We start from the raw sequence: 63,603 nt of genomic DNA, 5'->3' as shown, positions 1-63,603 counted from the left end.
TTCTGGCCACACTCACCCTCTTGGGGTAAGTCAGGCAGGGCCTGGATATCCTTCCTGGAGCTTGATTCCCTGGATTGTGCTCATGAGACCATGGAATGTTCCAGCTGAAGAACCCCAGATCCCTGCAAGGAATCTCATCTCCTCCCCTCTAAATTTGGGACAACAGTCTGTCTTCATAGGGCTTTACACAGGGACTAAGAAAGTAGATAGGGCTCAGTAAATGTCAGTGGTTTTTTTATTGTTGTTATTATTTTAAATATTACCTGGAATTTACCTATCTTAAGCTCCTTCTCTCCCACGGGAGCAGGGGGGTGAGTCCCTTCCAGTTCCCCCATGAGGTCCTCCAGCTGATCACCCCGGGCCTGCTCCTTCTCCCTCTCCTCTGCCCCAGGGGCTGCCTGGCCATGTCCAGCAGCTCCCAGTTCCACACTGTCAAGGGCACTGCGCTCCGAGTAACCTTCTCCACAGGGAAATGCTCTTGAACCTCGGCCTGTCCCTAATATCTGCCTCCTCATCCGCCCAGAGAACTTTTTGGAAATGAGATCTTTTCCATGTGCTTTGAGCTGGAAGGAGGAAATCCATTGAGTCAGAGCTTCCAGGGATCCTGGCTGGGTCTCTCCCTGGTCTCTGCTGCCACAGCTGTGCCCAGCACCTCCAGGAATGCAGATGCCTGCCTGGCACACAGTAGGTGCTCAGCACAATAATTGGCTTGAGATGACATTGGGTTTTGCAGCTTCCCTTGGCAACTGCTGCTCTTGGGAACACTCCTCCTTCTGTCATTTGTTAACAAAGCAGCTCAGCTGTCTTTCGGGTGAACAAATATTTGTCAAGGGTGACCGCAAGCCAAGCGCTGATGGGTGCCATGGGGGACACGACAGTAAATAGGAGGGACTCAATTTGTCACTGAGGCCATTCAAGGAGGAGCACAAAGGCTGAGGGTGTCCAGTCCAGGGAGAGCAGCCCCTCATATCCCAAGCACATCCTGGGGTGCCTGGGGTGTGGATGTGTGTAGGGCAAGTCCGGTCTAAAGAGCAAGTATATTGGAAGACCCGAGCCACAGCAGAGATGGCGGCTGGAGGCTCCTTGGAGGAGAACACGGCTCTCCTCCCACCAGGTCTGGTGGAGTTGTGCGAACCCCGTCCCCCACCTGCATTTCCTCACTGCTGTGAATGTCTTGGAGTTTCTGTCTCCAGGAACCACTGCTTCCTTCCACTCTTCTCCCAGGGCAGGAGATACCTGCACCCCCACCCAGGGCGCTCAGATCTCCCAGCACCCCCATCCAGGGCACCAAGAAGGACCAAGAGTTGGGCCTGTGCAGCCTCCTGGCTCCCCGTGGGGAGCCCTGAAACATGGTGGGTTGGGGACTTGAAGGCCTGCAGTAGTGGGCAGCACCAGCTCCATCTCCTTCTCAGTCTCCAAAGTCCACTGCTCTGGGCTCAGGCAGGGGAGAACCCCTTTCTGTCTGTGGAAGTGCCGGAAGCTTCCTGTGTCGGGCTGTCCAGCACCACCTCCAGGCCTAAAGTGGAGTGTCTCTTCCAGGCCCCGCAGCCACATCCAGGAGACAGGTGGTGATCACGGCCAGCGAGAGGCCAGGGGAGAGGGACTCGAGGCTGCCCCTAAGGACTGTTTGCTTTGATGGCCATGCTGTCTGGGGGCCAGGGACGGAGCTCTTTTGTGACCCCCCTGCTTGGGAGCTGACAGCTAGGGAGGGGCAGCGCACTGGTGCCCCCAACTGGCTTCCCAGCCTGGCTCATGGTCTCACACTCGCATGGCTTCTCGTCTCTTACTGTCTTGATCTTAACATCTGTGATATCAAACATCACCTGGAAATCATGGAAAAGACATAGCTTTTAGAGAAAACGCACCCCCAACGTCCTTGCCTCTGATGAAGACGCAGTCTGGCACTGGGTCCACACCTCTGCCCCCACCCCTTCAGGTCTCGCACTGGCTTCATGCTTGCTTTGGAGGCCAGCCTGGGCCCCAGCCCCCGGCCCTGGAGCCGCCCCTTTGCTGGCCCGTAGTAGGTGCTCAGTTAACACCCTTCCCTTTAGAAGTGGCGATTTCTCTTTTCATTTAAGTTCATTTAAGTTCCCTCGTCCTCTTTATTTTGTGGAAAAGCACTGAGTTGGTCTTTATTATGGCTGATGATATCTTTGAAGGCTCCCCTGGGCACTTGCTTCCCCTTGAGCTCCTGTCATTAATCCCTTCTAGAATCAAAGCTTCTTCCCCCACCTGTTCCCCATTCCACCACAGTTCAAAGAGCAGCCCTGCAGGGGTTAACCACCTCCCCAGCCTCAGTGTTCGGAAATCCTGCACCCAAGCCTGGTCCCAGGTTGCCTAGCAACCAGTGGCTGCTGGGGATGGGGGTGCCTTTGGTGAGCAAGGGAAGGAAAGGAGAAAAACAACCTGGTCTGCCCATCTCTAAATGTCACTGGGTGATCAGCAGGAGAAAGGCCTGTAACCTGAGCCCTGGGGCTAATTTGCCAGTGGTGGGGGCTGCCCTCAGGCAATCAGGCAGGTTGTTATCCCTCCTTTGAGTGGGCTTACATAAGAACTTGGCATTTGCAAGGGACTCTAAGATCAGTCAGCAGTGACACCCCACTCCACCCACACATGCATGCCTGTGCTGTGCAGGGAGGGGCCGGCCGTGGGATGCAGAGCCCTGTTCCCACCAACGCCAGCAGCGCCACCTTCACCCCCACCTCGAAGCCCCCGATTTCTCCCTCTGCCAAAAAGGGAAGGTGACCACGGAAGGGCTGGGGTGTGTAGTTTGCAAAGGTCTTTCTCCTTCACCCCTGAGCTTATTGTCACAGCGCCTCTGCTTGTGACACAGCACCCTTCTCCCCGCCTCACCTGCACCTGCAATTAGCTCCTTGACTTACTGTTTATCTCTGCATCCTGCGCTCTCTCCCCAAATGCGACATGAGTTCCAAGGGAGCAGGGAGCAAGCCTGTGTGGTTGGGGGGCATCCACTTCCATTGAGCCCACAGAGAATGATGCCCCTGGAGCACTATGGGGTGCACTTGCTCAGACGTGAGCCCCCAGTTTCTGACTCCCATGTCAGAAAGTCAACACCCAGTTGTGTGATGAGTGAATGAATGGAAACCCACACGAAGCAGTGTTGGGAGCCTCCAAAAGCTGAGGATGCAGGCTTAGGAAGGAGAAGCAACTTGCCCGAGAGGCTAGAACTTGCCAGCGGCAGATTTAGGGTGAGAAGCTGGCACCCCATTTCTGGGGTGGGGCTACGTTCACTGTCCCACAGGCCCTGTCCACCCAGCCAGAGGCAGCAGCCAAATAGCGATGGGGCCATTTACATGTCGGGAGCTGGAGATCAGCCTGGAAGGACAAATTCCTTGCCCTGTCCCATAGGAGCGTGTATCCAGGGAGGGAGGCAGACCCCTGAGTACTCCCAGAGAGCGGCACCTAGTGACAGGTGCTCTGAAGCATCTAAGCCAGGCAACAAACCAGAGCTAGACAAGGGCAGGGGAGGGAGGTTGGCTGCTTCTGGGGCCCGATTTGGACCTCAGAGCCAGGGTGGGAGCAGAGGAGCGGGAAGATCACAGCCCGGGAGTCCGCAGGCCACATGGCCCAGTCAGGTGGGGGGTGCTCCTTCCCCTTCAGCTGTAGGGAGAGCACAGGGCACTCTGAGCAGAGAGTGAGGGGTCCTGATTTTGCTTAGAACACTCTGGCCACTGTGCAGAGAAGGTGGGAGGCAAGGCAGGAAGGAGGGGAACGGTTAGTGGCCTGTTTCAATAGCACTGGGGAGAAATTACGCTGCCCAGGATCAGGGGTGAAGGCCGATGGAGAGTAACATCAGGTGTGGATGTACTCTGGAGGTGAATTGACAGGACCCACTGATGGAGCAGACGCGGGCGTGAAGAAGGGAGCCCGAATCCCAGATTCTTGGCCCGAGCCATAGATGAGGTGACACGAGAGATTTCCTGTTTCTGCAGGCCTCAGTTTCTCTATTAGCTAATTGAGAGGTGGGAGATACTGAGCTTGGGAGGTGGGGAGAGCAGACACGAGACATGGTAAGAGCCTGACCTGGACCCCGCTGAGGTTGAGATTGAGCTGCCTATCAGACTCCCAAGGGGGAGGTCAGGCAGACATGTGCATAGTGGGTGTGGCGCTCAAGGGAGAGGTGAGCTCCGGAGAGTCATCAATGCTCAGAGGGGCCTAAAGTCCTGAGATTGAACAAGAGCACCCAGGGGAGAGTTCAGAGACCAGGACGCAGGACTGAGGTGCACACAGTTAGAGGCCCAGCAGGTGGCCTGGGCTGGCCTGGGTTGGCCTGGGTTGGCCTGGGTTGGCCTGGGTTGGTCTGGTTGGCCTGGGTTAGCCTGGGTTGGTCTGGGTTGGTCTGGTTGGCCTGGGTTGGCCTGCGTAGGCAGGAAATTAGACCTTCTTACTTCATCTCCTTTGTAGAAGAGTATTTAATGGAATGAGAAAGAATGTCCTAAGCTGTCAATTCCTTTTTCTGCAGGCCTCAGTTTCTCTATTAGCAAATTGAGAGGTGGGAGATACAGAATCTGGATTTAGGGTTGTTTTTAAGGATGGCACTTCTAGGCCTCTGGCTACCTCTTCTCCTGCCATGGCAGGCCTGCTCCTTCCACAGCTGTGGCATGATCGCCTCCCCTCAAGGCCAGCTCCAGAGGGCTGGGTACTGCGCCAGCCTCTGGGAGGAGAGATTGTCAGGAGAGACGTCTGCCTCAGGAAAGATAGGAAGACAAAGCAAGAGAGAGCAGAGGACTGAGAGAAAGGAAGAAAGGAGAAAGGAAGTAGAATTGAGTTGGGAGGGAAAACAGAGGACCAGAGATAAGGAGCTGAACAGAGAGAGAGAAGCATGAGGAAGTGGAGTGGGAGAGGTGGTCCAGGCAGGAAGGATCTCCTTCAGGCTTCCAGAGATGCAGTCCCTGGGTTGTAGGAGGAGGGTATGCCAGATCCTTATAGGAGGAGGGTGAGGTTGAATGAGCCTTGGCCTGGTCCCTTGAGAGGACTAGGGGGTCACCCAGTGGGCCCCTGCAGACCTCCACAGGTGTCTGGGGAGGAAGGCAAAGGGCGGGCTGGGTACCTCAGAAGCCAGAGACCTCATGGGGTCCAGAGCTTTCCAGAGACACCCTGGCGGATCTGGGCCTTGATGGATTTTGAAGGATTTTCACAGACGGAGGAGGCAGCAGAAGGGCAAAGGTGGGGTCCAGGCACCAGGAACCACAGCAGTGACAGGAGCTGAAAACCAGAGGCATGAGCACCCCTGCACATTTCACGAGGGCGAGCAGAGAGTGCAGCTGATGCGTGGGGTGCATGTCAACGTGTCTTGAGAAATCAAGTCTCCAGGGAGATGTGGGAGGACAGCTTCCTGCAGGAATTGCGGACTTCATGGAACGAGAGAGGCAAACAAACAGATTATCGCCAGCTTTGGTCCGTCTTAGGAGGGGTCTTCTTTGCCCACTCTGCGCAGCCAAGGGGGCAGCATTGCTGGACAACCAGCAGTCATAGAGCATTCCCTGTGTGCCCAGAACAACCAGGCCTCCCCATCTGTAAACTACAACAAAAATCCTCACAACACCCCCATAAAGTAGCCACCATTATGTATTTCTAACAATGTTATTTTTATCACCATTTTATAAATGAGGACACTGAAGTTAACTTGCTCCCGGTCAAGTTAACTTTTTCCTCGCCCCCAAAGGAGAAAGGAACTGGGGTGGAGTTATCTAGAAGGAGGAAGCTGTGACACGTGCACACACACACATAGGGCACTACAGCTCTGACCACTAAAGAAAATATCCCTGTCTAGTGGCAACTCAGCAGAAGAGCAGACACTAAGTCCCAAAGGCCCATAGATGCTTCGCTTAATAACTATTTGTTGAGCACCTACTATGTACCAGTATCTGTTCTGGAAGCATGGGATACCTTGATGGATGAGACAGACCAGGTCTCATGCCCACACAGCTTACACTCCAGCGAGAAGAGACAATACGGTGTATGAAATAAACCAGGTATGAGAGTGGCTGGAGAGAACTTCACATCAGGCAGTCTGGGACACCCTCTCTGCAGAGGGCAGATTTGATCATGACCCAAAGGGTGGGATACATCCAGTCACTGAGAGATCCTGGAAATAATGTACTATGCAAAGAGAACAGCACATGCAAAGGCCCTGGGGCAGATCAGAGCAAGACATGAAGCGTAAAGAGGCCAGTGCTCCTGGAACAGAGTGCAGGCAGGAGAGTGAGAGCAACAAGGATGGAGAACTTGGCAAGTGTCCATCATGGCAAACCTGCCTTGTGGTCCATGGCAAGGATTTGGGATGTCATCCCCAAATAGAAAACCCAGCAGGGCATGACACAGAAGAGTGGAAGCTAATCCAGGTTTCATTTTAAGAAAGTCCCTGCTTATTTCCTTCCATTAAGGAGGAAGAGCTGGTGATGACAGGGATGGGGTAGAGGCCAGGGAGATATAGAGATGAGAGCAGAGATGAATTATTATTGAGAAATCAATAGAACTTGCTGATGAAGTGAAGGGCAGAGGAGTCAAAGTTGGCTACTCCAGCTCCATTGGAGGGGTGTCTCTTGCTGAGCTAGGGGTGTGGGTGAAAGGTAGGTGGCTGGAGCACTTAGATCAGGAGTTCCCTTCTAAATGGCACGTTCAAGACGCCTGGGGCATGAGATGTCAAGCAAGCAGCTGGAGACAGGAGTTCTGGAAAAGTGGGCCCCCTGTTGCTGACCTGTGTGCTGCCTGGATGCACTAATTCAGGGCTCCCCTCAGTGTAGCCTGCACCCCCTATCCTCTTGTTTCAGTACTTGTGGCCTGTCTGGGTGTGATCAGGGAAGGAATCGAGGATGAAGGAAAAGTTCTCCCAGTTTCTTTCCTTTCCGTTGTTAACGCTTGACCCCTTGTACTGAGCTTCCTGCTCTTGCCAACCCTAGAATCATCAGAGAGCGGGAGGTCAGCACTGGAACAGAAGAAACCTTGTCTAGTCTTGGAGGGAGATGGACCATAAATATAAGCTGTGATAAATGATGCACTCGGATAGTAGTAAGTTCTGGGAAACAATGAAACAATGTGACGGGGTAGAGATGTGTCTGCAATCCCCATCCCTCGAGTGTCCATCTAGAGTCTCCCCACCCCAACCCCCAAATTAGGATGCAGCATGGACTTGGGAAGCAGGCACTGTGGACATGGCCCTCTCCCCTCCCTTTGTCATTTTGGCTAGAAAAAGGCCACACTCAGGAAATAATGGAGAACAGCGTCATCCAACAAACATTTTCCTTGCTATGCATCAGTGACTGTCGCCAGATTCTGTCACAGTCCTCAGCTGGCCTGGCAGATTCAGAGGTTTAAAGGAAAAAAATCAAATCTAAATATTCTAGATCAATATTGAAAATGTTGAGAGTCATTGCAGCTTTTAGAAGTTCAAGTTCAGACTTCTGGATTGCATGACGTCAATTAAGTGAAGATAGAAAGGGAAAACAGAGGCGGGCGCTCAGCAGAGAGTCTAGGAGCCAGGGCCCCTGGGCTCTGCCTGGCTTGGCTGGCACAGCCACGTGGTAACCTGGATCCTTCCTCCTTGGCCTGACCACACCTGCCAGGGTGACTGACGTGCAGAAGGGGAGTTTGAGGTTGAGGGTCTTCAAGGTCTGGGAGAGACCTTGCAGAAAGGCAGGTGTAACACCAGGGTGCCAGGCTCCTCCTTCCTTGGGGTCCCTGACTCCAGCAGAGGTCAGCAGAGGACTGTGGCAGGATCTGCAGACCATCACAGGGCAGGAAGAGGGGACGGACCGGATGTAGCACAGGGGACAGAGGTTTCAGAGGGAGATTCATACCATCTTCTCCCGGGGCCTTCACTACTAAGCCACAGGGGGAATGGGGTGTGAGGTGTCCAGGCCTCTCAGCATTGATGCCCTCATTTGGAGAGGAGTGGTGTCATTGACCTTCACCAAGAAAGCCCACTCTCTTGTCATTCCCTCAGCAAATACCCACGAGGGCATCCTCCAGGCCAGCCCTGTGCCCAGGGCAGAGAGGCCAGGCGCGGTGTGCAGGGTCTCCCTGGAGAGGTGGAGGGTGTGGAGGGTACATGTGCATGGCCCACCTCGGCTGAGGGGGCCCCTCCGTCCTGCCTGCCGCCCACCCCCGCCAGGCCAAAGACCTGCAGGAAGATTTTTCCCTCATACCCCATCCCATGTCCAGTCTGTTGGCATCACCTTCAAGATGCTTCTGATTCTATATTTATAAAACACTTCAGCAAACTGTACACATTCAAAAATGAAGAGAAAACTGTCGGCCTCTGCTGCCTCTTCTCCTGAGGAGGCCAGTCCAGAGCGCCTGGCATCTGGCCATGTGACTCCACATGTCCTGAGCAAGAGCCAATGTCCTTCCGGGGCTCCTGGGGCCCCTGTCACCTCCCCACGCTCCCCTCTCTCCTCCCACCTGACCTCCATGCTCACATGCTCCTGCGGATTCTGCCCGGAAGGTGCTGCCCCCAGGCTCGCTCCCTGCCTCCTCCCCGTCCTTGCTGGGATCTCACCTTCCCCATAAAGCTTGTGCGCCCGCATGGGACCTGCCCGTCCTGCACTGGCATGGCCGGCTGCCTCCATCCTGCCCTCCTGGGTCATCCCCCACCCCAGCGCACCTGTTACTTTCACTTCATGGACCCTGCCTGCCCACCCACTGGGATATGCGCTCATGAGGGCAACGATCTTTGCCCTGTGTCATCAACGGCGCATGTATTAAATGACCGGAAGCCAAGTTAAAAAGTGGAACATGAAGAAAATTACAAGTAGCTCAGATTGGGGAGCACAAGATGTGGGGGGGTTCCAATGAGTGAAAGAGATGAGCTGGGTGGGTGCAGAGCAAGGCGAGCCTTGTGGTCATGGAAAAGTCTGGGCCTGATCCTGGGAGTGGGGGTGGCAAGGTTCTTAGCGACCCTCCCCAGTGAGCGAGCCCCAGTGTCCCCTGGGCACGGCGGCCACAGAGACCTGGAAGGACGCGTGTGGCCGCAGCAGGGACTCGGCAATATCCGTCTCCTGGCCACTCCGCTCTGCTGCTGGACCCGCGCCCGCCTCCAAGGGGACAGACCAGACCTCGAACGCAAGGTTTTTTTTTTTTTTACAACAGCCCCTAGTTTGTCACCAGCACACGCGATGGTGTCTGGCGGGAGCTGGGGGGCGGTGGGAGAGGGGGTGTGGTGCCTTCCCAGGGGCGGGCCTGGGCTCAGCGCCCCGGGACAGGCTGGCCTGCTCTGGGCCCAGGCAGCTTATGAGCCAGGGCAGGTGGACTCGTTGTCCCCCATTCTCACTCCCGGAGTGTCTAAGAAGCTGTGAAAAGCACCAGGATGAGCAGCTGTGGGGAGTGTGGCAGCCAACAGTGGGGGTGTGACTGCAAGCTCTGGGGGGGCATGGCCAGCCAGTTGGGGTGCAGTGGGGAACGAGGTGACTAGGTTTCTGGGTCACTGAGTGCACAGCTTCCCGGTGACCCCTAGGAAGGGCAGGCATTGTTGAGTACACTGGGACCCCAGTCATGTCCAGATGGGAGGACAGAGAGCTGGGGGCACACACTGTGCAGTGCATACAGAAGGCGCTCAGCAAGTTCCACTGTTTGTACTGGCCACAAGCTGGGGGTGTTGGCTGCAGATTGGCTGAGACCAGGGCTGAGTGGGCCCAGGTGGCTGGCTATGGCTTTGGGGTACCCGCAGACCCTTCCTTTTCCCCCTTCCTCCTCCTGCGCCCTCCCTCTCCCCTCACACTCATGTGCAGGGAGCCAGGCTTTCTTACTAAACCACAGCTTGATTTTGTTAGCTTTCCAATCTGGGGGGGCTGTCCCACAAACGTCCAGGCAGCTCCTCCTTCTACCTCCCGCTGTTTGCCAATATAGCCCTGAGCACCATTGGCCCAGCCCAGCCACCCCTCTCATGCCAAGTCCTGGGCCAGGGCACCCTCACCAGTAGCTCATTATTCCTCGCCCCCACAGTGTACTCTTCACTCCACATTTCACAGGAAGGTGGGGTGACATGCTCAAGGCTTCCAGGGGCCTGGGAGTAGCACAGCCAGGGTGGCACCTGGTCTGTTCCTGGTGACAGGGAGCCTTGGCAACAGTAAGGAGGTGGTGGGCCTCCCTGGTGGCGCAAGGGGTTAAGCACCGCACTATGAAGCTATCCACAGCCTCTCAGCACGAGTTCAATCCCCAGCCAGCCAGGGAGAAACCCACATGGCGCAGCAGACCTCGTCTGTCTCGCCCACTGCTCCCCTCAGCAGTGTATTTCAGTCAGTCTGCCTGTTCTGTTCCCCACTCTGGTGAATCCTCGGGAGAACCCGCATCTCTGGCCTGTACCCCCGCTCTTGTATGCATAAATAAATAAATCTGTTTAAAAAAACAATAAGGAGGTGGAGGTGGTGCTCTCATCTCCTCGGCTCTCCTGGGCATTGCCATGGGGTTGGGGGGGCAGGGTCCTCCTTTGGGGTCCAGAACAGCGATGTTAAGGGTGCCTCAAAGCATCGGCTGTGACCTATGAGCACCACTAGGTGTCGCCCAAGTTCCAGAGAGGCCCCGGCTGCCTTGATGGAGGAATTGGGGCTGGTGTAGAAAGTCAGGGCTGGGCAGAAGTTAGTGGTAAAAACAGATGGTTCGAGAACTATCGCAATAGGAGACGACACCTCAATATAGACCTAGGCTTGATTCTGAATAAAACAAAGAAAAGGGTGTATTGATAGCTAGGGGACATGGGGCGCGGTCGGTGGATGGAAAATCGCTAAGGGATTGGGGGATTCCTGCTGACCAACTTGAGAGGACTCTTGGTGGAGGCCGACCAGGGCGAGCTATCCCCTAGGGGTGGAGGAGGGAAAGAGTTTGAGCAGCCATTGAGAGAGGGGGGTGGGGTCCCCTGAAACTGATACAGTCAGAGTCTTGGTAAAATTGGGCCATTCAGAGATGGACGCGGTAGGCCTCGGCCTCAGAGGAGCCTGACTAAAGTTTGGTCCTAGCGTCTTTGCCTGCCCCTCCTCTTGTTGGAGGAAAGACGAGGCGCCCTCTTCTCTGAGGCCCATTTCTCATTCGGGCACATCCTTCCCACCATCTGGCTCTGGGAGCAGAGGATCTGCTGGGTGGTGCAAAGACTAGGCGTTCACGGGAGGGAGACGTCTGTGGAAAACAAGAAAAGCAAAGGTTAGTGCCTGGAGAAGACCAAAGCCGGTTTCTGAGTCCAGAAGACAAGCAGTTGAGGTTTCTATCAGTAGATGTTGAGCTGGAAAGACCTTCGGATGATGGCATGAGGGCGGCGGGCACCGCCCAGTGGACGCCGTCCGCGTTCCGCCATGTTTGCGTCCCAGTGAGCGCGGAGTGTTAACTTCCGCGAATAGGATTTCTGTTCTCTTCTTTTTTAAGTGCCTTATTTTTTATTGAGGTGACGTTTTACAGCACCAAGTACGATTTAGGGGTGTAAGTCCACACCTCCACCAACGTATGTTACCACACTGTGTCCACCAACATAGCCCCATAACCCTCCGCCGGCTCATCAGAGCTCCCTCCCCCTCCACTCCCTCTGGTAGCAGCAGTTCTCAGTCAGACTTACAGGGTTAGTGTGGGTTGAGTTTTGTTTGTTCCTTTGTTTTGTTTCTTTATATTCCACAGGGGTGAAATTGATTATCCAGTATTTATCTTTGCCTCTGGGAATTATTTTGCTTAGCAGTATCCCCTCCAGTTCCAGCCATATGGTCACAAATGGCAAGATTTGATCTCGTTATAACTGAGTAGTATCCCCGTGTGTGGGTGTGTGGATGTGTGGGTGTGGGTGGGTGTGGGTGTGGGTGTATTGTACCACATTTACTGATCCATGCCTCTGTTCTTGAACATTTTGGCTGTTTCTGTAACCAGCTGTTGTAAACGGAGCTACACAGAACGTAGAATGCAGAAATTGTTGTTTTTGTGTTTTTCACGTAGACACCTAGGAGTGATAGGCTCTCATATTTTGAGAAACCTCCATACCGTTTTCCACAGGGCCTGGACCAGCCTCCATTCCCCCCAACAGTGTGTGAGGTCTCCTTTTCCTCCCATACCTGCTCACAACTTAACATGCAGTTCAACATGTCCGATAGCACAATTATTTTTAACATCATTTTACTAGATGAAAGAACAATTCTCTTGAGATTTTCCAGGGGGTCAGTTTGAGATCTGTTGAAGATCAAGATTTCATTTAGGAGTTGACTTTGGGAAAACAAACTTGTTTTAAACATGTGACATCAAAACAAAGCCAAAAATATTAGCTCTTTTAAAAGTGAGAAGTCTGGGTTCTCCTAAACAATTGATGACGTGATACAGTTAACATAAAACAGAAAAGTTTTCCAATAAGATACAAAACTTTTATATCCTAGACAGGTTACCCAAAAGGTAAAGAAAGACCTTTTATAATCTCTTCTTAAAAGCAGACCAATGAGGCCTCCCGGGTGGCACAGTGGTTGAGCACTGGGCTGCGAAGCTGCCCACAGCCTCTGCAGCACCTGTTTGGTCTGTGGGACCGCTGCTCCCCTCAGTAGTGTACCTTGTCAGTCTGCCTGTTCTGTTCTCCACTCCGGCCCTGGTGAATTCTCCCACCCTCCAGCACTTCTGACTGTATCCAGTGCTTGTATAAATAAATAAATCTTTTTTAAAAAAAGAAAGCAAACCAATGATCCAAGAAAATGTGTGATTTTAATGGAGAAAAAACAATTTTACTTTTGCCTTAGTGTACGATTGGGCTTGTTTTTTTAAAACCTTGTAAGTCAACCCAATCTTAGGCAGTTTGACTGCATATAAAATTCCTTTCTGCAAACCATGTACCACTGTCTATAGCCACTCAAAATATTTTTTTGTCTTTCCATTCTGGAGCAACCTTTAAACCAACCTCTAAAATATGTTAGACAAAATATTCTTCTTTTTCCTTAACAGAAAATATCCTACCTTCTTGCATATTTTTCATAGTTTTTTCTTCACCTTTATTAGTTGTAATAGTTCCATCCACATAGATTGGCTTGAATTCTTAAACCGTCATAAGATAATTTCCAGGGAAAATGAGGAGCTAGGCAATTATTAACTGGCACGTCATTATTCTGTAGTAGATTAACAAGTTTTTTAACCACAATTTCTAGAGATGTGTGTTTCCTCTAGTACAACTTTTCAGGCTCGTTAGCAGATACAAATATATTAGTTTGCCTTTACCATATAAAAATAAGAAGGCAAAGTTATATAAGCTTAAACATGTGTTTCCTAATTAATGTTTCAGGAATTCATCTTAGAAATGACTTAGATATTTAATGAATAGCTACTACTTAATTAAATTTAGCATAACTCTTAGATGACAAGTTATTAAAAAGATTTTGGACACTGTTTTAGGTAGACATAACATGACACCAACCTAGCTATCATCTCAGATTACTTCCCTGTTAATTATTTTGATGGTCCATGTATGTTAGGCAAGTAACATAAAAGCAAAAACCTAAAAATGTTAAATACATTTTCTGTTTCATTGCAGTGTACAAGAGGTGACGAGTTTAAAACAATCCGTCTTATTGCATCTTGTACATTTGTTCTTAGATTGAGTTTGTAATTTTTATAATCTTAAACATCTAGTAAATATGGCATTACCTAATTTAGCTAGTAAATCCAAGTAGAATAAAAGTCTTATTATACTTTAATGCTGACAATTCAGAAGACATGCTATTTTTATTAAGCCAAGGATATTACATTAGTCTTATTTATCAGAAATCTACTCAAATCATATGAACTTGAAAAATGTTCAGGTTAGTTTCTGTATTTCTGGAGTTTTAGGAATATTTAATTTGTATGATTTATAAAAATATATATATATTTATCTCTAAGTCATTTTGAACGGAAGTCCTTTAAAAGATTTCATACATGAGTTTGATAATACCATCTGGAAGTAGAAAAATGTTACATATACATTCTATAAAACATAAAACTAAATGCATTGACAGATGCAAATAGTCGTTTTATTCTAAAATTTTGGTCATGAGTCAGGGACACAAACTGTCTGGCTTATGTAAAATAGGTAAATCTCACCTTACCCCTTTTATACTTTTTGTCTGAATTGTATTTCTGGCAAATGGGGTAAATTAAAGGTTCTTATTCAATATGTGGACTTTTACCAACATTTATGGAGAGGTTTTTAAGTGTTTTGTGTGTGCTGATCTGTACTTAGGAGGCTGAGAACTCCACTTCAGGCAAGGAACTAGAGCTCACGTCAAGCAGGTGCCTGTAGTCTCCAAAGCCCACTTGAGTGGATCAAATATCCAGTCTGCTTCCAGTAGCCTGTTCCCTTTTTAGCTCCAGGCAGTTGCCTGCAGGGTCCCTGAGGCCCTCAAGAGTTGAGGGGCAGGACTGGCAAGAGAAACTGGCCTGGCAGAGGAGGACAGAGATGGGGGAGGTAGTGCTTCAAAGGTGGGCTTTCAGATCAAAGGGTTCACAGGAACCACAGGCCCTTAGGTCAGAGGTGGTAAGTGGGGCACTGGTAAAGGAGTGGTCTTAAAGGAGCTACCTTGGGGGAATTTAAGCTTCCTGAAGAAGCCAGTGAATGGAACTCTAAATTCAGCAGAGGTTCAAGGAAGAGGGTTTCAGTCAACTGAAGAGGGTTTCAGTCTCCATCTCTTGGGAGAAGAGGCTCAAATAGCATAGAAAGGCCTCACAAAGGGTCAGGGAAAATTTTCCAGCCTAGGGACTCAGGGAGTGAACCTCACTCACAAAGAAAGCCAGGGAGGTGGGCTGGTTCCTGTGAGGCAGAGTCTCAGGGGCACTCTCAGCACCTACGTTGTCCTGGGAACCGAGGGACTGGCCGCCCTACTCCATTAGGAGTTGGTTCAGAATATTCGCATTTGAACCTTGGCCTCCAGGGTGAGAAGTCTGGAGGGGGGCAGGGCCTATGGCAAAGCCAGTCTCAAGTCATGGCACCCCAGCTGTAAGAACACTAGAATACACAGTCGTTTATGTGGTCAAAACAGATTTTATTTAATACTATTGCAATAGGGCCCAGGAGAGAGCTGGGCTCAGTTCCCAAAACAATTCCAAACCCTCACTTTTCTAAGCAGGGCTTTAGGGCCAACAAGTGGCAGGACGGTGCGGGTGTCAGTGGCTGGAAAATGGCTGAGGGGTACGGGTGTTCTTTCTCAGTTAACCTAACAGGATTCTTGCTGACGGCAGGTCAGGTGATCAGGCAGGTCAGGTGATCAGACGTCACTTGGGGAACGGTGGGCTTTGAGGAAGCTGAGCACATATGGTGGGCGGGGATTCTCTGGAAACTAACAGCAGAATTCTTGCTAAAAATGAGCAATGGAAAGAGGGACACAGAAATTCAAAGACTGGGGCCTAAGTAAGAAATAGTCTCAGAGGAGCCTGACTAAATTTTGGTTAAGGAGAGGGTATTTGTCAATGGCAGCTCCTGGGCCAGTGTGAGGCACGTACAGTCCCTTTCTCAAGCCTTAGCAGAAAAGCCTTCACCGACTTGGAAGGACTCCTGAGGAAGGAGATGCCACCCCCCTCTCCTCCTACTCCCCCTCTCTACCTCCCAGGCCTCAGTACACCTTGCCAGCTCCAGCCCTTGTCCCCTTTGGAGCCCCTTCTGGCACTGCTGGGGACACACTCGGGGCTTCATCCTCTGTGCTCCCCGTAACACCACTTGGCTCCAGGGCACACATTCGCCTTCACCACCCCCAGGCTGTGAGCTTTGTGTGGGCAGAGGCCCTGTCTGGTCAGTGACCCCATCCCCAAGCCCAGCATTGCACTCCGCCCGTTGGAGACTGTGGCCCACTGAATGAGTACATCATGGATGGCCATGGGAGGGGGCAAACTTTGAAAACATTTTAGCTGAAGAATCTCTTTTCCTCTTAGAGTAGCTCACGTGAAAGCTCAACGTAGAACAAAGGAGAAGCAGGGCTGTCCGACTGAGCATTGAGTGGGGGTGCAACTTCCATCTGCTCAGCCTCCCCTCCCCAGAGATGACTAAGTGTCCCCAGGAAAGCCCATGTCTCTGGGGAGCACCTGAAATATCTGCACTGGTCACTCATGCCAAGCAGGAAAGGGACCCAGGTCAGAGAAGGGGTGGAGACCCCTGGATCACTCCTGCTAGGTTCTCAGCCTCACCCCACTCCCCCAAGCTGTTGCAATCGCTAAGAAGGTCGGGGTGGGTGGGGATAAAAGTCCGATGTTGAGACTCAGACCCCAGCCCCATGGCTTAGGACAGGTGAGACTTTGGGTAAGTTTCCATCCCTCTCTGGGTCCCCACTATTCAGCAGAAACAGGTGGGGGGAGAGCCCTGCAGCGCCTGAGCCTGACAAGCGCTCCCCAGTCATCATTTTGTGGTCCCACCTCAGGAGCACGGTGCCGGTGGCCTGGGCACCTCTTTCCAGCCCTCCCAAGGTCTGCTCTGGCTGGGGCAGGCCACTTCCGCCCGACCTGGGCAGCAGGGGGCAGCCATGCCAGCCGCCCAGTGTCAGACAATGACTAGAGATCCAGGAAGGAGCCACTGTGTCCTCCCCTGACGTTTTTCAGGCCTGGGAGGACCCACTGGGGGGAGTGGAGGCAGGAGGCCTTTATTAGTTGGAGGGGCAGGAGCCCTGGCAGAGGCCCTGGGGGTTGCAGCACTGGGAGAGTCTGGGGTAGACAGGGGACAGGCAACACCAGAGTCTCCTGACACACTGGACCAGACTTCGGGGAGGGGAATGAGGCACTTTGGGGAACTGAGGCTGGATTTCTGGCTGGGAAGCCAAGCACTGTGACTAGCCTATGGGATCTGAGCCTGGACTCGCGGGCCACCTGCTCTTTAACACAGCCCCAGCCACCCTGAGGCGTCCCACGGGGCGTCCCAGAGCCCAGCCAAGTGGCCAGTCCTCCGTCTTCTGGAGCCTTGGTCCTAGGACACACCAGCCCTGGGCATACGTTGGCCCCCTGGGGCCTGGGTCTCTGAGACCCGAGGGCCCAGTCCCGAGGTTGAAACCTAGGAAGTCCCTGGGACATGGACAGAGCACCCCCTCCTGCCCTGTCAGAGGCATTCCCACCCCTCAGGCTTCACCTTCCACTCTGGAGAGACCCCCAGCAAGTCGAGGACAGGGGAAGCACCCAGCCATGTCCAGTGCTGGTCTGGAGGACCCAGGTGACCACAGCCAAGGCGGCAGCCCTCCTGAGTCCTCTGGGGCCAGTCTCACTGGAAGACCCCAGGAAGAGGCAGCGGGGCAGCCGGGGCTCCCCATTACCCGCCCCCCACCTGCTTTGACTGTCTGGTCCCCAGAACTGGAAGCTCCACCCCTCTTCTCTGTCGGGCCCCTCGGGGCACTAAGGGGGTACGGGGGGGTGCTGGAGAGATGGGTGGGCAGGCCACCTCCCCTGGGGGTGGCTCGTAGATGCTGCAGTTGGGCGTGGGGCCCCGGCAGTAGATGTTGAGGTAATTGCGATGATCCTCGTTGTACGTCTGGTTCTGGAGGCACAGGACCAGGCTCTTGTCACACTCACAGGTCTGCTGGTCACACTCCGTAGAGTTGAGCTTGCCTGTGGGGAGGGAGTGCCCTGACTCTGAGGGTCTGGTGGTTCTCGGAGTGGGGGCGCGGGGCAGCAGCCCCCGCAGGCCCATCCCAGGCTGGCAGGCTCTTGTTAACAGTGGAGAGCCACAGAGATCCACCCTGTTATTGAGTCGTTGGGGAAACTGAGGCCCAGGAAGGGGACACCCAAGAACCTAAGTCACCCAAGAACCAACGGCAGAACTAGGAGAGCGACCTTTGATCACCCAGGACACCCACCCTGAGGGAGTGTGTGGTAAGCAGTGAGAAGGACCAGCACAGAGCCATGCTTAGTGCTTGTTGCACGGTGAAGTGTCAATGCCCAGTCACCGCTGCTGCGCTATTGTTCTGTTGTTATTTCCCCCCGGTAGTTCTCGTAGGTGTGCGATAGAATCCAGTCGAGCAGACAGCCAGGCTCTGCCCCAGAGCCTCAGACTCAGTCGGTCTGGGTGGGGCCTGAGAATTTGCATTCCTAACAAGTCCACGGGCATGCTGAGACTGAGGCTGCAGTTCAGGCAGCACCCGGGAAGAGCAGCCCCCCACTCACCCAGTGCTTTCCAAACTTCCAGAAATTCCTAAGAGCACAATCTTTTCTCTTAAGAGGAACTCTTTGCAGAAGGTCAAGAGAGCAAAAGCTGGATGGAAAGTCACTTAACTATAAGAGGGCCTGCTGGACCACTCAGGGAACGCCGCCCCCACCCCCCTCACTTCTCCAGGAGCTGACACGGTGCCCCCAGAAATCCCCAGGACCCAGGGTGCATACTGCTGCTTGGCCTGGCCCATTGCCCTTGAACTGGCGGGACACCCCCCCAAGCCCACCCCTTCACCCCATGTTTGAGCAGCAGAATATGAGGCCAACAAGATCTTAAGTCCCAGGGGCTTCCCCGCCAGGTTCCCCGCCAGGCTTCTTCCAGAGAGCACACATCACTCCTCGCCAGGCCGGGGCTGCTCGTGGGCTGCTCGTGAGGGGACGCCCAGAGCCTCGGTGAGATGGGAGATGAGCCCGCAGCCCGCGGGACTGGACCAGGGTGCCTGCTGCCCTGGGAGGAGCCCTACGGCGAGCAGGCCAGGGACACCAGGCCCGTCAGCTTGGAAGCTGCACCCCACAGCTGGGGAAAGGCCTCCATGGAGGCCCATGGTAAAGGGGGAAACCCCACCAGGCCCAGCTCCTTTACCTTGAATTCCTGGAACACTGGGGTTCTGGTTGGGGCCCCCTTCTGGTGGGATCCTCATGACAGATCTGGAAGGGAACTGTGATCCACACCCCTGGGGGTGGGGGGATGGATCCACCCAGGGAGATGGAGCAGCTCCTGCCAGGTCGGGGTTGGCTAAAGGTCCTGGGCCCGCTGGCACCCACAGACTCAGCATCACTCCCTAGGCTCCCCAAAGCTTAGGCCTCAGGGGCTAGATCATGCTTGGGAGGCCAGAGCAGGGCGATGAGGCAGAGCCACAGTCAGGGCCGTACAGTGAACCCACCAACACAAACCAGAGCTCTGCAGCGTCTGAATTTCAGACAAACAACAAATGTTGTAGGATCTGCCATCTATCACGTGGGTTCTCCTCATGCTAATTTTTAATTTTATACAAATACTAATTAATTTTATACTAACGACAGTAGAAGTCTCTCATGCGATATTTGGGACATACTTAATATAAAAGCGTTTTTTGTTGTTTATCTGAAATTCGATTTTAACTGGGCATCCGGCCTCTCCTCTCACAGCCCTGCCCGGCCCTGCACAGCTGGAGGTGGGGCTCGGCGGCCACAGGGGGCAGGCGGCAGGGCACTCACTGCAGACAATCGTGCCGTTCTCGATGGTGTGTTCATAGTGGTCCACGTAGGGGTGGCAGCCCTGGTCAAAGAGCTTCTGGTAGCAGCAGTCATGGGCATGGCAGCACCTAGCGGTGGGGAGAGGAGAGCAGGCCTTGCCGGCTTGGCCCTTCCCAGCGCCTGAGACCAGCCTCGTCTGTTCTAGTTCCTCACAGGCCAGACTCTCACACTGAGACCCCCAGCTACGTGCCGGAGGCCTCGCCAACAGGCAGAAGCTCCTGCTCCAGCTTCTTATCCTCCCTCCTGCCTCTTTGTCCCTCCCCCCCCCCCACCCCCGGGCGGCCCTGTCAGGTGGTCCAGGTGGGGGGCCTGTCAGGGTAAGTCAGGGTGAGAGGAGACCAACTACACCCCGAGGAGCAAGGGCCAGGTTGGACAGAGGGCTGGAGGGCTGCGTGGGGATGGGGGCAAGGAGCAGGGGACAGGAAGCACGTGCGGTGTGGCTGTCACCATCCCCGTGGGGTGGGGGGGAGCAGTCGATGCACTTTTATTACATCCTTCTGGCTCCCAAATGCCAAAGGACACCAGGCTTGGTGCTGGTTGCCTTGGGGGAGACAGGAGCTGAAGATAAGCCCCAGATGCTGCTGCGCTTGCTGGAGAAAGCACAATCCTCCGGGTGTCCAGGCTGAGGGAGGCTTTGCTGAGCAGCTGTTCCCATGTGTGGGGGACTGGTGGGGAAGGGCGGGGGCTAAGGAGGTGCGCGTGGAGCGTTCCTTTCTGCTGAGAGCGCGAGTTCAGATGTCTCCAGGTCCAAGACCGTGGAGAGGGCCCATGGCAGAATAGAAGGTACCCAAGACAGTGGGGAGGACATGGGTCACAGGTGAAAGGTCGCTACGCTTGGGCCCCCTGACCTCCGCTGCCCCCACATGGTCCCAGCCACAGCCCTGGATGTGCGCTTACCAGTCCACCTCATCCATGGGCAGGCCGTGGCCCCCCAGCCCGCAGTAGCAGCCGTAGCCCACGTAGGACAGGATGGCGCTTCTCCCGGTCACGGCTTCCACCATGGACTTCAGGTTGATCAGGCTGCTGTGGGCCGCGGACAGGACTGCCAAGAACCCCAGGAAGGTGAGCTCCCGGCCCAGGGTGGCCGCTCTGGCCGGCTGCTGCCCTCCCTCCACCCCAGGGCCGGGGCGGGGAGACAGGGGAGCAGGAGGGAGGCCCACAGCTCCTCACCCACACTCCTTATTAGCCCAGGCCCGAGAAAATAGCCATAGAGGGCTTTTCACTGCCTGAGGCCCTCCTGAGCATTAACTCAAGTGCTCACCGCTGCCAGCAAGCTGCTTTCATTACCCCCATTCTACGGACGAGGAGCCTGAGAAGGGATGGCCAGGAGGGGTCCTGGCCTCCTCGCTCCCCCAGCCTGGAAGCTGATTCCCCACTTCCACCCCTCACCCACCCACTAGCTCTGCAGGTGTCACCCCCTGCATCCCCAGGGCCCTCTGACCATCAGCTCCCGTGTGCCCGGGAAGAAACTCTCCTGGCCTCACACACACACACAGCCCACACACGCCCAGATGCACACTCTTACACTCACATGCCTCAAACTCTCCTCCACACATCATGCACCTGTACACACTCACCCACAAACACACACGTGATGATACACTCACAGCTCACACACAGCTCACACACAACTTGCAGATCTCACATTCTCATGCACAATCACTGATACACACACACATTCACACCCGCACCTCAGGTATAAGACAGACATACTCACGCCCTCCTCCACACACTGCATGCAATCCCATTCACACCCACCACACACATGCAGACACACGCTCTCGTACTTGCCAACCTCACACTCAGACATGCCTCCACCCACCAACATCTCACACACTCTTCTCACACTCACACACAGACCCACACTCACCTCACACACCTGTCCACACTGCACATGCACACACCCTCACACTCACACCCCACAAACACACACACACACTCAGGGCAAAGCCATGACCGAAGCCGAGGCCACGTCCACACTCAAGTGGGAGCAGAAGCCAAGTCTGTTGAGGCCGAGGCTCTGTCTCCGGCCAGTGGTCTGGGCCCAGCTCAACTGCTTGTTTTCTAAATAACAGGTCACTTTGCCTGAGCGCAACCAGCAGTTTCCCACGTCTGCCCACATTCAACCTTATTTCTGGTATTCCTTTTCCTCCAAGCCGGCTGTGTTATGGTGACACCTAACAGTCTGCAAGGAATGCCATGGGGTGGTTCACTCCTACCTGAGCACCTGCGCCCCCTCACCTGGATGGGGTGGGGGCGGCCAGAGTCATGTCAGGACCCTAAGCGGCCCCTGACCTGATGCCTGGAAGCCCCAGACCTGCTGCGTCATCTTCTTGTGGACTCACCAGCAGACACCGCTGCCACGCACCCCGCAGACAATACCCGCACACCACACTCACAGACACGCTCTGGATACAGCCCTGCACTAACACATCCGCACTCGGCTGCCGTGTGTTACATGCAGACATCGTGTGCTCAGACCCCCCCCAACGCAGGACACGCACGTAGCCACGCTCATTAGCTCCTGTCTGCACGTGTCCATGTACATGCACACCCCTGTGTACACATACACACACTCCTGTGTAAACACACGCTCCTAAGTACACAAACACTGGGGCTTGCCGGGTGCTCAGCTCAGGGCCTGCCCCCTTAGGCTCGCTTGTAAACTCGACTCCCTCCGCGTGTTTACAGGTGCCTGGAGGGGGAAACAGCGCAGAAGAGAGGAAGCGGGGCTGAGCAGGAAGTGGAGACCCAGAGACTGAGGTCTTGTGACCAGTGGATGGAGAACTCTGGTCCCCAAGGTCCCGGGAAAGCTTCTGGAGGGGGAGTAGAACGGGGCATCCCGCAGAGTCGCTACTCACCACTACCAGCCAGGATGGCGACGGTGAAAAACTTCATGCCCAGGCTAGACCTGAGAGGAAGACACCCAAGTCCTGAGTCTGCCCCTCCATCTCCCTGCAGGTCCTGCTGCTGCGCCATTGCAGGAGCCACCAACACTGTCCCCTGATGTCCCAGTTGCTCCTGCCCCGTCCCTGTGATTGGCACCTCCAGGAAGCACAACAGCCCCCAGGACGGCAGAGCCACATGGCCCAGGAGCAGAACCTCCCACTCTGAGCAGGAATCCCCTCCACGCATCAGCTCCCAAAGCTCACTGTCTCATCCAGTTGGGCCTCTTTTGCAGACCAGAACCAAGTGCCCTCCCGCTCACACACCCAGGAGTCATGTGACCTCGGCTGCTGGCTGGGTCTTGCGCCGGGGCCGAGAGACTTGGGTCCCTGGGTTCTAGTTCCGGCTCTGCTGCCAAAATGCTGTGTAATCTGATCGATCCCTTAGCCTCTCTGGGCCTCAAGTGACTCCTGAGGACTGACCGGATGACCCCTAAGTCCCTCCTAGGTCCCGAGATGCAGTGACACGTACACCATCAGAGACTTAGAACTCCCCTTCCAGGAGAAATGGATCCCAGAAGCCAGTTCCCCTCCCTCATCCCTGCTCCTCTCATTGGAGGGATCCATCCCAGGGTAGCAGGCACCTACCTGGACGTTCTCAAAGGTGTAAGGGCCCTGAGGTTTGGGTCTCTCAACCCAGAGGTGTGTCTACCCGGCGCCTTCTTCCTGAACCCTTTGGGGTCGGCCTGTGCCCCATCTGCCATGTTCTGGGATCTGGGAGGCCAGCGACATAAGGCTTGCAAGGTCCAAGATCCTCTCCAAGGGCTCCTGGAAACAGGCCCCAGCTTCACGCTCTCTTGCACACTGTCCGGGTAGTGCCAGGGCCGTGCCCCTGGGCAGGAGGCAGGTGACACATGCCCTAGAAAAGGAGGCTCCACCTCCTCCTTCCCACTGCCACCTCCTGCCTGCCCACAGCCACTGATAAAGTCCCACCCCGGGATGCTCGGGCACTGAGGTTTATGAACCCAACCTGCAGCTGCCCCTTCCATGCCCCCCTCCTCCTATGCCCCACCACCAGGACCTCACATCTGGAGTCACTTTAATGGGTTTGCTGTGGAACATATAGGGCTAGCCCTCAGGGGCTCATATCATGGCCTTCCTGGCTTTAAACATCACATAAATTTCAGATTGGAAAGCAAAAATGTGCTTGTTATTGCACATCAATATAAAAAAGCTTATTTAACTCTCTGAACATATTTATTGCCAAATTTGCACTGGGGGGTTAATTTTGTTCATACTTCTCAGGGTGGAAAATCCACAGAATATATTCACTTATGTTAAATTATGAGCTTCATCTGAATCTTAAAATGATATGACATGCTTTGTCCACAGTTTTAATGTATTATTTTTCAATGACATGTTTGGGCAGCTTTACACTTTGGGGTTGGTCTTTTTGAATGAAAAATTAATTTGTTCTGAAAATGCAAACCCAAGGCTGTGGGGTTCTTTAGTGTAGAAATCCCCCCTTTTGGCTCAACTGCAAGTCAAGTTTATTTCTCTTCAGGCCTTTCACAGCTAGAATATATGTATAAGTTTTGTGACAATACAGAAGGGAAACCTTTTATGTGGTTCCTAAAAAGTGGAGGTAAAAAAAGAAATCCACGTGGGCATCTCAAGACATTTGCAGATTTCAGGTTCTGGATCTAGATGTGGGAGAGGAAGGGACTTTTCCCCCTAACCTGCTCAGGTTGGTCAAATAATCCAATTAACATCAGACAGATGAGCAGGAGAAAATAACCAATTTAGTTACAAACTTACAGGAAATCTACATAGACATGAGGATCCCACAGACAAACAGGAAAAGTAAGTCACATACCTTGAAGTTAAGGAATGGGATAGGGGCCTGGGGCTTCAAGGGGGATGGGAATAATGAGGCTCAGAGGGTGACACCACTTTGCAAAGCACATGCTCTGCAATTAGATGTTTGCCCTCCCTGCCATATAGACAGAATTTGCTTTTGGTTGTTGGGTTTTGTTTTTTGCCTTTATTTTCCCAGATAGAAAGGTTATTTCTGGTGCTAACATTAATTCTGGGTAAGGTTCCGATTTTCTTTTTTCTAGGTAGTTAAGGGAGTGGTAAAAGTTTCTCATGAGCCTGCAGGACCTCAGCTGGCCTCAGCTCAAAATAAGCTTCATGCCATAGTGACACCTCTTGGGGGAAACCCACTCTAAACACCTCACAGCTTTTCTTATCATGCCTCTTGCTCATCACTGCCATTTGCTTTCTATCTTCTCTTTGTGTGAACTTATTTAAAGGGAAAAAATACCTCTGTAACAACTATTTACAGCTTGAAAAACAATAAATTCCATTGTCTTCAAGAAAATACAATGTCCAGGTGCCCACACGTGCACCTGGGCATGGGCAGGGCATGGGCAGGACATGGGCACGTGCATCTGTCAGGAAGCCCCCAGCTCACACCTGAAAGGGGACCCTGCCTGGTCTGCAGCCCCAACTTCATGTTTCTATGCCTCTCTGGGCGGGGAGTAGGTCTGGGAGTGCCAGGGGACTCAGCAGCCACTGGACCCAGTAGTAGCCACCCCCACATCCGTGCCTGTCTCGCTACACATCTCCAAATTTATTTTGTTTTGTTTTTTAAAGATTTATTTTTATTGATTTATGCACACAAGAGCTGGGGTGTAGGCCAGAGGTGCACGGGGATGAGAGGATTCACCAGAGACAGGGTGGGGAGCAGAACAGGCGAAGCTACTGAAATACACTGCTGAGGGGCCCAGTGGGCAAGACAGGAAAGGTCTGCTGTGCCATGTGGGTCAGCTCCCTGGCTAGGGATGGAACTCATGCCACAGTGGCTGGTGATAACTTGACAGTGCTGACTTTAAGTCCTGCGCCACCAGGGAGCCGCACCCCTCCAAGTTTTGACAACCGAAAATGTCTGCAGACACTGCCAGATATGCCCTGAGGGACACAGTTGTTGACTCTGTCTGGGGCATGGGAGTCAGTGCCAGTTAGCTGTGGTTTGGGGGTATTGGGCATGGGGAAGATGGGACAGAAGAGAAGCAGAAGTTGCGGGGGCTCTGGGAGTCCCTGAGGGTGTACAGTCACACCAGCAGGGGCTCCAACTCAACACACCCACTTCTTGGCTCTGAGAGCCTGGTAGGACAGTTCCCCTCCCTCTGAGTCCCCAGCTATAGAATGGAAATAATGGGGCTCTGAGTGAGGATTATGCTAAATCATTGGTGTCACATGGTGTGGGCATATGCTGGGCACTCAGCTACGGATCCGATTGTTGCCAACAGAGGCCTGTTCTCCAACCTTGAGGTGGTTTGAGATGATGGGCAGGAGACCAGGGGACAGGAAAAGAGTATTCCTGGAAATTAAAACTCCAAAAAATCCCCTTCTCTTCCAGTCTCCCCAAACTTGTTGACAAGGAACAGAAGAAACTCCCTGGGGCTTCCCTTCCTATCCCATTTTTCCAACATCCTCTTCCTGCTCTATAAAACCAACTGGCCAGCCCATCCCACATGGCACCCACATTCTATCAGCCCCCATATTCCTTCCTCCCAACCTCCTCTCTATGGATCCCGGCCCTTCTCTTCCCAGGAAGTTTCCCTAGAGAAACTCGCTGCATCCCATCACCCACCCCTACATGGGAAAGTATAATTGCACTTGCTGACATGTTCCTTTGTAGGCATCTGTACGTGTTTGGGTTCATGGGCCTCAGATTAGGGATCCCAGAGAACAGGGGCCTATAATTTCCTCCAGAAGCCCAGGGGTTCCTGTGGGATGGGGGCTTTATCTGTCTCATCAGACTGGGTGTACTTGAGGACTCAGAGTGTAGGGCAGACAGGACTGGTCTCTGCCTTCACTTGTCTACACAAAGCTTGGCTTCAGCTCTCACTTCAATTTTTGCATACGCCTCTTATTGATAGCATCACTCACTCCAAAGGAGGAAGAAGCCAAAATTCCACATACTGAAGATACAGCTTCCAACCTAGGTGACTGGGAGCCACTTAGATGGATGCCAAGGAGGCCACAGCTGGCTCTGGGGGAGGAGTCCTGGGAGCCTCTGAACAGCCCTATTGCCATTCTGTCTCCTGCACTCCCACTGGCTGCACAGGTTGGGCTGGTCCGCAGAGAATAAGCTCTCCCCTCTCCCCACCCTCCCTCTACCAAGCACAGGATGCTCAATACTAGGAGTCAATAATAGACTGGTCTACCCAGTAATTCCACTTCTGGGGCTGTAAACCAAGATGCAAACCTGGATTGTTCCATCGTCCTCCAAAATCAGAAGCAACTTAGGAAATAACTGAGTTTAGCAAGGTTGCAGGATATGAGATAAAAATAAGAAATTTAATTACACTTCTCTACACTAGTAATGAGCAATTGGAAACTGAAAAAAATACATTTACAACAGTATCCAAATATATAAAATATGTAGGGATAAATCTGACAAAATATTTGGAAGACTTGTACATTGAAACCTATGAAACTATAAGCAAAGATGGAAAAAAATCAAGGAATATCAAGATAAATGCAGGGCATACCATGTTCATGAACAAAGTGCTCAATATTATTAAACTTAATTCCTATCATTTGCTCTAAAGAGTCAATGCAATCTTAACCAAAATCCTTACAGGCTTTTTTTGTAGAAATTGACAAGCTGATCTTAAAATTCATATGGAAATGAAAAAGACCTAGAATACCAAATCAACTTTGAAAAGAAGAACAAAGGTGCAGGACCTAATACTATCCAATTTTAATACTTAATAATAAAGTTAATCTACTCAGGGTGGACTGGCATAAAGATAGACACATAGATCAATGGAATAGACAATCCAGAATTAGATATTTTTACAAAGATAAAAAGGAAATTCCATGTAGGAAGCATAATTTTACAACAACAACGTTAGAAAAATTGGCTTTCAATATGGAAAGAAGGGAGGAAGAGAGGGAAGGAGAGAACTTCACACCTCTCACCATATACAAAAATTAATCAGAATGGATTATATTTCAACAAGGGTGCTAAGTGTGGTATATTTATATAATGGCACAGTATTCAACAGTTAAAAGGAATAAAATATTGATACATGTCATAACATGAATGAGACTTGACAAGATCATGTTAAATGAAAGAAGCTGTCACAAAAGGCCGAATACTATATGATTTAATTTATATGACATGTCCAGAAAAGGCAATCTATAGACACAGAAAGTAGAGAGTGGTTGCCTAGAACTGGGGTGGGGGGAGGGATTTGTAGTATACAAAGTTGGAGATAGATGGGTTGGTTTTCCTTTAGGGATAGGAAAAATGTTCTAAGATTAGATTGTGGTGATGGTTGTTTGGACCAAGGAAAGAATCATCTACATTTTGCTCTGTTGGAAAATGTCTACCTCTGTCCTGCCAGGACTACCTCAAGAGGTCAGAGTCAGCTGGACAGTGATTCTTGTCCACTGTGATGAAAACTTGGGTGAGAAGCAAAGGGACAGCCAATGTCTGGAGACTGAGTTGCTGTCATATTTGTAAGCTGCAGGAAGAAGGAGTCTGAGATAAAGACCTGACTGTACCCCGTTTCTATAGGGGTACTTTCAGGATGACAGATGCCAATGACCTGTGGTCCTTACATCCTCCAAACACAGATGGCTCTGGCTGTATCAGCCCTGTGAGGCCAGGGGTGGCTTTGAAGTTATGAGCAGTTTTCTCCTTTACCCACGAACTGAGCTTGTTAGAAACAAAACTCCTTTATTTAACTGAAAATGTTAGAAATTAGCTAGATGTCTTCTTTACTCTGCTAAGAAAAAAAATCTTATGTCTTCATTCTGTGTCTGTAACTTACCTATATAAACGGGGGCCACAAGCTTTGAGGGTGGGGACCAGACCCTCACTTTGATGTTGGTCTCCTGGGCCCATGTTCTCAGTTGGTCTCCAAACAATCTCATGACTAAATTTCTCTTTTACTAAACTTTTAATTTGTTTTACAACTATGATTATTTCAGTCGATAGTTGTGTGACTGAAAAAGTGAAATAAAAAAACCCAACCCCAACATGAATTGCACATTGAAAATGAATGGTGTGGTGTGCAAATGACATTTCAATAAAGCTGTGTTGTTTTTTTTTTAAATGGATCACATTATTCTGACACATGGTAGATGGATGAACCTTGAGGGCATTATGTTAAGTGAAATAAGCCAGTTATTAAAGAACAGATGCTGTATAATACACACATAGGAGAAACCTAAAGAGTCAAATTCACAGAAAGTAGAACCAGGGACTGGGGAGAATGGGGTGTGAGTGTTTAATGACTAAGTATCATTTCTGAGAAATGAGTTCTGTAGATGGTGGAAGGGGGATGGCTGTGCAAATGAGTATACTTATTGCCACTAAATTGTACACTCAAAAAGTTAAGATGGCAAATTTTGTGTTAAGCATATTTTATCAAAAAATTTTAGGGTACTTTTTTTTTAAATGGATCATAGACTTAGATGTAAAGCTTAAGTTTTTAAAATTTCTAAAAGAAAACATAGGAGAAAAACCCTGTGACCTTGGATTAGACAATACCAAAACACAATATATGAGAGGGAAAAACAGGTCTTCAAGAAGCTTAAACTTCAACTTTTTAAAAGATCTCATTAAAATAATGGAAAGATATCACAGATGAGAAGAAACCCAAATCACATATCTGGTAAAAAAAAAATTGTATGCAAAATATATAAAGAGCTCTCAACAATAAGAGACTCAACAATAAGAGAACAAACAATCTAATTTTAAAAGATGAGCAAAAGATTCATAACAGACTCTTCACCAAAGAAGATATAAATCTAAAATAAATCAAATTAGACCCCCCTCCACCAAAAAAAAACCCTTGGTATCCTTAGTTATCAGAAAAATTAAACTTAACGCCACTCTAATATCAGAGGGCCTAAAATTAAAGAAAACAACCACCCCACATTCTGGTGATGATGTGATGCCACTGAAACTCATATACTCAGGGGATGGGGGAGGATGTAAAATGGTACAACCACTTTAGAAAACAGTCTGGCAGTTTCTTATAAAGCATACACCTGCCAAATACACAGTCACTCCATAGCTCGGTGCTTCCCCGGAAGAAAGGAAGTACGAGAAAGACACTTAAATGTTCATGGCAACTTTATTCTTAAGAGCCAAAAGCTATAAACAACCACATATGCATTCACTGGGAGACGGGTCAAATCCGGAAGCTTCTAGCATGTGATTTGACTTCCAAAGTCACAAGGGGATGGACTTTAGGAGTCGAGGGGATGTTTCCTATTGGGACCAGGGAAGTGTACCTCTGCCAAGACTCACTAAATTTGAAATGAGTACATTTTGTTTTATGTAACAGGTAACTCAATACAATTGACTTTAAAGGAAACTTTTTAAGAAATACATTGTTTCTACACTTACAGCCAAAAATATTGCAATATGCTCAGTATTAGATATGTGTGTATATCTATGTTTAAATATTTGTAATATATCTATTGATCTACCTATGGAGAGAGAGAGAGACTGTTTTCCAAACAATTCCTGATCTTTGAGCTTTGACTATGGAGGAGGGAGGGAGGCAGGCATCAAAGACTATTATTTCCACTTTATGGAGGCAGAAACTGAGGCAGCGAGCTGGGAAGGCTGTGGCTCAGCCCTGTGAGTCAGGGCAGGCGGGGCTACAGGCTGTAGCCTGCAGCCAGTCCCTGAGACCTGTTTCTGCCCCTCAGGGACTGTGTGTGTGCTCCATGGGAAGGAAAATGGAATCAGGCAGAAGAAGGCAACATCTACCAGCGGTTCACCTCCTCCAGGAAGCCCCCGTGGGCATCCATGATTCTCTCCAACTCTCCTAAGATCTGGGGCCAGCATAACAGAGTACCACAGACTTGAGCCTTAAATAACAAAAATTTATTTTCTCACAGTTGTGGAGGCTGGAAGTCCGAGATCGGCAGGGTTGGTTCCCGCTGAGGGCTGTCTCTGTGGCTTCCATCGGCCATCTTCTCCCTGTGCCTTCCAGCCTCTTCCCTCATGGTCCTCATCTCCTCCTCTTATGAGCACACTGGTTATACTGGACTAGGACCACCCTAATGACCTCCTTTTAACTTAATTACCTCTTAATTACTATCTCCAAAGAGAGTCCCATTCTGAGGTACTGGGACTAGAACTTTAACACGTAAGTTTGAGGGAGACCCAATACTGCCCATAGCAGCATCCCATGGGGGAAAAATCAGACTTGGGGTGAGGAGATTGGGTGTGGTCTGTTGAGAAGACTCATGCCCCTTTGGAGCCCCACCCACTCCGTCTGCAAATGGGACAAGAAATACCAACATGCAAATTAATCTGTGGGAGGGAGCGAGCCTGTGGGAGCCGAAGCAGGGTGGGTCCAGGGAGTGAGTGGTGTCCCTGGGGCTAGCCCTTTCACAAGTCTACCCATGCCAAGGAACCTCAGGGGAATCCTATTAACAGAAAGAAATGCCTCTGGCTCCTTGTCCCCCAACAAAGTCAGCAGCCCCTCCTCCAAATAGTCTTACTGTTTTTTTCTGGAAGGCTCTGGAGGATCTTCTGGAGACCTAGGTTATCTCACAGTCTTCTCTGCTTCCCCTCCCCCACCCCACTGCTGTTCACGGTAGCCTCAGCACCCACAGCTGCAGGTTCTCAGGTGCACGGTGCAATCAACCTCCCTTCCAGCCTCAGAGCCACACCATGCCCTGAACAGAGGAGGGGCAAGCCCCAGCCCATCCCACTCCTGGTTGACATCTTCTGTCCCCTGGACCCCCCTCTGAACCCTTTCCCGTGACCATTGCCTGTGCCCGGAGTTTCATCAGGGCTCACTCCATCGGGCTCAGGCCAAATCCACCAACTGCCTTGGTGTCTACCATCAACCCGCCATTTTAACTCCTCAGGCTCACAATCCGCCTCCACACAAATGGCTGTGAGGCCCCCATTGGCACCCTCAGAGAGGCCACTCAGGCTCCAATCAGCCTGAAAGTGTCTGGTCCCTCTGGGGACACTGAGAGTTCCAGCGGGCAGGGACCTGTCTTCCTTCCTCTCTGCCGCCTAACAGTGCGCTGAGTCAGCCTGGGGACTAGCACATAGTAGGTGCTTAGGAAAGGCCTGTGAGTGGAATCATTTGCTGGGTTTCTGTGGGATTTCTTGGAGACATAGTCTTTACCTAGCGCAAGCTAATACTAAACACAACACCTGGTACCATTATTAAGCATTTACTGTGTACAAAACCAGCATCATCTATGCCTCATAACTCAGCACCTCACAAGAACCCCTCTAGATGGGCCTCTAACTCATTTAACCAAGGAGTAAACAGAGGAGGAGTCAGTCTGACCTGAGACTCCTTCCGAATGTCCAAGCTCTGCAGCCCCCAGCACCAGCCAGATGCAGCTTGAGAAAGGTGGGTGTGTGGGGGGGGTGGGGAGCTGTCTGAAGGCAAAGCACAAACCTTGAGCCAGGACCATCTCCGAGCTGCTGAGCTGGGGCTATTTCAAGCAATGTTGAAAGTACATTCTGTGGTCACTAGTCTGCACTTGAGCCACTAGGAATGGACTGAAAGGTCAAATCAAAGTAGGAATCCCCCTGTGGTGTGTTGACCAGCTCTGTATCACTTAAAAATAAGTCTCTGGTCCGAGCTGTGCAGTTAGATAGTTTGCTCAGCCCCTTGTTTTTAATCAGAACTTTATACTCTTTCTTCCTGGGAGGGGGTGGGTATCGCCAGACAGCATGCATTTATAATCACCTACTGTGAGCTGGTCATTTAAACTGTAATCATGACCACAAGCCTATTGAGGATGCATCAGTGGCCCCAGGGGATGCCGGTCTTCAGTGCAAATTCAAAATCTAATCTGGCTGATACCAAAACTGAAGTTTTCTTTCTACTATACGATCTCAGTTCACAATCTAGAAGCCTATCGGACATTCTAGCAGGATCTCTGAAGTCCTTCCCACTGAACTTTGAGCCCATTTGCTGTTATGAGCACCAGCACCATCACCTTCATCATCTTCCCACCATCATCACCACCATCATCAGCGCCACTCAGCTTAATGGAAATATGACTTACATACAGGAAAATGCAAAAATTAAAAACGAATAGCAGAATAAATGGTCACAATGCGAATACACCAGTGTAATCAAAAGAAACCAAACCAAAGAAAACAAAAGAAACAAAACATTGGCAGCTCCCGGAAGCCCTTAGTCAGCCCCAGTCACCACCCCGTCTTCGGGAGACTGCCGTCTGGACATACAAAGGCACGAATTAGCTGGGCTGCGTGGGAAGGGCAGGTCAACAGTCTGGCGGTCGGTGCCCTCTGTGTCTGGCTCTTAGTGTTCTCTGCTCCATCAACATCATGTGTGTGACTTCCCCACGTTGTGGTGTGTGGTTGTGGCTCACGGGTGTGGTGTTATTGTGCAGTGGCTGTCCCCCGTCTATCCATACAGCGGCTGGCGGGCTTTAGGATGGTTTCCCGTTTTAATCCAGTGGCTTCAGCCTCTGTGCAGCCGGGGAAGTGATCACTCTCCCACGAACGAATCTCAGGTCTCCTGTTTCTAGTCTCTCCCCAGTTTCCTTCCCTGTAAAATGGGATCAACGATATCTCCTTCTGGTGTGGCTGGGAAAATTAAACCAGATAATCACCCTGTGGTGGAGGCTTAGCAGAAAGTAGCTATTCTTTTTTTTTTTTTAATAAGATTTATTTATGCATATAAGGGTTGGGGTATAGGCCAGAGGTGCAGGGGATGAGAGGATTCACCAGAGACAAAGTGGGGAGCAGAACAGGCAGACTGACTGAAATACACTGCTGAGGGGAGCAGCAGGCGAGACAGGAGAAATCTGCTGCGTCATGTGGGTCATCTCCCTGGCCGGGGATCGAACTTGTGCTGCAGTGGCTGCGGATTGCTTCATAGTGCCGACACTTAACCCCTTGCGTCACCAGGGAGGCCCAGAAAGTAGCTATTCTTGATAGAATTTGCACTCCAGCCTCCGAGCCCCCTCCCACACCTTTCCTCCCACCACCAGAGCGACTGTGGCCTAACAGTGTCACCATGTGTTTCTCCTGTTGTGTCCAGGGAGTGAAAACATGAAAGCTCACAACTGCTGAAGGTTTGCAGAAGAGGAAAGTGAGAGGAGCTGGGTTTCCCCAGAAGTTTCCACACCGGATCTTTGCTGTGCTCTGGCAGGGCAAGAGCAGGAAGGGAGAGAGCTGAGATTCCCTCACAGGAAAGAACAGAAGAAAAGGTGATGGATGTATTTATTATAAGCAGCGATGGTGCAGATGGCAGAGAAGACCATGTGTGTGGCCACCACTCATTTATTGAGCTCGAGCTGCAGACCAGGCCCTTCCCACGTGCTTTGTCTGAACTCCAACAAGCCTATGAAGTAAGTACTGTTTGCACCCCACTGTTACATATGAGGAAATGGAAGGCATGGAGGTGAGGCAGCAGTAATGTTGGGCTGGGGGGCAGGGTTGGCAGCCATGACCCAGGCTGTCTGGTTTTGGGTCCCCCCGCCGCTGCCCGTCCCTCTCTTTCATGCAGCGGTGCATCTCATGCACCAGGGTTGTTAGAATGGCATCCTCTCTGCGATGAAACTTGGTGTGGGGAGCCAGGTACAGGTGACCTCTAACCCCGCAGCAATTGGAGGAGGGCAGACGATGGTCTTCTGACGGGGCCCATTCCCCAGACAAGGAATGCAGGGCTTGTGAAGGTAAAGTAAGGGGCCTCACGGCTATAAGAGCTGGAGCCAGCATTGGAACCCCAAATCCTGCCTTGCAGAGGTGCCTGGGGCTCTGGGTATTGGGACAACTGGTTTTGAGGCCTCTTTGTAGCATCAGTAGCTTGTCTTCTCTAGGGATAAGCCTTCTGGCATCAACAAAGGGTTTGTGGTCTTCATGACTTTTGCCCAAATGACATCAGGTGGGGGGAGCTGAGATGTGCCATGTGCCCCCTCACTGCCCAGAGCTTGCGACTGTTCTAGAGATGAGAATAAATTGTGTCACTGAAAGGGGTGATGATCACGTGATGGGACGAGGCTCTGACGGACCACCCAAAGCGGTCGTCACAACAGGCAAAGGAATCAACTCACCACATGTTCGCCTGACACAAGGCTCACTCATGTCAAATGTATTTCAGGAAAAAATGTAGCTGGTGCTCGATGAGTTCCTAAATAATTAAAATATTTTTCTTATTTATGTTTTCCAAATCTTCAGTGCTAACTATGTATTTCTTTTGCAATCAAAAATAAAATTCCCCCGTGTCAGAAAAGAGGAAACAGGGGGAGCATGGGTGACCTCCACTTGAGCTGGGCGGGGGCAGGCTGCACTGGGGGGGGGTGTCCCTGATATAAGGGGCTGCCAGGGTTTCTCCTGCTCCGTGCTGGGATCATGGAACTTCCCCTGCTGTGTGCACTGGTGGTGTTTGCTGGTAAGTGGGGACAGGATTGGAGACTAAGAGGGATGCAGGGGTGCAGGTCGGCCCTATTTCTCCTTCCTAGAGGAGTGACTGCTCTGATCCCCAGTGTCCTGAGTCCCCAGAACCCCAGCCCTCCTGGCCTCTGCCAGGAACTATCAGCAGCTGCCTAGCACAGTGGCTTCAGCCTGAGCTCGCACTGGCCAAGCTGTGTGTCCCTCTGAACACTGTGAAGGTGAGGAAGTCGAGGTTTGGGGCTGGGGTCTGCTGGCATTTTGGACACAAGCTGCAGAAATGGATGTCTCCACCTCACCTTACTCCCCCCTATTCCCTGGGCCCATAAATCACATCTTTTCACGTCCACAGAGCTCCGTGTTCTCAGAACTCTCTTGTGTCCACTACCTCGCCGGAAACCAAGAGGATTCTGTTAACTATTGGTGGCAAATGGGACCATTTCCTTTCTGTCTTTAGCAGATCAAATGTAAAACTGTTGTTCTTAGCAAATTGGCTTATTTGCTTCTTGATCCATCTCGAGAGCTCTGACTGTAGACTGTAGACTGAAAGCTCTGACTGTATTTTTCTTTCTTATTTACATTTTATTAGGAAAAAGAGAATGAAAAAGAGAGGCCCCTGCATAGTCACAGGCGGGCAGGAGGGCTGCCTTGGACTTGCATTTTTAAATGTGGTTTTATGTTCCTCTGGGACTTCAAAATTCATAAAAGGAAACTATTTCCTGGTTATAGTGAAAACCATTAGGAAAACTGCAATCGAGCTGCAGGAATTCACCTCTCAGACCTAAAGGCAATATAGATAAAGATCAAACACACCAAGGGCTGGCACCAGCATCTCCCTGCAGTGCAACCATGGCCACATCACCCCACCTCACTGAACCCTCATCTGTAACTTGGGCATTCTCCTCATTGGGGTGTTCAACGAGAAAATGAGAATGAGAAAATAAGAAAATGCACTCAGGGTGTTTAGCAAGTAGAAATAATAAGCACATAATAGCTCAGCACACGGAGTGTGCAGGAGGAGGAAGCCTCCAGAATGTGCCCTCCCACAGTCCCTCTGGCTAACTGTTGGGAGAAAGGACTCCCTTCCTCCCGTTGGCAGCCAAGGATGGGGAAATCCCAAGACAGGAATTGCTAAGCTAAACCAGTTCACCTAAACCCGTATCCATAGATGGAGCTCCTTGGTTTTTCAGGGCTGGGGTTGCCTCACCGTAAAATGACAGAGCCCTCCCCAGAGAACAGTGAAACAAATTAAATTTATTGTCTGCCTGGGAGGGAGAGCCGTATCGCTCAGGTGTGACTGTGGATTTCTGAGCTGAAATGGAAAGAGCTAGACTTGGGGCAGAAGAAAGGCAGGGGTTGGGGAGGGGCCCAAAAGGCAGGATTCTGAACATAGTCCCGGGTGGCCCTCAAGGGATTGAGCCTCTTTGCCATGGTTACCCTCGGGGTCCTCATCACTGAATCTGGAGATCTAGAGGCCTGGCATCCCTCGTCAGCACAGCTGAGGCTCAGCAAGTTGCCCTTGGCCCAGCCCGTCTAGTTAGGGCCACTGTCAACCAGGAGGTGGCCACACGATCTCCACCCAGCGGGCCATGCTGGGACACAGCAGACCTGTGTGGACCAGACTGCACCCCCCACCCCACCCCATCACCTTAGGCTGCAGCCCAGGGGCATCTGCTGTGGCCCTGCCCTTGGACCCTCCCAGGCCCTCTCTCCCACCCTAACAACCCCCAGCGTAGGACTCACGCCCCTCCCAGCCTCCCTCCTTTGCCTGAGGTTGGGGGCTCCGTAACCAGGGGCCTACGCATCCCAGACTCCCTGAGAAGCTGGCTCCATCTGAGTTCTTGAATCATCGCAGGAAATACATGCACATTTCAGCCCCCTTCCTATCTGGTCTATTTCTCCCAAAGTCTTCCCTGAATTCATTGACTCAATATATTTTATTTCTCCTAACTCAGCATAATGCTTCCCTCTCTTCCAATAAAATTAATTCCCCTTATGGTCAATTCTAACTAACAGCTGAAATGAAAAATATACATGAAAATCGTTGGTTTCTAAATCTCACTGCCTCCCAGGAGAGGCACGTTTGCTCCAGGATGCAGAGGTGGGGGTGGAGGGTTCCAGAAGGAGTCTAAGGCCCAATTACTCTTTTGCCTATAGAATGGAAACGCAGCATCCACAGGTGGAGGATGAAACGACTGCCTTGGGTTTCAATCCCAGCCACTGCGGACTGGAGCAGTTTACTGAGCCTAGGGCTGCTTATTCATAAAATGGGAGTTAAAAAAGAATTCCTTGTGCCAACATTGGCTGCTTCGTTTTAATAAATGTACCACAATTATGTAAGGTGGTAACAGTAAAGGAAACTGGGCACCTGAAGACCCTCTACGTGATCCTTGCAACTTTTCTGTTCGTCTACCCTATAATTCTCCCAAAATTTATTTATGACAAAAAGAGTATTTATCTCGGGCATCCCCGGTGGCTCAGTGGTTGAGCGCTGGGTTGCGAAGCTGCCCACAGCCTCTAAAGCGCCGGTTCGATCCCCGGCTGCTCCCTGGCCACCGGAGGAGGGTCCCACATGGCGCGCAGACCTCTCCTGCCGCCCGCTGCTCCCCTCAGCAGTGTACTTCGGTCCTTCTGCCTGCTCTGCTCCCCACTCTGGCTCTGGTGAATTCTCTCACCCTCCCGCACTTCTGACTGTACCCAGTGCTTGTATAAATAAATAAATAAATCTTTGGAAAAAAAAAAAGAGTATTTATCTCATGGGGTGGATGGGATCAATGAGTTAGTTGATCAGGAAGAGACCGAGGTAAGCCTGCGCTCTCTGTCATTCTATTCATCACTTGGTGTTTGCAGTCACCAAGGCTGGGTCCAGGCAGCGCTGAGATCCGTGCCTCCCCCGTTGCTGGGTTTCTCGGCAGGTGTGGTTCCAGCCCAGAGCGGGATCCTGAACCTCAACAAGATGATCAAGCACATGACCGGGAAGATTCCCTTCTTCTCCTACTGGCCCTACGGCTGTTACTGTGGACTTGGCGGCAAAGGCCAACCCAAGGACGCCTCGGACTGGTTGGTAACCCCTCCTGGCAGGCCCTAGCAGCAGTTCTGTCCTCTCCTCTCCCCTGGACTCTTGCCCCGCCTCTCCCTTGCCTCTCCATCCCCTCCCTCATTCCAGGAATTCATGATCGTTGTGCTACCGCTAGGAACTCAGCTGAGAGCCAACACAGTCCTGGAGTCCCCTGGAAGCCTCCCTTGCACTCCCAAGCTCCATCTTCTTAGAGCACCCACCCACATGCCCCACTTGCCCCTGCATGCAGGTTTTCGCCGTCACCTCAGGTGATCTTCACAACCACCCTGGAAATCAGCCAGAGGGGGATGAGCACCGGCCAGGCCCTGGGTCACCTCCCTGATCCATCACAGACAGGCTGTGTGGCCTTGGGCAAGTGGCTTGGCCTCTCTGAGTTTCACTTTTCTCATCTGTGAAATGGGAGTAATACTAATACTTCCATTACCAGATGGTAGTGAGGATTAAGAGGGAACCGTAGATCAAGCAGGATCCTGGTGCGTCGGAGTCCCTTGATCATCATGTCAGCTAGCATGACACAAGAACAGAGCCCACGGCCTTGACAGCGGACTCAGTTTTCTCCTCTGGGGTGGGGGCAACCAGAGCAGACTGAGCCAAGGACCCATCGCGCAACTGTGCCCCTGCCTGCTTCACTCCTGCCCTCTCTCCCCAGGTGCTGCAAGGTCCATGACTGCTGCTATGCCCACCTGAGGCACCATCAGTGCCGCATTCACTGGGACCATTACAAGTACAACATTTCCGAGGGGAACATCCAGTGCTGTGAGTGCCTGGGCCTCGGGGCTGGAGGTGGAGGCAAGGAAGGGCGTTCTGGCACCCTCTGTCTTCTTACTCTGTGTGACAGATGCACAAATCACTCGACCTCTCTGTTTTTCTCACGTGTCCAAATGACCTATGGAGGAAGGGCAGGAATGGAGGAGGGAGTAGGGAGAGGGCCAGTGGCGACTTTGACCCCTTCAGGATCTGCTTGGATCCCAGGCCCACCCTGGGCCAGCTCTATGACCTTGAGCACGTTGCTAGCCCTCTCTGAGCCTCGGTGTGCTCACCAGTAAACTCAGGAGATAGTAGCACTCTACCCCATAGAGTGAATGCAAGAGCTAAAAGGAGAGCAGGCGGAACCAGGCTGGCGGACAGAGTGCGGGCCTGACAAACCGCACAGGCCACGAGGTGATTGTCACGGCCTCCTTCACGGCTGAGCCTCCCAGCAGCCCAACACAGGCCCAGCCGCCCTGATCGCCATTTACAGACAAGGAAACAGACTCAAGAAGTGCCTGCCCAGGGTCACACGGCACAGCCACTCACCTGGGCTGGAACCAGCCTCCCCGGCGAGGGGACAGTAGCAGGTCCTAGGGCCGTGAACTGAATGGGTTCATCCTGTCAATTGAGGCTTTAATAACAAGGCCCGCAATTTGTTGCGCACTAACTATATGATCCCTTTACCTTCTTACCTTAAGAAGCAATTCTCATGATGCCTCATTATTCTCACATAATGAAACTGAAGCCCCACGGGCCCTCATGGAGGCTCAGAGACTTTGCACCTCCTGTTCCCTCTGCCTGGAGCCCTGCCCCCCCACCACTGCTGCTTTCCCTAATGGGGGGCAGACCCTTCAGATCTCCACTCAAAGGGCTCCCCTGCACCGACTCAGACCCTGCTCTTTGCAAGCACGTGGCTCTGTGTCTGTCCAACCTTCCGCTAGTGTCTGATAGTCACGTGTGGTTCTGAGTACCTGCCACCCCCACAAGTGTGACTCTCACATGTCTATTTTAATCACTCTTTGCACCCCCACCCCCGCTGCCCCCCTCCGCCACCTGACAGGTGCTCACTGGCTTCTCGAGTGCATGGCCACATGAAGGAGCTTTCAGGGAGATCATGGCACATGCTCAGGGTCAAGAAGTCAGAGTCCAGGCAGCTGTGCCGGGTGCCCTGAAGCTAGCAAAGATTGCCTTGGCCACAGAGGGGCCTCCTCCAGGCCCCAGCCCCGGCCCTGCCTCAGGGAGGAATGGACACTGAGCCCCCTTCTCCTCCCCACAGCCACCAAGGGGAGCTGGTGTCAGCAGCAGCTGTGCGCCTGCGACAAGGAGGTGGCCCTCTGCCTGAAGCGTAACCTGGACACCTACCAGAAGCGCTGGCGTTACTACTGGCGGCCCCACTGCAAGGGCCCCAGCCCGGAGTGCTAAGAGAAGCCCGCCCACCGCCCCATCCCCCTGTGCCATCCTCCCGCTCAGTCCTCCCACTCTGAGCTCCGAAGCTCCAGCAGGATGCTGCCGTGTACCCCGGGATCTAGCCCCCACCCTTCAACCAGCCTGGCTCCTTTAAAACACTCTCTGGTGGAGGGAGGGACTCGGCTTCTCCCCCACCCCTGCTGCCCCTCTAGGACCTTCCAGACCCTCTGAGCATAGAATGGGAGCTTAGGAAAAGCCCAGACCAGGAGCCCAGGGATGATGTTTTGTTTGGGCCAAAACAGCAGACGTGGGGGCAGGGTGTGGGGGGTGAAGCAGCAAAGTGGCCTGCCCTCCACCACTCCGGGTTTCCTGGGCCCAGCCTCAGCCCCTCCAATAGACTGTCCCAGCTATGTTGAGTGGCCTCTCCAAAGGGTAATTCCCAACACCCCATGTCCTCCCCCTCCTTGGGATGGGGCCGCTCACACCTGTTCGGGACCCACACACTTAGTACTGTGTCCTTGTCCCGACCTGGGCTTGGAGGTCCTTGTGTTGGGGAGCCGGGGGTGCAACTGAGACTCAGCTGTGTCCCTAGTGTCCAGCACAGTGCTTGGAACCAAGAAGGAGCTCCGTAAACCTGGCAAAGGGCTGGGTGGAACGCCAGCTGGTTGCTCTGGCTCCAGTGCACAAGCACAGCCCACGTGTCCCGCAGGCCCTTCCGCCAGCTCCCAGGCATTGCCCCAGCGGCCTCTGCTGAGAAGCCCTGCCTGCCTATTGTTCCAGGTAGATTTGCCCTCCCCAGCTCCTCAGTGAAAGGGCTGCTTCCTATGAAAAGCCTCTGCCTCATTCCTGCACCCCGCTTCACGGGCTCACTCCCTCCTGCCAGTACCCCCAGCATCTATGAGTCTGCAGCTTACAAACCACATCTTGTGGCTTGTCTGGGCTTCCCTGAACCCTCCTGTCCTCACTACACTGAAGCTCCTAGAGGATGGAGACCACGTCTGCTTCCTCTTTGCTTCCTCTGCTCCCCTGTGTATAATGGGCGCTCAATTAATGCTTGTGGATCAAATGATCCCAGTGTGGATAGATGGGGGTTGCAGTATAAGCAATGGGTGTCCCACCCAGATCCCCTCCAGGCCCAATGCCCCACCCCCCGAGCTAAGCCAGGCGTTGGCTGCCAAGAGCTCACGTCTGACTCCTTCTGTTAAGCATAACTCTTGTCTTCTAGGAGCTGCCTTGCCCAGCCTCTGCACCCACCACACCCACCTCGAACTAATGGCAAGGGAGTATAATACCAAGGAGGGGTAATTGCCTGCCCCCCCCCACCCCCGCCTCTATTCAGGACCAGCATTGCCTGCCCTTGAACTCATTGGAGAATTAGGCTAAAAGTCTGGAGGCACCTCTTTGCTCAGCTTTGGGCCTGGCCTAGCCTGTCTTCCTTGTTCCCTTACAGGTTCCTTCTCAATAAATCTCTCACTTGCACAAGAATCTTCATCTCAAGCTTGGTTTCTAGGGAAACTGACTTTGGATGGATGGATGGATGGATGGATGGATGGATGGATGGACGGAGCTTGGCTGGCTGGCTAGATGATGGATGGATGATTTTTTTCATATAAAGATCAACAATCTGTCACTCATATGTGATTAACTGTGTTTCTAGCAAAACGGGGCTAGGGCACCAAGAACCACCCATACCCACCAGCCTGCGACACACATCTGTAAAACAGCTGGCCAACCAATTTTCCTTCTACCTGAAGCTCAGTGGTTCATGTGAGGCACCACAGCAAGAATTAAAAATTATGGGAGGGCCTCCCCGGTGGTGCAGCAGTTGAACGCTGGGCTGCAAAGCTGCCCGCAGCCTCTGCAGCACTGGTTCGATCCCCGGCTGCTGGCGAGGGTCCCACATGGCGAGCAGACCTCTCCTGCCGTGCCTGCTGCTCCCCTCAGCAGTGTACTTCGTCATTCTGCTCCCTGCTCTGGCTCTGGTGAATTCTTTCACCATCCCGCGCTTCTAACTGTACGCAGTGCATGTATAAATAAATAAATCAATCTTTAAAAAAATAAGAATTATGGGAGCTGGGTTTAAGCTCAAGTAATATGCTGGCTAGTCACGTGACCTTACACGAGGAATCTCAGTTACCTCCCGTGTGAAAAATAGATGAAAATAAGAAAACAAGACAAGTGTGAGTGTTAAGTAAGATCAATAGATATTAAGTTCTTTGCTCAGTGCCTGGAACACGGTAATCCCTCTTCAAATATTACCTGTGTTACTGTTGTTTCCTGGTGACCGTATTTGAAGTAACTCCCAAAATAAATTAGGAGGAAAAAAATAGTTAATCAATGCTCGGCTCTTTCTAGCCCATTCCTCTCCATTTTTTGTGACCATGCAAGCGGTGTCAGATCCATTTACACAAGACCTGCTGCCAAGAGCTGGCGTCCCTACATGCCCAGCAGAGCGCCCGTGGGCCAGGTTCTGTGGCTCTGTGACAGGGATGAGTGTGTGATCTCCATCTTCCAATTGAGCAACCCGAGGCTCCAAATGGGGACAGGAACCTCCTGAGCAAACAACCAGCAAAAGCAGAGGCAGGTTCCTCCCCCAGACTCTTCCCACTCTGCTTCCTGGCGCCCCATCCCATTGTATTGGTCAGGAAGCTTCCAGATGAAAACTGTGACTCAGTGAGCCTCAACAAAGAGGGCATTTATGACTTCACATGACAAGCAGTCCAGAAGGAAGGTGGCTCTTTAGTGGCTTGATAATGACATCAGCATCCAGTTACTTCCCTGTCCATGGCTGGTGCCCTCACTGGGTTGGCTCTGCACGCTGGGCAGCAACTCCAGGATCATCCTCAAGCCAAGAACAATGCCCTCTAGCAGGGGTAATTGTCCACTGCTGTCTCTTCCTGGGCCTCATTTAAAGTACTTCCTGTACACAGCAGATCACCCCTGAGGGTTGCTCCCTCAAACCTTAGTGGCCCAAGATGATGGGATCACCCTGATTGGTTTAGACTCCTCAAGATTTGTTTACCCCTGAGAGAGGATGGAGGCCGGTGGCTGCCATTGGGGCTGGACGGGCAAGCTCAGGCCTCAAGCAGGGGCAGGGCTGTGCTTGGAATGCTCCCTTTGGGGAGTGCAGCATCCAGTGCAGGGCCTATGGGCACATAGTAGGGGGTCAGCAGATACCTGTTGAATGACTGAATGAAGCTAGTTTGGTAAAGATCTGGGACTTTGGATCAAGAGGTGACTGGGCCTCTTGGTGGGATCTCAGGGCAACGGACAGAGTCCACAGAGTTAGGACAGACCCTCCCACCCAGAGTTCTCACTCTGGGCTACTTCCCAATGACTGACATTGGATAAAAGGCACAGGCAGGTCTAGTCTCTGCCTGCGTGGAGGACAAGATCACTGTGATTCCTGCTGCCTCCAGGAAAAACTGCGTGGGGAGTGACAGCATTGAACCCCTGATACCAGACACCTGCAGTAACCACTCGCCCACTCCTCTCCACTCTCCCTGGGACAGTGCATTTTCCAGCTACAGAAACTGAAACTTGAGGATGAGTCACTTGTTGATAACTGACAGGGCTGGGATTTGAACCCAGATCCCCCTGGCTCCAAGGCCACATCTCACCCTACCTCCTACACTCTCGTCTGGGACAGTTGGTGACTCAGCCCTGGGTGTCCCTTGGGGGAAGGGGATCGTCACACCCAGGGACCAGGAGGTGAGGGAGGAGCGAGGCAAGGCAGATACCTGGGGGAGAGGGGCGTGGAGTAGCCATCACACTGCAGTAACAGCCGCGCTTGAATAGGGACCTCACATTTTGGAGGGCTTTGTCCGGCCCAGAGCCCCTTCCCACCCAAGTAGCTGATCCAACCCTCCGGTCAAGTGGCTTCAGGCTTCCTCCTGTGTGTGTGTAGGGGCCCAGCCCAGCCCAGCCCAGGGCAGTGAGGGGTGGATGACATCACTTCCTTGTTTATCCAAACACCCAAGTCCCTTCCGCACATCCTCCTGTTGCTGCCACGTGCAGATGGGGCTGGCGCTCCTGCCTTCCATCCCCATCTCAGTGCCCCACCCCTCTGAAGGGGAGTGGAGGCACTGGCACTTGGGGTCCCTGACGTCTTTGCTCAATATGGAGGTCAGCCGAGAGCCGGCCTGACCCTGGGGCAGCCTGGACACGGCAGAGCCGGAGCTGGCTAGCTCTCTAACTTACACGCCTCCATTTTTTTCATGTGATTTTCACTTAATGATATGATTTTCATTTAAAATCTCTTGAAGAGCTTTTAAACATTTATAACAACTCAGGTCAGAGAAAGTCAAGGGCTTCTTCTCTGTTCTCTCTCTGCTCTAGGTCCTTGGCCAAGCCTGGCTGCCTCGGGGCCTCTTCTGGAAGGCTCTACCTGGGCCCTGGCAAGATGGCCCCCTTCTGTCACAGAGGTCAGTTGTCAAGTCCCTCCCTTGGACAAAGGTCCCCGCCCTCCCAACCTGAAGCAACCACTCCCCACCCTCTTCTGTCTCCTGCCCTCTTTAATTCTCGGCTCTGGAACAATAGTTTTCTCATCACTCATTCAGCCCTTTGCTTTTCTCATCATGGTCTTCTAGACGGAAGCTCTGGCCGCAGGGAGGGACACCGCGTCCCCAACCTCAGAGCAAAGCTGGGGCTTATGAAACTTCCTGGCTGAGTGCCCCTCCCTCCCTGGCCCAAATACCCCAGGTTTGGGAACTGCAAAACAGGAGGATGAAGGAGAAGTTTCAGCCATGGTGGCTTCTGGCTTCCTAAGAGGGAACTGGGGAGATGCCAATCCTGGGCCCCCTGTGCTGAGACCCTTATGCAGTGGTGCCCCCCTCTTGGGGTCTAAGACCCCCAGAGGATGTCTGAAAACACAGAGAGCATCAAACTGTATGTATATAAAATACTTTCTGACACGTACATGCCTATGATAAAATTTAATTTGTAAATTTAGGCACTGCAAGAGATCAACAATAAAAGCTAGTAATAAAATAGAACAATTATCACAATACACCGTCATAAAAGTTATGTGTATGTGGCCTCTCTCTCTCAAAATATGTTATGCTCAAGATATTTTCTGACCGGGCCTCCCCGGTGGCGCAGCGGTTGAGCGCTGGGTTGCGAAGCTGCCCGCAGCCTCTGCAGCGCCGGTTCGATCCCCGGCTGCTCCCCAGCCACCAGAGGAGGGTCCCGCATGGCGCGCAGACCTCTCCTGCCGCCCGCTGCTCCCCTCAGCAGTGTACTTCGGTCCTTCTGCCTGCTCTGCTCCCCGCTCTGGCTCTGGTGAATTCTCTCACCCACCCACACTTCTGACTGTACCCAGTGCTTGTATAAATAAATAAATAAATCTTTAAAAAAAAAAAAAAAGATATTTTCTGACCGCAGAGGGACTGCAACAGCCAGAACAGTGGATAGGGACACGACTGTATACAGCTTCTCATTTACATCTCGTTATGCATGGCCCTGCCAGGTGGGTTTTTTGGCCTAATTTTCCAGAAAGTTAAAATTAAATATCTCATGCAAGGGAACTCACCCAGGGAGACGTGACAGAGATAAGCAGGGAAAAAGAGACCACGCTCAGTCCCGGACCCTGCCTCTCCCAGCCAGATGATGCCCTGGCTGAGGCAGCAGTTCTGAAGCTTTACTGCAGACATGAGTCCCCAGGCGGGGAAGGAGTCCATTTAAGACGCAGGATCTTGGGCCTCCCAGGGTCTGGCTACCTGCATCTCTAACAAGCACAGCTGGAGATCCTGGTGCCTGTGGCTGAGGATCACAGGCCCTGTCCGCTATCATTCCTTGTTACCCACCCCCCCCCCCCCCCCACCCCCCCACCCCCCCCCCCCCCCCACCCCCCACCCCCCCACCCCCCCCCACCCCCCCCCCCCGCACCGGGCACCTGGAGCAGACATGGCCTAATCCCCACGACTGATCAGGCCCCAGTGCCAAGGTTTGCCCTCTTGGGCTGGCACAGCTCACTCCAGGACTGGAGACCACACTCTAGGCCAGACTCCTCGCCAGCTCGGTTCTGCCCATCCCCACTGTGCTTATCTAAAAGAGATGAGGATACACTTCCCAAACCCAGTCTCTTATGTGTCAGATTTGGCCCAGCATTTGGTTTAAAGTTCCACTTTTACTTTACTTTAAAAAAAAAATCTAAATAAATTTATTTAAGGAGGAAACAGGTCACGGATACAGGGGAAATCCATACCCTTTGTCATAAACAACAGTGACCATAAAAATAAAAAGAATGGAAATAGGTGGATGATCAATACTTGTTGAATGAACCAGCCAACGTTGGAGAGGTGCTGAGGACACCCCAACACTGCCTTGGCCTTGAGGGGGCCTAAGGATTGAAAGAAAATGGAAAGGGACTGATTCAGTCTCTCTGCAAGCCAGTGTTAGCTTCCTCTTGTCTGGAAAGTTTCTCACTGGGAGAAATGCCAAGCCAGTGACACTGTAGTCATTTCTGGAGATGGGGGATGCAAGACATAGAGTTCTTGGGGATCCCAAATGCTGCCGGGGAAGAAAGAACCCTGGGCTGGGAGCTAGGAGACCCGGCTACAGGCCTGCTTCTGCTACTCCTCTGCTCTGTGGCCTGGAAGGAGATCGGAAATATACCACTTTGGCATAAAGATTACTTTAAGGCAATGAAGAACTGACAAAGGCAGGGAGATTTCCTTACCCTCTCCTCTGCAGGATATAAATTTCTCTTGGAGGAAGACATCTCCCCCACCCACCCCCCAGACACTAGGGAGAGAAGAGCAGCTGGTACCATCAAAGATGGGAAGTCAACACCAGGATGAGTTTGCATAAACAGATCTCTCTAAAATAGCCCTTATCATCCATTGCTTCCCCCATATAATTTCCCCACAATTTGATAGCCCTAGAAGTTCATGCCTTGTTTCTTTTATTAAAAGGGCATGTAAGCCCCCAAGTCTAGTGACTCCTTTACTTCTTTTCTGTGAGTGTCAGTATTAATAAATATTATGTATCTTTTCTCCTGTTTAATCTGCCTGTCATTGGTTTAATTCACAGGCTCCTGGTTAGGAACTCAAGAGGGTAGAAAAAAGTTTTCCTCCCGACGTTAGCCTGCAATTCCTCACCATGAAGTGACCACAGGTGACCCAGCTCATGTTAAATGGAAAAATAACTAAACTAAGAGGCACAAACGTATGTCCATCTCGACTCAGTGGGGTAAATGGTCCCCATGAGAGGTTGACGGGAGATGTGAGCCAGCAGAGTAGTCAAGAGTGTGGGCTCGGGGCCCCACCACAAGCTCACCAGCTCTGAGGTCTCCTGATAACCCAGCCGTGGGATCTTGGGCACTGAACCTATTTCCTTAGCTATGAAGGGGAATTATGATATGGGTGCTGTGAGGGGTGAATGACAGATGTCTGGAGAGCATTTTGTGCTGGGGCTGGCGTGGAGAGCCAGGGCAGAGCCCAGGGTGAGGTTACTGTGCTGGCTGTGGCTTGAGGAGTGGTGGAGGAGCATCCCCATCATCGTTTTAATGAAGGTTTCCTCCTTCCCCGCAGGCTTACCCTCCCTTAGGCAAGCTTGCTCGTGCTCGATGGCATAACCAAGCAGCTCCCCGGGAAGTGGTCCCTCCTCAGCTATGTCACCTGACTGTCACCGTCATTTGAGGGGCCAGGAGCTGCCTGGGGCTTCTCCCCTCCTAGAACAACAACCAGGCTGGACTGAAGTCAACTGGGTGTCCTCTCGGGCCAGGAGCAGATGCACTGACATAGCACCTTCCCTTAGCCACAAGGGCAGGCTCTGCCCGGCTTACCAGCTATGGTTCCTAGAGCAAGTCCTTGGCCTCTTTTTTTTTTAACAATTTTTTTTTTAATTTATGCATACAAGAACTGGGATGTAGACCAGAGGTGTGGGGGGTGAGAGGATTCACCAAAGACAGAGTGGGAGCAGAACAGGCAGACTGACTGAAATACACTGCTGAGGGGAGCCCCGCGGGTGAAACAGGAGAGGTCTGCTGCGCGATGTGGGTATCTCCCGGGCCGGCTGGGGATTGAACTCATGTCTAAGGCTCAATTCTCATGTGCCGGATAGGACATTGGCAGTCCCTCTTTTATAGGTTAAGATGAAGACTCAGTGGAGCCACAGTGAAGCACATTCTATTGTGTGGGCACCAGAAGAGGCAGAGGACTCTTGAGTCCCAGTCCTCAAGAAGTCCCTGTTGCCATGAGGAGGTGCAAAGCTTCCACAGAGAACCAGTCAGGGCTGGGGGACTGCCCCAAACTTCAGGGTCTGGGAAGCTGGTTCAAGTCCCAGCACCACTAATTTGCATGTGACATTAAGCAAGACACCTTTCTCTCTGCCTCAGCTTCCCACTCTGATAAATGGTCTGTTTGAGGCACCTATTGAATATCATGGATTTGAAAAGCAAAACATGTTAGGAGGTTGGCATGTTCCATGTGCAGGGAAAGTCTGCAAAATGAAACATGTTAGAACTTGGGCTGGATGCAGCACGTGATCACACAACTGTCTCTAGATCAAGCGATCCCTGGAGAAGATAATAACAGCTTCGAGGTTTACCACCAACAAGTTTATTGAAACCTGAGTAATCTCAGCGTCTGGCAGCTGGCTCGTTTTGATTTACAGAAAACCAATTATGCAACATTCCCAATTTATTAAATCAGCTCTTTGGAACTGATGACTCACCAAGTTTCAGACACAGCAACCAAACAATCCTCAGATCCTGTGATGTGGGGTCCTCTGACTTGATAAATGAGTTGTTTGCCAATTCCCAGAATCTATCAGTTTGGAATTGATGGATGGGAGCCTCTTGTGTAAGATTCATCTTGCATTCTCCCCGGCTCCTCCTGGCTGGTACTGAAATGTTTGCAACTATAGAATAATGGGTAGGTCAGAGCAAAGGAACAAACACTGACCAGGAATCTTCCAGAAACAGGTCATGTGAAAGAAAACCAGAGATGGACAATAATGAAAGCAAGAAAAGCAATTTTAGGCAGAAATGATTGCAGTGGGGGGTAGGGGGAGGCAGAGAGGTCATACAGAACTAGACCGGGTTCTGAATATAGTTTGATACCGTGTGGATTTATAATTGAGTTATTGATGGGAGATCAGTGGAGGGAAAGTTACTAAGAGAAAATTCCAAGGATGGAGGACAGGGAGGGGTTCTGGCTAAACCAACTCAACAAGATTCTTGGGTGATCGTATATCAGTTGGAGTTGGAGGGGGGCAGTGTTCATCAGATATGGAAGGTGATAAGACATGGAAAGTGTGGGCTTCTCTCTGAGCTAACTCAATAAGGCTCTGTTCCTAAGGACAAGGCCCAAGGACAGGGCCCAGCAAAAAAGCCTGATGTTTGGTTAAGGAGAGATTTTGTCAGTAATCAAGTTGCAGGAGTTCTATTCTGATTTCAAAGGTCAGAGAAGTGAATAACACATTTTAAGAAAGTGTTCTATCAGAAAAGATGAAAAGTGTCTTACATCTATTTTTAATTAAAAGAGAAAGTTCTCAAATGTGTATGTGTTAGGTGGACGAGTGTGGTGATATATAATTCTGTCCTTATTTAGGGACACACCTAGCACATTTCGCATTTCACCCCTGGGGACACAGCTCCAAATTTAGAAATGGGTAAAATTAGGACTAGGACAACAGGTTGGCCCAGTCTGTGTGGCTGTCCCCATGCTATAGCCATGGAACTGTGCAAGTGTGTCAAATAAGCTTTGCTCACCTATATAACCTCCAAGGGTCCCCGCACCTGACCCCTGTCTGCATCACCTGGGGAACATTTTTCACAAATGCAGGTCTCCAAACCTCAGATCAGAAGTTCTGATTCAGTTTGGGGATTAGCACTTTTTTTCATTTTAATTATTTTATTGAGGCAATGATAGTTTACAACACTGTATGCGTTTTAGGAGTGTGGGTTCCTGCCTCTTCAGATGTGCGCTCCCACACCATGCCCACCACCAAAGCCTCCCACACCAATAACCCTCCACCACAGTCCATGGCCCTCCTCTTCCCACTACTCCTTACTATCCCCACCTGTAGCCTCCATTCTACAGCCAGATTTCTAGGGATCGTTTTAGGTTAGCCCCTTTACTTTGTTTCTTTATATTATTTAGAGTCCACTGAGTGAAATCATCCAGTACTTGTTCTTCTGACTTACTTGCTTAGTGCAATCCCTTTTACTTCCACTCCTGTTGTTGCTAATGGCAAGATTTCATTTTTTTAATAGCTGAACAGTGTTCCATTCTGTATCTCTACCACATCTTCTTTATCTACTCATCAGCCATGGGGCACTTAGGTTGCCATAGCAACTGTTTTGTAAATAGTGCTGCAATGAACACAGGAGTGTATATCTCCCTCTGGATTAATAATTTTACATTCTTCAAAGAGATAATGAGAAATGGAATTGCTGGATCATGGGGTAGATTTGCTTTTAATGTTTTGAGAAGGCTCCATCCTGTTTTCCACAGGGGCTGGACCAGTCTCCACCTCCTCTAACCCTCACCAACACTGTTGCTTCTGTCTCGGCATAGGACATTCTCACAAGTCTGAGCTGGTATCTCATTGTGGTTTTGATTTGCATTTCCTTGATCATAAGTGATGATAAACATTTTTCCATGTGCCTGTTCACCATCTGTACATCTTCTTTGCAAAGTGTCTGTTTCCATTTTCTGCCCACTTTTTATTGAGTTGTTTCTTTTCTTGTTATGAGGTCTTTGTTATCTTGGCTATTAGCCCCTTGTCTGATGACTGACACACAAGTATTTTCTCCCATTCTGTGGGATGTCGTTCTTTTTAATAATACTTTCTTTTGCTGAGCAGAAATTGTTTTAGTTTGATGTCATTCCATTTGTTTATTTTACTTTTGTTTCCCTTGCTGCTATAATCAAATCCTATTGAGGCCAATGTCACAGTGTTTTACATAGGTTTTCTCCTATGTATTCTATGATTTCAGGTCTTATATCCAAGTCTTTATCCATTTTCAATTAATTTTTGTGTGTGGTATAGGATAGTGGCCCTGTTTCATTCTTTTACATGTGACTGTCCAGTTTTCCTAACATTATTTGTTCGAGAGACTTTCCTTCCCCCATTGTATATTCTTAGCTCCTCTGTAGATTAACTGTCCACGTTTTTGTTTTCAGACTCAATTCTGTCCCATTGATCTGTGTGTCAATTTTATCCCAATATCATACTGTTTTGATTACTACTGTTTTAGAGTGCAGTTTGAAGTATAAGAGAGTCACACCTCCATTCTTTTTTGTCAGAATTGCTTTGAGTGTATGGGGTCTTTTGTGGTTCTGTACAAATTTCGCTGAGATCAAGCACAAAACAAAGATGCCCACACTTGCCACTACTATTCAATATAGCATTGGAAGTCCTAACTTAGAACAACTAGGCAAGAAAAGTATAAAACAAATCCAAATTGGGAAAGAAGTAAAACTATCTCTACTTGAAGATGATATGGTAGCTTACATAGAAAACCCTGGAATTCTACAGGGATGGAAATATTAGGAAATGTAGTTTCTGCAAGGCTAAGTAACATAGATCCATGACAGTCCACCCTTGTTGATGTGGCACCCACACACACCACTTCCAATCATTCTTAACTGCCAACTAAAGATAATAGCAAAATCATGTTTCTGCCTAATATAATGCCATTATATCTGCATCACCTAAAACAAATGACTTCCAGCCACCTCCCCCTTCCCCCCAAAAAAGAGAATACTAAGTTCACCCATCTTTGGGTTGTGTTCATTTCTATTCTTGCTGCATCATGAACCCCTTTTGATATTCTCTGATTTAAATACAAGAAGAGGACATATCTTCTGCCCTCTCCTACGTATCTATTCAAAGAAAACAAAAACACTAGTTGCAAGAGTTATTTATGCTCCTATGTTCATTGCAGCACATTTACAATAGCCAAGCTATGGCACCAAACTAAGTGCCTCATGTCAGATGAATGGATAAAGAAGACACAATGGAATATATACAATCAATTATTACAGGGCTATAAAAAGATGAAATATTGCCATTTGTGACACGGATAGAACTGGAAGGGATTATGCTAATTGAACAAGTCAGAAGGAGAAAGACAAATACCGGGTGATCCATTTCATTCATATGTGGCATATAAAGAAATAAAACAAAGGAACAGACAAAACTAAACTCCCAGAGGGCATAAAGGGGGAGGGAGCCCAGGGGACCATGGTGGGGAGGCATGGTGTGATAGCACACATTTGTAGAGGAGTGAACCTGTACCCCTAAAATATAAACAGTGTTGTAAATTCATGTTACCTAAATAGACATAATTTTTTTGAAAAACCGCATTTCCTACAAGTCAATAGGGAGGAAGGTTGTGATTCTGTGGCCCTTGAGGACATGCTGGCACCTTCTGGAGAACCATCTGTAACACAGGCCCATTGAGGAGAAGGAGAAGCCTCAGCAGGGCCTCTTCTCCATCATCTAGAATATTACAGTCAGGGCCTCCCTGGTGGCGCAAGGGGTTAAGACTCAGCACTATGAAGCTATCCGCAGCCACTACAGCACAAGTTCAATCCCAGGCCAGGGAGCTGACCCACATGGCACAGCAGACCTCTTCGGTCTCACCCGCTGCTCCCCTCAGCAATGTTTTTCAGTAGATTTGCCAGTTCTGCTCCCCACTCTGTCTCTGGTGAATTCTCTCACCCCATACATCTCTGGCCTGCACCTTAGCTTTTGTATGCATAAATAAATAAATCTTAAAAAAAAAAGAGTATTTCAGTTAAAGAGAAACTGCATTAAGAGCAATGCTTCTGATTCCTCTATGTGTCTATTTCAAAATGGATTTGGGAAATGGCTTTGATCAAAAGAATAATAATAATTGGTGAGCAGATGACACCTTTGCATTCCTTCTGTATTACATTACTAAATATAGATATGATTCCACAGCAAACTTCCTAAAACACTAGTTTATTCAGGTTGATCATATAAAATGACACTTTGAAAGTGTTCAATGTCAGAAGTGTTAAAATACAGATCCCATTTGCTATGTGGTTATTTGGCGTCAGTTGGTGTAAGAAAGCCAGCGGGCCTTTCTTGGAAAGGATCCACCTTTGCTTTGGAGTGGGCCTTTCTCCCTGCAGTCTGGTATTCTAAAGCCTTTTCTTTTATGAATTGATAGATAAGTAGGGTTTTTTTTTAAGATTTATTTATTTATGCATACAAGAGCTGGGGTATGGGCCAGAGTGTGGGGGGTGAGAGGATTCACCAGAGACAGAGTAGGGAACAGAACAGGCAGACTGACCAAAACACACTGCTGAGGGGAGCAGCGGGAGAGACAGGAGATGTCTGCTGCGCCATGTGGATCGCTCCCAGGCCTGCCGGTGATCAAATTCGTGCTGCAGTGGCTGGCAATAGCTTGATAGTGCTGTCTTTAACCCCAGCGCCACCAGGGAAGCCCCTCTCGCCTTTTTTAAAGACAGCATTTGAGTCACAGCCCTGAGACCACACATCCAGAGAAGAAGCCATGCTGAGACTTATACGGCCCCTCAGGCCCGCTTGCCAATCACCTCCCAATCCTCAAGAAAGAATAAGGCCCTGTGCTTGGCTGACCCCCAAGGTCAAGGACAGGAGCCCCAAAGAAGGCTTGATGTTCACCCCAGAAAACCTCCCATTGGCTAATCTGTACCTTCTACCTCGGAAAGAACATGGTTAAATTTGGGTTTAGTGCCCCAAAGGCAGAAGACAGGCAGAGCAACCCCCGACAGCAGAGGAGAATGCCTGTGTGGTTTTTATTAGTCTTGAGAGTGAATATTATTCAATATCTATATGGGGGACTTATGAAGTCAATTTCTTCTTCTACTTGGGCTAAAGTTCTCTAGAGGGTGGCTATGACAACTAAGCTGTAGAAGCTAAAAGTAAATGCATCCCTGGAAAACCTTCCTTCAGAAGAGAGGAGCGTCTTTAGAAGTGGAGATAGTGGACCTGGAGCCTCAGCACAGAAGGGCGAGCTGCCGGGTGGAGGCCTGGGACCCCGACTTTCCTGAGTGAGTGCTGCGACTAGAGCCACTCTCTGGGACTCTCAAGAGGGTGCAGTAGGGCAGGGCCGTCCTCCAAGCCCAGAAAGAACAAGGCCAGAGGCTGGGGTTGACGGCAAGCGGTGAGCCGTGTTGCAAGGCCACCCCTTCACTAGCTGCAGAACGCGTTGGGGAAGTATCTATAACGAGGGTTGTAGCTCCGCAGGTTCCTCCTCAGGCAATAGGAGAGCCTCCGGTCACAGGTGCACAGCTGGACCTGGCAGAAGGCCCCAGATTCTGCAAACAACACCACAGAGATCAGAATGAGGAAGGGAGGGCCACGCCCTGTTGATATAGATCCCCCGCTTGATTCTAACTGAGCAGGCCCCCTGGTCTGCATCCTGCTCGAAGAAGCTCTGGCTGATAAGGGAGGCACAGGTGGGGGAGGGGTGCACAGCCTGGTGGAAGAGGCTCAGCTGCTGCCCAGGTTGATGTTTCAGGCCAGGGAGACCGCTCATACCCATGTCCTCCCTCCCATGTCCTACCTAGCCTGAAGGTGGAGCCAGCCCTGCTCTGGAGGAACCCCACTTCTCTTCACAGGGAGGCACCATCCTGAGATGTAGCTAGAACTCAGAAGGACCTGAGCCTGGAGCCAGGCTCTTGCTGTGTGCATTGGCTAGATGGAGTTTGGGGATCTTGTAAAAGAGGGACACCACTGGATAGGGTATTTTGGGGGAGCAAGTAACAGAAAGTAAGCCAAGCATGTGGCATCTCATGAGGGTTCAGCCTATGATGTTTTCACCCTTTCCCTGGAGGTTGGATCATCTGCAGGAATCCTGCCCCTCTCCCGCCCTGCTCTGCTCCCCAAGATATAGACCGACTGACCGCTAGGGGCTGCTGACCTCAGAACCTACAGAGACCCAGACCCTGCAAGTGACCCAAATGGGAAGCTCCGGCCTTACCACAGGTGACCAGGCCCCTTGCGAATCTGTATCTGTAGGACTGTGTCCGGATGCTGCAGGCTTTCTCCTCCAGCCGCCCGTAGCAGTGGTCATGCAGCCAACAGCACCTGCCAACGCAGGAGACTGCACTAGATCCCTAGTGGAAGGGGGAGCTGTGGAAGCAGAGCCCACCTGGCTGGGTGTGGTCTAGCAGGGAAGAATCCAATAATGTGACTGAGCCCTTCTCTGCTCTTCCGCTAGGGCTGCCTAGTAGCCCTACTGGCTAGTAGTTCACTAACCAGCTTTCCTCCTGAGCTCAGGGTGAGACTACATTTCCCGGCCTCCCTTGCAGCTACATGTGGTCACATGACTAGGTTCTGACCAGAAAAGTGTGGATAGAAGTGATGTGCACCACTTCCAGATCTACCCCTGAAAATGTCCCAGGCTTTCCTCCATTTTCTGTCTCTCTCCATCTCTCAGCCAGATACAAATGACCCAGGCAAGGACTCGGAGGCCATGTTGGATGGCAGCACCACAAGATGGGAAGAAACTGGGCCTTGGAATAATATGTGACTCATATTGAATTGTTGTATGAGCAAAAAACAAATTCCCAGTATACTAGATGGGGCAGATTGCATTTAAATAATTGGTTGAGGGCCTCCCCGGTGGTGCAGCGGTTGAGCGCTGGGTTGCGAAGCTGCCCGCGGCCTCTGCGGTGCCGGTTCGATCCCCGGCTGCCCACCAGCCACCGGAGGAGGGTCCCACATGGCGCGCAGACCTCTCCTGCCGCCTGCTGCTCCCCTCAGCAGTGTACTTCGGTCCTTCTGCCTGCTCTGCTCCCCGCTCTGGCTCTGGTGAATTCTCTCACCCTCCCGCGCTTCTGACTGTACCCAGTGCATGTAAATAAATAAACAAAACAAACAAAAAATAAATAAATAAATTAAATAAATAACATGCCTCCCTGTGGGGCACAGTGGTTGAGCGCTGGGCTGACATTGCCTGCAGTCTGCAGTGCCGGTTTGATCCCCGGGCCCTGGCGAGGGTCCCACATGGCGCGCAGACCTCTCCTGCCTCGCCCGTGCTCCCCTCAGCAGTGTACTTCATCGGTCTGCCTGTTCTGCTCCCCTCTCTGGCTCTGGTGAATTCTCTCACCCTCCCGCACTTCTGACTGTACCCAGTTTTTGTATAAATAAATAATGCGAGGAAGTCCAAACAAGCTTAACAGGAGAGACTAACTCTCACCCCCTCCAACAGGGGTCCAGCCATGGTGTGTGCCATCTGGAAAGTGGGTGGTCCAACCTCCAGCGAGCTGCCCAAGCTGAAGCCGGGTAGAGCCAAGACCACCCAGCCCACCTAGCACCGCCCAAATGGCAGCTCCATTAGCTTAATAAATTGTCCTCAGCACTTTACACCATTTCAAGATGACTTGTTATGTAGCAATAATGCATAAGGCCAATGACGCATAAGGCCCCTCAAATTTGGGGTGTTACTAGATGTATCTTGGGCAAGTCACTTAACTTGCTTGAGACTCTGTCGTCTTATCTATAAAATGGCACATTAATACTTATTAATACTCATCTTCCAGAATTGACATGGAATTAAATGGGCTCTCATGGTGCATAGACTACAGGATAAGGAGCAGTTAAGGCCACAGCTCACCAATCGGTAGCATCCTTAGGGGTCCCGTGGCCACCCCAGCCACAGTAGCAGCCATAGAAGCCATAGCTGGTCAGGGCGTTCTTCCCCGTCACCTTCTCAATCATTGACTTCAGGTCTAGCAAGCTCCCGGGCACAGCAGGCACACCTGAAAGACAGCCCAGGCCCTCCGGTGAAACCCCGCACACCTGCCCAGCACCCTTCCCCAGACACCTGCCCTTTCTCCCTCCTGGAATTTGGAGGGATCCAGGTGTCCCTTTTTTATTCTCCCCATGAACGGGAGCAGAACAGGGAAGTAAGGCTAGAGCCGTGGTGGAGAGTAGGCAAGTCTGGGTTCAAGTCCTGCCATTAACTCCCAGGTGATGTGGAAAGACACTGCCAGCCTCAGTTCCCTCATCAAAGGGGGCCTTAAAATGACCACCCACCTCTTGGAGTGGTCATGAGGGTTCAAATAAAAATGTATGTAAATGTTGAGCATGGCAGCAGGTACATGGTAAGTGACCGGGAAAATTAAATCAAATTTTTTTTTAAAGATTTGCTTTTATGCATGCATGCATGCAAGAACTAGAGTGTGGGCCAGAGGTGCAGGGGATGAGAGGACTCACCAGAGGCAGAGTGGGAAACAGAACAGGCAGATCTACTGAAATACACTGCTGAGGGGAGCAGCAGGTGAGACAGGAGAGGTCTGCTGTGCCATGTGGGTAGCTCTCTGGCCAGGGATCAAAGTCATGCCACAGTGGCTGGGGATAGCTTGAGAGTGCTGAGCCTTAGCCCCTGCACCACCAGGGAGGCCCAAAATTAAGTAGAATTAATAGGGTATCTTTTGGAAACAGACAGACACTGCCTGACTCCTACCATGCATCCTTCCCTCCCATCCCCCAACTAACACCTTAAACCCAGAATCTCAAGCAGGAAGGGACCCAAAGAGCGTGGACGCCCGCTCCCTCATCTTACAAGTTGGGGGACTGAGGCTGGAGGGGAAATTGCTTTGTTGAGGGTTTTGCAGTGGGCGGGGGGCTCCCTCCCTGCATGGGGACTCCTGCTCCTCCTGGGGTCTCCAGGGACCTGTCCAGCCATCACAGAGCAGGACAGCCCATGCGTGTCATGACTGGGCTCTGGGGCTGCAGGGAGGCCCTTGCCGAACCCCATCCTCCAAACCCCCTCCATCCCTGCCCTCCAGCTGGGAGGGGGGTGTGTAAAAGGCCTGAATGGAGATGTAAAATTATGGGACAGAATATTTGTATAAGGGGGTTGGTTTTGTTGTTGGTTTTATTTTTTGTTTCCTTTGCTTAGGGCGGAAGTACAAAGCCTGCCTCCTGTATTCATAAGCCACAGCTCCTGGCACAGCCCGGCGTCGGCTCGCCACCTCCTGAGCCCGCCACAGCTCTTCCGGCTAGCAGAACATCAGCCTGCGTGACCCTGAGCAAGCAACCAAGCCCGAGATTCATCTCAGAGCTCTGTGACCCTGAGGACGGTCCCCTTTCTACTACCCTCTTGTCCCTCCAGGGTGGGAAATCACACGTTCGGAGGTAATGACACCAGCACTTACTACAAGCCAGGAGCCCGACCAGCGCGAGGAGACCCTTCATCTCTGGGGTTCTGGAAAAGAAAACGCACCCATGACGTGGCCATCAGGAGCCACCCCCGTGGCCAATCCTGACCTTCCCCGGGCTCCCACCCCAGACCTCCCCTCTCCATGGGGCAGCAAACATGCAACCCCAGCCAGATCAGAGGAGACCAAATCCTCAGGGGCTGGCCCAGGGATTCAGGCACTTGTGGGGTGCTGTCTCTGATAGAGACGGGAGAGATGGTCCCCCCACATGTACCCAGACACCATTGCTCCCTGTGCAGAAAACCACTAAGAGGAATCAGAGAAATAGGCCAGATCCTTCAATGGATGGAGATTTAAAATGAAGAATTTAATTAAAACATTTTCATGGGCCCCCAGGCACTGCACCTACCTACAGAGTAAGTCGACTCGGGAGGCTCATGAAGGGTCGATATCTGTCCCCAGTGGAGAAATCGAGGCTCAGAGAACTCAGGAACTTGCCAAAAGCCACATAACTAGTAAGAAGGAGAGGCGGGATTCAAACCCGGGCTGGTGGGCACCTCAGTGTGTCACACAGCCAGCCCGAGGGGACCAGGTCCCTCTGCAGGATTCTGGGCGCCCCATGGACCTGGAGGCCCAGCTTCCCTCCCCAGCATCTGCCTCTGGTAAACACATGAATTTCTGGCCCAGAGTCCAAAAACATCACACCAGAAGGCAGAGGAAATTCCATGTGTCTCGGGCCGGTGGCTGCTCTGACTCGGCTCTCAGGGTATCCCTGCCGGCGCTGCCTACTTCCCGTCCCTCCCGGGACCTCAAAGTCCTTGTTTATCCACGGTTGCTCACCTCTGGGTCTCAGGGATTTGCCCTTTGGGGCCCTGCTGCCTCCAGCCTCTGAGTCTGGCATTCACTGCGCTCTGCCCGAGCCCCTGCCTCTCCCAGATGCGGCTCCACACACCCCGCCTCCAGCCCCCAGCACTCCTGGCTACTGGGCCGGCCTCTCCATGCCATGCTGTGTCCAGCAGCTCCTCTGAGTTCCAAGAACATTCCTGAGGGTTCTATCCACCCATGACCTCTGCTTTGAGGGCTCTAAACAACCCAGAGAAATGGCCTTAGGCGCTCGCCTTCCACATTTTTCTCTGCTGCTTTCTGATCTTTGACAGGAGAAAGATGCTATCAGCCACACATTGGGCCCCACATGGTGCCGGGCACTGACCACTGTCTCCTTAAACCCTCCAGGCACCCTGGCGGTGGGTGTGTTAGACCAGCTGGCCCAGCCTCAGTCCCTTTAACAGTCACCATGGAAGGAGTGAGAAGCGTTGTCGATTTCACAGACAGGAAATCGAGGCTCGATGGGGAGGTGAGCTGCCCGAGGACTCAGTCCAGAGACTTCAGTGGCTGCTTTGCCTGACTCCACTGCCTCCGAGCAGCTCCTGTGTATTCACCTTTCTGCTTATTTTCTGTATTTCATGATACGTCGACATCTTGGGGGCCCTTGCTGCTCTGGGAAGAGCCAGCCCCTCCCCAAAAGAGCTAATGCCTGAAGACGGCAAATGACTCCCCAGGCAAACCCATCAATCCTAAGCCAACTTGTCTCACCGCCTCCTTTATCTAACCCTCACACCCCAAGCCAACATCCCCTGCCCTCATCACCCCAAGGCCAGGACCAAACAGCGTGGGGCCACCCCGGTAGCCCCGGAGTCCGCTGAAATGGCGCATGCTGGCCAATCCTAAGCTGTTTCCCCCGCCCTGCCTTGCCCTTCCTGCAGAGGACGCAATAAAGGCCTGTGCTCACGCTCATTCCCACTGCCTCCCGGCCAGCCTGCCGCCTGCCGCCTCCCGCGTCCCCTCCTCTCGAAACTGTGAGTAGCAAACCCTTTAAAGGGGTGAGTGTCTTCTGCTCTGTTGGGGTCAACACACCCAAATAGAACCAAAATCCCAGGTGCACTTTAGAACACCCTGGGACCCCACTTGTGGAGGGGTAGGGGTGAGAGGTGAGGGGGCATCGGGGGAAGGCACCATGAAGCCCTTGCAGGGGGCCCGGACAAATACAACAAGCTTCACAGAGGAGGGGCCGAGGCTCAGACACTGGGGCCTGGACAGTGGACACTTGGTGGAACCCGAAGGAGGATGTGGCGCTGGCGTGGGGCTGGCTATTTTTATCCAGCAACCGCAGTGGGGAGTGAGCGCTGCCGCAAGATAATTTTGGAGTGGAGCGGTGGCTGGGTGATGAGAGGAGACGTGGAGACAGCCTAAGGAGGCACGGAAACGTGGGGGCCAGGGCGTGGTCATCTCCAGAGGGACAGGTCCTCCAAGCCCACATGCAGTTGCCCTCTCCGTGCTCCCAAGAACCCCCCTCTCATCATGCCTCCAGGCTGAGGTGAACAGCACAGCAGGTGCGGAGACCTTCCTGAAACCTGTGGAGGAGGCAGTGGGGGGCCAGGGGCCTCCTCTCATACATACCCCTGTGCCCTGCTTCCCCTCCAGGCGGGAGCAGGGAGTTTTCCCTTGCAGCTCCCCCTCCACACCTCCCCACCCCACCGTGCCCTGCTCCGCCGTCCCTCCGGCCAGACAGCCACTCCTCACCATGAGTAGGTTCGGTCCTCAGGCCTGGAGAAGAGGCACTGCTGCCCGCCTGGCTTTAAGGGCCTCTGCCCTCCTCCCACACTCCTGCCTGGGCAGGCTCCAAGATTCCTGGTAACTCTCATAGGAAGCCCAGCTTCTCCCCTCAAGACCCCCGGGGATTCATTTCCTCTCTGTGTCAGAAGCTGAATGAGTCACAGTGCCTGGGTGCTTTGGGGAGAAACACTGAGGAAGGTCTGGTTTGGGCCACCCAAGGTTTTCTCCACCAGAAACCAGAAACCTGGAATCCCTCCGTGGGCGCAGCCTCCCGCCCTCCCTCCTGCCACGCCAGGTCCCTATCAAATCCTCCAGCCCACAGCTTCTGCTAGAATTTCCTCCGGTCTCACTCAGCCTCAATCTGGGGATAGCATTGCGGCCGGGCACCTGCTCCTGACTGGAAGGGTAGCCCGTCCTCTTCCTGAAGTCCCAATCTGCCAACCCCCAGCTTGCTCCATCCTATTTCCAGGTCAGGGCAATGCAGGAGCCCCTGAAAGCCCCCTTGTCTCCCAAAGGCCAGCTGGTACCTTTTGGGCACTGGTACCTCCTTAGCAAGTTCCTGCAATTCTTCCCTCTGGGAAGGGGAAACCACCAGCTTTGCAGTTAGAGAGACACAGGCTGGAGACCCCTCAGTTACACAGTGGCTGTGTGACTAGGTCACCACACAGGCGAGTCACCACACTGCTCTGTGTTTTCTTGTGCAGTGTGAGAATAATGACTCCTGCCACCCCAGAGGCTCATGGCTAGGAATAGACTGTATAAACTAAGGCCGGGGATGGGGGAGTGGAGGGTGGTGAGATTGGGGGGGGGGTGGAGGGGTGGGGGGGGTGTGACATGCAGCTGGGGGTTAACGTTGCAAACTCTACATCAGCCCCTAATCCTGGGTTCAAATCCTGCCTAGCTGGGATCTGGGAGTCCTCAGGGCTGATTGTAGTGTGCCTGCCTTAGAGAGCTGTTGTTAGGGTTCAGTGAATCAATCCATTTATAACAGAGCAGGGGTAAAAGAATGCTCACAAAGTAATGATAAGTAACCTTCTAGAACCTCCTCATGAGGACAGAGGTAGCTGTTAGTATTCTCCAGTCTCCACTCCAAGCAAGCCCTACCCCTGCTCTGTCCCTAACCCCCACAGATACACTTCCCTTGACCTCTCTCTCCCTCCCGCCCCTCATGGCAGCAGCGTCAAGACACCCCTCCTTCTGGCCCTGGAGAATACTTGTCCCCGGACCTAGCCACGAGGCTCCCCAGGGGACCCTGTGAGTCCAGTTCAATACAAAATGCAGGTCACGTCCACTCCGTGCTAGCACCATGGAGACAGAGCTGGGCCCCCCCCAGCTTCCCACTGGCCCAAGGAAATGGATAGTGAAGGCAGCAAATAATTGTGCACGGGGCGTTAGTCAACGGGAGCGCCTCTGCTCTGGTTTTTCCTCTTTTTCTCCGCCTGTTCCTTCCCCGGCTGCAGGCACACATGAGCCTCACCATCCTAATCCAAACAGAAGCTGTGCCCCCAAGAGGAAAACATCGCTGACCTCTGCTGACCTCTATGCAGCTTGCTCTTTCCACTAAAGCCAAATTTCTGGACAAAGGAGCCGCCACTGGTCCAGCCCTCACTGTCTCCTGCTTGCTCGTCACTGGCTGTCTCTGAGCCTGTGCTGCTGGGCCTCTGCAGCACCCTAAGTCAGCTCGCAGGGTTCCCCAAAGCCGGGGTCACTCTAGCCTGGGCTTTCCCCCTTAAGCTGAGTGAACGCATGATTTCTCCACTCTAGCTTCATTCTTATCCCACTACTCAAGCCCACCTTCAAATAGAATTATTAAATATCATTTGAATTATTATCAATTCAAACATCATGCAGGTATTTGTGTTTGAATTGTTATATTTATTATCTGCATTCTTTTTAATTATTTTATATTTACTGCTAATATTAGCATTACTATTTATACTCTTGTTTTATTTTTATTATTCATGTTGTTTTATTATTGATATTATTTTTTATTGTTAATAAATTAAATAAATATAACAATTCCAATTCAAAAACTTGCCTGACCATCTAGCTCGGACCTCACAGGGACCCCAGAACTAAATTGTCTCCCCCACAACCCAACCCCCCACAGCGCCCCTCTCTCTGGCAATGGCTCATTCACACACAACCATTAACACACCCCAAGCATGTCTACCCCCATAGATGGAAGACTCTAAAGGGCTGGGTTCTTCTCTGATTCCTTCTGATCCAGGACCTAGAGCAATGTCTGACCCATGGCAGGTTCTAAGGAAATATCTGTGGAAAGACACATCCCATCAATACGCTTATTCTCTGACACTTGCTGTGTCTGTTTGTGCAGACTCGTCCCAGAGCTGAAGTCTTGCAGACAGTAGCCACGAACACCTGGGTGCTCGCTCACCCTCAGACTCTGAGTGGCTGAAACACCCCTGACCTTATCAAATGGTTTGCTGCCCCCATGAGACTGGCACCTAGATAGAATGGGATTTTCTAGGGATCCTTGGCAGAAAGTCTACAGTGGGACTGCTTCCTCCAGGAAGTCTTACCTGATTGCTTCCTCTACTAGGCATTTTTCTGTCTGAAATGCTACAGGACTCCTCAAATGTGTGGCACACTCTGGCTCTTCTTGTTGGAAGGGATTATGAGGCTGATAACTTAGGGAGGAAGGAGAAAGGAGTGTACAATGATCGCTCACCGTACCATAAGAGCCCCTAATAAAAGGGACCCAGTATCTGAAGCCTGATCCATCAGTCACCCATGTCTGTGTTCTTTTCTCTATACCCAAAAAACCCAGGATTGGAATTTTCACATGTCATTGACCAAACTGTTATATTATTTCTTTTTTTTTTTAAGATTTATTTATTTATTTATACAAGCACTGGATACAGTCAGAAGCGCAGGAGGGTGAGAGGATTCACCAGAGCTAGAGCAGGGAGCAGAACA

At 51.4% G+C, this 63,603-nt stretch overlaps 3 protein-coding genes across 3 annotated transcripts; 1 reads left to right on the top strand and 2 right to left on the bottom strand.

The window, feature by feature from the left end:
* Positions 1–17,221: 17,221 nt before the first annotated feature.
* Positions 17,222–23,002, bottom strand: LOC119236064 (group IIF secretory phospholipase A2-like). The gene is made up of 5 exons (XM_037499694.1): positions 22,887–23,002; positions 22,215–22,264; positions 20,251–20,395; positions 19,315–19,421; positions 17,222–17,517 (listed from the first exon to the last, which is right to left on the bottom strand). The coding sequence occupies exons 1-5, from the start codon at positions 23,000–23,002 to the stop codon at positions 17,222–17,224; spliced, it is 714 nt and encodes a 237-aa protein (XP_037355591.1).
* Positions 23,003–34,641: 11,639 nt separating this feature from the next.
* PLA2G2D (phospholipase A2 group IID) lies at positions 34,642–39,931 on the top strand. Its single transcript, XM_037501136.1, has 4 exons — positions 34,642–34,681; positions 37,596–37,740; positions 38,409–38,515; positions 39,786–39,931. Exons 1-4 carry the CDS (start codon positions 34,642–34,644, stop codon positions 39,929–39,931), a joined length of 438 nt encoding a protein of 145 aa, XP_037357033.1.
* A 14,032-nt stretch (positions 39,932–53,963) lies between these two features.
* PLA2G5 (phospholipase A2 group V) lies at positions 53,964–58,557 on the bottom strand. Its single transcript, XM_037500007.2, has 5 exons — positions 58,460–58,557; positions 58,048–58,097; positions 56,502–56,646; positions 54,864–54,970; positions 53,964–54,198 (listed from the first exon to the last, which is right to left on the bottom strand). Exons 2-5 carry the CDS (start codon positions 58,085–58,087, stop codon positions 54,074–54,076), a joined length of 417 nt encoding a protein of 138 aa, XP_037355904.1. The 5' UTR covers positions 58,088–58,097; positions 58,460–58,557; the 3' UTR covers positions 53,964–54,073.
* Positions 58,558–63,603: the final 5,046 nt, after the last annotated feature.

This window comes from Talpa occidentalis, unplaced genomic scaffold, assembly GCF_014898055.3.
Source record: "Talpa occidentalis isolate TD23 unplaced genomic scaffold, MPIMG_talOcc4v2.1 talOcc4.9, whole genome shotgun sequence".
In the NCBI taxonomy this organism is placed as follows: Eukaryota; Metazoa; Chordata; class Mammalia; order Eulipotyphla; family Talpidae; genus Talpa; species Talpa occidentalis.
This window is presented reverse-complemented; position numbering and strand designations above follow the sequence as displayed.

Bases quoted from the DNA above. Each gene is read 5' to 3' on its own strand.
- PLA2G5 (XM_037500007.2), bottom strand. From the start codon at position 58,087: ATGAAGGGTCTCCTCGCGCTGGTCGGGCTCCTGGCTTGTA. The intron at 54,971-56,501 runs GTGAGCTGTGGC...CTGCGTTGGCAG, and splicing joins CCTAAGGATGCTACCGATTG to GTGCTGTTGGCTGCATGACC. The intron at 54,199-54,863 runs GTAAGGCCGGAG...TGTTGTTTGCAG, and splicing joins AAGGGGCCTGGTCACCTGTG to AATCTGGGGCCTTCTGCCAG.
- LOC119236064 (XM_037499694.1), bottom strand. From the start codon at position 23,002: ATGGCAGATGGGGCACAGGCCGACCCCAAAGGGTTCAGGAAGAAGGCG. The intron at 19,422-20,250 runs GTAAGCGCACAT...CCCCACCGCTAG, and splicing joins CCCATGGATGAGGTGGACTG to GTGCTGCCATGCCCATGACT. The intron at 17,518-19,314 runs GTGAGTGCCCTG...CCCTCCCCACAG, and splicing joins GAACGGCACGATTGTCTGCA to GCAAGCTCAACTCTACGGAG.
- PLA2G2D (XM_037501136.1), top strand. From the start codon at position 34,642: ATGGAACTTCCCCTGCTGTGTGCACTGGTGGTGTTTGCTG. The intron at 34,682-37,595 runs GTAAGTGGGGAC...GTTTCTCGGCAG, and splicing joins TGCACTGGTGGTGTTTGCTG to GTGTGGTTCCAGCCCAGAGC. The intron at 38,516-39,785 runs GTGAGTGCCTGG...TCCTCCCCACAG, and splicing joins CGAGGGGAACATCCAGTGCT to CCACCAAGGGGAGCTGGTGT.